The 72,089-nt window shown below is 40.6% G+C and overlaps 1 protein-coding gene across 1 annotated transcript; it reads left to right on the top strand.

The window, feature by feature from the left end:
- Nucleotides 1-12,046: 12,046 nt before the first annotated feature.
- Nucleotides 12,047-64,046, top strand: calm3a (calmodulin 3a (phosphorylase kinase, delta)). Its single transcript, XM_028792283.2, has 6 exons — nucleotides 12,047-12,202; nucleotides 26,966-26,996; nucleotides 41,339-41,482; nucleotides 48,674-48,780; nucleotides 54,698-54,833; nucleotides 62,531-64,046. The coding sequence occupies exons 1-6, from the start codon at nucleotides 12,200-12,202 to the stop codon at nucleotides 62,557-62,559; spliced, it is 450 nt and encodes a 149-aa protein (XP_028648116.1). The 5' UTR covers nucleotides 12,047-12,199; the 3' UTR covers nucleotides 62,560-64,046.
- Nucleotides 64,047-72,089: the final 8,043 nt, after the last annotated feature.

The following is a 72,089-nucleotide window of genomic DNA, read 5'->3' as shown; positions in this document are numbered from 1 at the left end:
CACTATGGAAACCAATGGCTGTAATTTTGTTTCAAAGTCGTGCTCTCACTGCAGGCAATTAAATTTAAAACCTGGACAGGCACTATGCAATTTCAAGTCGTGCTCAGAAATCCTTTACGATGAAGATATTTTTTTCATCTACTCAATCTATTTTCTGATTTTTTTGGGTGGGGGAAGTTTGGTAGGTTGGGATTGTTGGAAGATGGGAGTGGCTTGAAGAATTGTGGCAATTGATGAACAGGCAAAGTCATTTTTACTTCAAATCATGCAATCACTTTGCTGGATCCACTTACCCGGACCTACTGATTTCTGGAGGGCTCTTGTCACGCACCCCTTCTCACCTATCTGAGGGTGTGTGCTGGATGCCGGTGACCTTTACATAGTGAGTGATGGCCGCTGAAGATTCTGACGTCAAGGCGAGCTGATTGGTAAGGGCACTTGAGAGGCTGCATTGCTGTCTCGATGCTGATTTAAAATAAATGACTTAGATTGGAATCTTCCACATTTCATCGTTCTGTGCTTTTCCATTAATCTTTTAGTCAATAAATAATCAAGAAAAATGTGTCTACATATTCATGCATTAGTGGTGAAAGAATAGATTTTAATAGCATGTCTTTATTCAAAAAGGAGTTGCTGTAATTGGGTGATTTCATTTGCTTTGCTGCTAAAGAAACTTTAATTCTTCACTCTGTGACCTTCAAAAGTCTAAAACTTATGCTGGCAGGACAAGTTCAGGGTAGGAATGCACCCTGATTTGGGAAGTTAGTCTATTGCAGGCAACCCTCATGTACACTCTGATTGGGCCATAAGTCTCCTTGTTAGCCATCTTGTCTTGTCATATCACATACAGTGTCTTGTGAAATTGTTTATCCCCCTAGGTGTTTGTCGTTTTCTTGTTGCATTGCAATCTGGAATTAAAATGGATTTTCATTTGGATTTGATGTAATGAACTTAACAGTCTCATCCAAATTGCTGAAATGGAATGAAGATAAAACACCTTGTATATAAAAAACAAGTAAAAACTGAAAACCTGTGAGTGCATATGTATTTATCATCTTTCCTAAGGATCCCCCAAAATAAAATCTAGTCCTCCCAATAAACTTCAGAACGCACAAGATTAGTTGATTAGGGTCCACCTGTGTGCAGGCATAGTGTCACATGATCTGTCACATGATGTCTGTTTTGAAAGGCCCCTGACTCTGCAATAGCATTAAGAAAGCAATGTGAAGACCAAGGAGCACTTTGGACATGTCAGACACAAAGTTGTGGAGAGGAATTGATCAGGGTTGCAGTATAAAAAAAATATTCCAAACTTTGAGTATCCCACATAGAACCATTAAATCCATTATAACAAAATGAAAAGACTATGGCACCACTACAAACCTGACAAGAAAAGACTGCCCACCAAAACTCACAGACCAGGCTAGGAGGGCATTAATCAGAGATGAAACAAAGACACTAAGGATAACATTGAAGGAGCTGCAAAGATCCACAGCTTAGATGGGAGTATCTGTCCACAGGACAACTTTAAGCCGCACAATCCACTGAGTGCTGCTTTACGAAAGAATGGCTTGCAAAAAACCACTGCGTAAAGGTAAAAAATAAGAAAACACGTTTGGAGTTTGCCCAACAGCATGTGGTGGATTCCCCAAATACATGGAAGAAGGTTCTCTGGTCAGATGAGACTAAAATTGAACTTTTTGGCCATCGTGGGAATCACCATTTGTGGCACACACAGTATGGTGGTGGCAGCATCAGCAAAACTGGTCGGGATTGAAGGAAAGATGGATGGCACTAAATACAGTGCAGTTCCTTAGGAAAATCTGTTTCAGTACACAAGAGAAATGAGACTGGGACGAAGGTTCACCTTCCAGCAGGACAATGAATGACCCTAAACATACACTGGCTCCCAGTTAAGTTTAGGGCAGACTTCAAAATCCTCCTTTTAACATATAAAGCCTTAAATGGCCAAGGTCCGGCTTACTTGTCTGAACTTATCTTGACTATCAAACCAGAGCGCACATTAAGATCTCAAGATGTCGGTCTGCTTATGATTCCAAGGATTAATAAAATAACAGCGGGAGGTCGAGCTTTTAGTTACAGGGCCCCTAAACTGTGGCATGGTCTGCCTGCTACTATAAGAGATGCCCCATCGGTCACAGCTTTCACATCCCGGCTGAAGACTCACTACTTCAGTTTAGCACACCCTGACTAGAGCTGCTGATTGACTGTACAGACTGCATCTCTGTTGTTAGTCATTAGCACTAAAACATAAGTAACATGATATTTACAATTTGTTACTAACCCTCACCTCTTCTGTTTCTCTTCTTGGTACTCAAATGTGGCACTTGATAGCCTAAGTCTCCAGGACTCTGAACAAATCCAAACTCCTATTCTGTGATATCATCTACTGTTAAATTCTGCTCTGTACTTGTAATATTTTTATCTTACTATCATATTGTATTGAGGATTACTTGTGTTCTGTTCTGTGTATTGTATTGTATTGACCCCCTTCTTTTTGACACCCACTGCATGCCCAACCTACCTGGAAAGGGGTTTCTCTTTCAACTGCCTTTCTCAAGGTTTCTTCCATTTTTTCCCTAAAAGATTTTTTTGGGAGTTTTTCGTTATGTTCTTAGAGAGTCAAGCCTGGGGGGGCTATCAAGATGCAGGGCCTGTTAAAGCCCATTGCAGCACTTCTTGTGTGATATTGGGCTAAACAAAAATAAATTGTATTATTTTGTATTGCTAAAGCTACACTGGAAATATTAAAAATGTCTTGGAATGGCTGAATCAAATCCCAGATCTCAATCCAATGGAAACTCTGTGGAATGACTTGAAGATGGCTGGACACCAACACAATCCATTGAACTTGAAAGAGCTGGAGCAGTTTGGCTTTGAGGATTGGACGAACATCTCAGTGGTGAGATATGCTAAGATAAAAGCAACATTCAACAAGAGACTTGCAGCTGGCAGGGACACCCTTCACGTTGCATACCTTCCAAAGAGGTGTCAAACTGCTCCAGATCAAACACCACGAGATGTCCATCTACCATCCCCAAACGGACAGTATGGTTGAGTGCTTTAATCAGTTGCTGAAACAGATGTTGAGGAAAGTAATCCATACAGACAGTAGAGACTGGGACCATCTACTCCTTCTAGTCTTGTTTGCCTTCAGGGAACTGCCGAAGGCCTCAACCAGTTTTCCAACTTTGAGCTGTTGTACATCCGACAACCCAGAGGCTTGCTCGATCTGATCTGGGAAGGTTGGGAGGAAGAGGTAGCCCCTTTACTATACAACCAAGGCTCCTGCCTTCAAGAGTTCAAGCCAGGTGACAGGGTTATGGCCCTAATTCCTACAATCCACTCCAAGCTCCTGACCCACCAGCAGGGGCCTTATGAAGTCTGAGAATGCAAGGACTCATAGACTATCTTTTCTATCAGCCTAACCAACATCTCAGGGAGCATGTGCATTATGTCAGCCTCTTAGGTCGGGTTAATACTTCACGTGATGCGACGCATGCTCCAGTGGACGCTTCTGCTACGCAAGCATTGTACTGTTTATACTTGCATGTATTCTCTACGTAAATCTAGAAGATTCCACCAGGTGGCAGTGCGAGATATCATCAAGGTGAGAAAACGTTTGGCTTCGCTGTGTTGTGAATTGCCTGAAACATCCATTAAATTCTGAGGCCACAATATCTCTTTAAAGGATGTTTAATGATTACATCCATCAATCCAGGGATGTGCTTGTTCCAGCAAGAACTGGGCGTGAGACAGAAACAATCCCTGGATGGGGCATCAGCTTATTGCAAGGTGAAAACAAGCACTCACATACACTAACGTCATTATTATTTTAGCATCACCAAATTCCCAAACCTGCATGTCCTTGGCAGGAAACCAGAGCACCCTGTGGAAACCTACCAGGAAGCACGCACATTGATCCTGTAGGATCCGCAAAGCGGCTTTCTGTCACAGAGACTCTGATGCCACGTTCCAACTTGATCACATTGCGCCCCCCCGACTTTTTGTTGGTACTGCAAGTAGCGAACGTGTCATGTTAATTTCTGAGGATGTGCTCAGAGGTTGCGTCAAATGAATGCTGGGAACGTGCGGCAGCCATGATGTGTGCGCATATGCTTTCTGAGCGTGAAGTATAAACTGGCCCTTAAAGCCATGGATCGATTATGATCCTGGTGATATGGTGGCCACTCCCATTTACTTTTAGCTGACGCCACTCAGATAAACTTTGGGGACACTCTTAGCCCCTGGCAGAGGAAAGAGTTTGGAGCTGTCATCATCTCCATCACTGGAGTCGTGGATCCCTGTTTTGCCATACTGAGCTGATCACCTAGGAGATTGTGACAGAACCAAGAGTGGTAGTTCACGAGTGACCCTACTGCCTCCCAAAGGCAAAGAAGGCAGAAGATGAGTTGGAAGTATGTCAGATGTTGGAACTCAGGGTAACAGAGGCCAGTCATGGCCCTTGGTCCAGCCTAATTGTGTTAGTTGGAAGTTCATGGTTTTGTAGTGACTTCCTTAACCAAGTCTTCCACTTCAACAGCGATCCCATGCCAAGGATCAACGACTTTCTGGAGTGGCTGGGTAATGCCTGGTACCTGTCTACCCTCAACGTGATGAAGGACTATTGGCAAATCCCACTGATGGATGCAGAAAAGGAAAAGACCATGTTCAGCACCCCTAATGGTCATTAGCAGTATTGTGTTTTACTCTACACGCGACAAAGGGCTCTCATGAACTTCCAAGGTCTGGTGAACAGACTCCTACATCCCATAATGCCTATAATGCTGTTTACTTGGATAACATGATCATCTATTCCAACACCTGGGCAGAACACCTATAACATGTTTCCTACATCCTCCAAGCCATCTGTGAGGACAGCTTCCAGATAAACTCCCAAAAAATGCTACTTCAGGTTGACCAAGGATAAGCTTCTAGGCTACGTGATGGGAGGTGGACGTATCATACCCTAGTGCTCCAAAATGGCCATACAGGCTGGCACTGGCCATGGACTAGCAGGCTACTACTGGCAGTTTGTTCCCTGCTTCTCAGAGAGGGCCATGAGTTTCACACTCTTGACCAAGAAGAAGGTGATGTGGAGCCCCATGGCAGAAGCTGCTTTTCATGACTTAAAGATGGCCCTTATCACGGCTTCTGCATTGCTTTCACCTAACTTCTCTCCTCCAGACAGACGCCTCGGACTCCAGCTTTGTTGCAGTGTTAAGCCAAGTCATTGATGGTGTTGAACACCGTGTCATGTATCTCAGCCATAAAATGTTGGACTGGGTGACAAGACAAGTGATGATCGAACAAGAGCCCCTCACCATTAAATGGGCAATAATGCAGCTCTGGTATTACCTCCTGGGTAGAGACTTCACTTGGGTGATGGACCAAGCCCCCTTCCGTGGCTCTGCTCCCATCGGGACACGAATGCCCAGATCACATGGTCGTTTCTAAGCCTGCAACCATACAAATATACAGTGCTATGTAAAAGTTTGTGCGCCCCTGAAAAAATCACTGTATCAATTAATAACTTCCTAAGCTTTTGAGGCAGCAACTTCATTTTAACGTATTTTATACCTTATGGAAACAGGAGAATTGGACCAACTGAACCAATTTAATGTGCAGGTGCATAAATATTTAGTAGAATCTCCTTTTGCTGAAATAACAACCTCCTATAGCCACTGACAAGTCCCTGAATTCTGGCTTGTGGTATTTTGGACCATTCTTCCATGTACAATGCCTCCAGTTCAGTCAGATTTGATGGCTTCCGAGCATGAACAGCCTGCTTCAAACTAATCCATACATTTCAATGATGTTCAGGTCTGGGGACTGGGATGGCCATTCTAGAACATTGTACTTGTGCCTCTGCATGAATTCCTTGGTAGATTTTGAACGGTGCTTTGGATCATTGTCATGCTGAAACATCCAACTCCAGTGTAACTTCAGTTTTGTGACTGACTCCTAAACATTCTTGTCAAGAATCTGCTGATACTGGGAGGAATTCACGCAGCTCTCAACTTTAGCATAGTTTCCAGTACCTGTGCTAGCCACACAGCCCCATAACATGATGGACCCTCCACCAAATTTTACAGTAGGCAGCAAGTTCTTCTCCTGGAATGCTGTGTTTTTTTCGCCATGTGTAGCGCCTGGTTGTGACGAAATAATTCTACCTTAGTCTCATCTGTCCACAGTATTGTTTTCCCAAAATGTTTCTTGCTTGTCCAGATGCACTTTTTACATACCTCATGCGACTCTTTTGTGACAAGTACTCAGAAAAGGCTTTTTGCACATCACCCAAAGTGACCTGGACTGATTGAATGATCTACAATGACACTATCAGCAGCTAGATGTTCTTGTAGCTCTCTGGAGGTGGTCTATGGTTTCTCTGTGACCATTCTAATCCTTAGGCTGTGCCTTTCAGATATTTTTCTTGGTCTAACACCTTTCCTTCACAAGAAGTCTTCCTGTGGCCTTCCATTTCTTAACTACATTTTTGACTGTGAAGCCAGGCAGTCCAAACCTTTTTGGTAATTTCTTGTACTCTTCGCCTAATTCATAACGACAGATTATCTTAGTTATAAGGTCAGTAGAGAGTCCTTTAGAGTTTCTCATGTTGCCATTCTCTAAGAGAGAACCAAGGACAATCACAACTAGAAGTTACCTCTGTCAAATAACCTTTTTCATGATTGGTTGCATCTGTCTTTGTCGTTTTAAGGTCTAATGAGCTAATCAAAGCAATTCTGTGCTACAACCTGTCAGCATTATATGACTACAGGTCTTTAAATTAATGCTATTAAAAGGGTGCCAAAGCTTTAGCACATTCCATTTTTTACATTTTATTTTATTTCATACAACTCAATAATGTTACACTGAGACTTTTGATCTGATAAACATCCCCTAGTCTACATGCCCCTAATAAAAAAATGGCGTATTGCTGTGATCTTCTGGTATGAAAACTGAGCAAATTATCATGCAACCTCATAGGGGTGCCCAAACTTTTACATAGCACTGTAAGTTACTCCACTAACAGTGTTCCTCCATGCCAACGCTGAATCACTCTCCCAAGCCTTTAACCTCAAGGCCCTCCCTAGCATCGAGCTTAGTGGGGAGGCCATGTCATATATGCAGATTCTGGTTATTTTTGGGTACCCCCTCGTATATAGATACACAGTATCCATCCATCCATTTTCCAACCCGCTGAATCCGAACACAGGGTCACGGGGGTCTGCTGGAGCCAATCCCAGTCAACACAGGGCACAAGGCAAGAACCAATCCTGGGCAGGGTGCCAACCCCACCGCAGTAGATAATGTACAAAATACAGTCATATGAAAAAGTTTGGGAACCTCTATAAGCCTGTATAATAATTTAATCTCCTGTTAACAATAAAGATAACAGTGTTATGTCTTTTCATTTCCTAGGAACAATCTGAGTACTACGGTGTTTTACGAACAAAGATTTTTAGTGACGCAGAATTTAGTTGTATGAAATTAAATTAAATGTGAAAAACGGGCTGTGCACAAATGTGGGTCCCCTTGTCATTGTGCTGATTTGAATGCCTGTCATTGCTCAATGCTGATTACTTACAACACCAAATTGGTTGGATGAGCTCGTTAAGCCTTGAACTTTGTAGACCGGTTTGTCCAATCATGAAATATAAAGGTATTTAAGGAGGTCAATTTCAAGTTGTGCTTCCTTCCCTTTGACTCTCCTCTGAAGAGTGACAGCATGGGATCCTCAAAGCAACTCTCCAAAGATCTGAAAACAAAGATTGTTGAGTCTTCTGGTTTAGGAGAAGGCTACAAAAAGCCATCTCAGAGGTTTAAACTGTCAGTTTCAACTGTAAGGAATGGAATCAGGAAATGGGAGGCCACAAGCACAGTTGCTGTTAAACCCAGCAGGTCTGGCAGGCCAAGAAAAATACAGGAGTGGCATAATGGAGAGGATTTTGGGAATGGTTACAGACAACCCACAGATCTCCTCCAAAGACCCGCAAGAACATCTTGCTGCAGATGGTGTATCTGAACATTGTTCTACAACTCCGCGCAATTTCCACAAAGAACATCTGTATGGCATGGTGATGAGAAAGAAGCCTTTTCTGCACTCACGCCACAAACAGAGTCGCTTGTTGTATGAAAATGCTCATTTAGATAAGCCAGATTCATTTTGGAACAAAGTGCTTTGGACTGATGAGACAAAAATTGAGTTATTTGGTCAGAACAAAAGGCACTTTGCATGGCGGAAGAAGAACTCCTGCTACCTACTGTCATAGGTAAGGTGGCGGTCCCATCATGCTGTAGGGCTGTGTGGCTAGTTCAGGGACTGGGGCCCTTGTTAAAGTCGAGGGTTGGATGAATTCAACCCAATATCAACAAATTCTTCAGAATAATGTTTAAGCATCAGTCACAAAGTTGAAGTCACACAGAGGTTGGATATTCCAACAAGACAATAACCCAAAACACAGTAGGAAATCTACAAAGGCATTCATGCAAAGGGAGAAGTACAATGTTCTGGAATGGCAGTCACAGACCCCTGACTTGAATATCATCGAAAATCTATGGGATGATTTGAAGCAGGCTGTCCATGCTCGGCAGCCATTAAATTTAACTGAACTGGAGAGATTTTGTATGAAGAATGGACAGAAATACCTCCATCCAGAATCCAGACACTCATCACAGGCTATAGGAGGACAGCGTCTAGAGGCTGTTAGATTTGAAAAAGGAGGCTCAACTAAGTATTGATGTCATACCTCTGTTGGGGTGCCCAAATTTATGCACCTGTCTAATTTTGTTATGATGCATGTTGCATATTTTTGGTTAATCTAATAAACTTAATGTCACTGCTGAAATACTGCTGTTTCCATAAGGCATGTCAGATATTAAAAGGAAGTTGCTACTTTGAAATCTCAGCAAATGATTAACAAAAATCCAAAGAATTAAGAGGGGTTCCCAAACATTTTCATATGACTGTACATAGAATATATATTTAAAATTTTATCCACATTAGAATGCTTCAGTCCCTGCTCCAAATGTAATTTAATAGTAGTGGTAAATAGCAAACAAAATCAGTGCTCAAGGGCGCAAAATCTAAATAAATATTTCTTTTGGCTCTTTCTAAAGTGGCTCGTATGAATGGGTCATTGCGTCAGAGCTCTGTCCTCAAAGCAGTCTGTGTCTAAACGAGACATCGACAATGGGGGGACATTGAGATCTTACAGCCCTCAATGGGCTGTTTTCTCACTGCTGTAGAAGAGAAATAAAATTAGTGGCAGTGCCCTCTCTTGCCCCGATGAGGTATTGCATACTCTGGATGAGAACTGATTGTGTCCCTCTAATGCATATGTGTGACAACACATTAAACATGAAAAGCCTCCAAAACCTTTTTTTTTGCAAAAATTTGATTTTTTTTTTTACTTTAAAATTACATCTATAACAAAATTAAATGTGCACAAAGTGAAGGGGTCTAAATACTTTGTGGATCCCCTGTGTACAGTACAGCTACATAGAAAAGTATGATTGGGACCCTCATAAGTCTCAGGGCATTTCATATAGCTCCCATACAGTTAGTATGAACTTAGATTCCTGTGTAACAGATGATTTTGAAAAAGTAAAGACTTTGTGAAACTTAACTGAAATGTTGAATATTGCAGATGCAAGCTTAAGACTTATGTCACATTGTACAACTTTTCCAGCAACTTGCAGTCACTGACTTAATTTATGCAATCTTAGCGAGTTGCGAACAGTCATGATGTACTGCTGTGATATGCAGTTATGTAGTCTGATATACTGTACCCAGTGACTCAGTCCAACTATACAACTAAGCTATATATAACTATATATAAGCATATCCCTAGCTCTGAGGATAGGGATCTGAGCTGGCAATAGGAAGGTTGCCGATTTGAATCCTGTAAATTCCAGAAGTGACTCCTACTCTGTTGGACCCTCGAGCAAGGCCCTTAACTTGCAATAGCTCCGTCCTGGGTATGACGTTAATCTGCATCCAGCCCTGCAAGCAGGTCCTCCAACTTGCAGGGAAACCTTGGGGGTTGGTGGCACTCAAGCCACTGTAAAAAAACTCACACTGTCCCAGTGTGGTGCTGAGGTGTCACCCGCTGCACTCAGATCTCAATCCAGGTGATTCGTCATGTGATGGGTACAGCTCCCAACCTCTCTATCTCCTCAGTCCAACTAGTCAGTGACTCACCCAAATAAAATCAGTTAGGTTTGATGGTCTTTACTTAGTTATAACCGCAGGCTCTGTGTGCTTGAGAGCAGACAACCAATGAGCACTCACCTGGAATTACAATACAAATCATAATGCAGCTATGAGGAATAAGGAACAGCGGGGGATATGGTTTTGGACCAAAAAAAAAAAAAAAACAGGAAAGAGACACACTTGCCTAATTCTGTGTGTTTTACATACCACACCAAAATGGGAAAAAAGCGCCAAGACTGCAGCTGAACTCGCCATAACTGTAAAGCCTCCAAATGGCACCAAGTCCAACAAGCAGAATGGTATTGCCTGTTAGAAAAAGGGGTGAGTTCCCAAAACTTCAGAAATGTGAAACCTTACTGGGAAAATTGTTAGGCAGTCATCTAATTTTACATACTGTGCACTATGTTGTAGTGTAATATAACATGATAAGGCAACTGTAGTTGCCAAGTCTGATGTCTCCTTCAACTAAATGTCATGTAATGTGACATCAGCTTTAGTAAAAGAAGTAACGGTGAGATGAGCATGTAAGATATTCTGAGAGTTTTCAAATTGTGCTAGGAGTTGTGTTGTGTATAGATCTAGTTTGTGCCTAAAGAAGCCCAGACATGACCCAAAGCTAGAAATTACTGCAATCAGATCAATCAGATTGCTAATAGAAGATTGGGTTTTATAGGTTGTTGAAAGCATGAAGTCAATGGAAAGCGGTTGGAGGGAGAAAGCAGCTATACTAGAGAAACAGAATGTTCATTTAACTGGCTCATGCTGTGATATATAAATGGCTTTCATGAAAATTAGTTTGTGTTTCAATGTGATAAGTAGGTGACACATAAACTGGTGCTGGCCTGCTGATATCTGAGTAGTGTCATTCTGAATGTGAGTGACCTTTATACAGACGGGTCCAATTTTTCCTCTAGGTTCCCTTGTGCACTATTAGGATGGACTGTTGACCACCTCAATGTTCTTACTACTGTACCCGATGTCTTTAGAACTGCAGCACCTATTGTAATCTGGAGGCGTCACGCTTTTCTGACATTTACACGCGCTTTTGAGTTCAAATAGTTAAAAAAAACCTTTGCTTCACAGACGTACAGCTTACCAACAACAAAACTGCCTGACCTATTTTCATAATACGCCGAAAAACCGAACACAGCAAAGTCCCACAGTGCTAATTCCAGTTATTGAGATACGCGGCCCAATTTTGACGCATTGCAGGTAAGAAGAGCCCAATTAGGAAGCGCGGTCCTTTTGCAGTGGCACCTCTAAACCAATCAGAAGCGATCTTACAATTTCTGCGTTCGGAGACCGACACACCCCCTTTCGCCAATCTTGTGCCATTACGTCAAGATAAATAAGGTTTAAACACACGCAAGTATAAATGAAAATGATTGTTAAGCCCGACAGAATGAATCAATTGCATACTCACAGTATCGAAACTGTTACATTGGAGGGCGCTTTGAAAAACTAAAAACTGTCTAGACAAGCAACAGCACATGCGCCGTACGTTTAACTCAGTGCTTTATTACAGTCCACGTCCAATACCCTGCTCAGCAAAAATATATAAAAATAAACGAAATAAACAAATTCCAAATAAAGTTTTCAGTCCAACCCCCTGGGTGTGCCACAACAGTTAAGAGATCACAGAGTCCCTAGCCTGACATCTCGGGCGCATGATGTAATTCGTCGGAGGAATACAGTAGCACTGTGCTCGCTCAGTTTTCCGCGCGTGACCGTTGATATCAATGAGTAGAACAGCTGGTGCGCATGCCCAGATTCGGGCTATTGGCGGCGGCGCAATGCGTGAACGTGCACTTTCCCTGAAACTGTCCATTGGTGGAGACGCAGCGCATGTACGCGCACTTCCCTCCTCCCCTTTATTTCCTCTCTAGTTCACGAGGAGTTCTGCGTGGTTGCGGTTGCCGATTGTTCCTTCAGAGTCCTTAAAACAGGTTACTGCAATAAAAGATGGTGAGTATATATTAACTTTCTTTAACAAAATGTAATGTTGTTTTAACGAGTGAGTTTACTTTCATTGCGGTATATGAGGCAAAGAGGTGAGCACATGACCCACTTAAAAAAAAATAAAATGAATAAAAGGGTCCAGCTGCGTCGTGCACAGCTCCTCGAATGCATTTCGAGAACGGAAATTTTGGTTCGTCTTGACTTGTGTCATTTTGTTAATTAGTCCATACACGTGTCCGACGAGTCCTATTTTAGTTTCTCAGACGTTTCTAGACGTGCTAATATTTAGGCGGTCCTCGAGTCGTTACCTGATTTGCTACCATCTGTGCGTTGAATTTTTGCCTTTTATGTACACGACGTTGGATTGCAAGTGTTTGTGTTTCACTCTGTTTTCTTAAACTGTAGATTACAAAAGTGGGATTTCGCCCCCGCCCCGTCTTCTGTTCACCATTGTGTAAAATAAATCGTGGGAGGAACACGTTGGTATTAAGACGTTGGAATTAGACTGACCTGTCAAATAAGATCAAGTGTGCCTTTATGCCCGTTTCTTTAATATTTGCGTACTTAGAGTTGCAGATAAAGAGTTGCAGATAAGGCATGTCGTGTGGCTTTGGCGATTGCAGATGTGTACGGTTGCAACCATGCAGATAAAGACGCAATATAGCTTAGTAAAGTTCCCGAGATAGCGGGATTCCTTGTAAAGCAAAATCCCCTTCCTCTATGGTGGGCGTGCATAGTTTTTAATTCACATCCACACGGTCAGGTGAGTTTCATAAAGTGGGTCAAGCGAACAAAATCTGCGCACAGAGGGATTTATCTGCAAAATAAACACTGCCGCATTTGCTGCGTCTGTTATGGCTTACAGTTAGTTGGGAGGAGAAGGAGGAGTCAATTACGGTCATACAGGTTACGTCATCCTCTTGATAAGGACGCTATACAAGAATACGTTTTGATTTTTTAAAGTCGGTTATTTTAATAGACCCGGTTAGTGATAGCAGATTTTTAATGCTGCATAGGTCTTCACCGAGGGAAAAAAAATCGTAACCTTGCCATCAATTGCACAAAAGAAATACCTAGACCCTAAGGCTACAACTGGGGTCCGCCAGAGAGACCGCAGAGGATTATGAAGGTTTTGGAATTGCAGCGGACTAAATGAAACCCACAGCTTTGACAGTTGATTAGTTAAGTCAGTTATTCATTTTAAAACCTGTGAAACTCTTGCCTCCTCAGATATGAATTAAGCTTATGAATCTTAGATTTCTACCCATAGACTATAGTTTGTGTAAATATATTTTATTTATCCATCTAATTGTTTATTTAAAGAGCTTCAGTAAAAAGCAAAATTTCCCTCCTGTATCTACCTATCTGTCATATAGTTCCTTTCATCTGTATATCTACTACCAGTCAAAAGTATGGAAACGTATGCATGGTATTCATGAAAATACCATTATGTTGATTTTAAAACGTAGCCAAGACATTACAAGGGTTGATAAAGGCTACTTGAAATGACCGATTTTTAAATGTATTATTCAAAACCTCATTTTCAGCAGCCATTCCTTCTCTGTCAACTTCCTTAGCTTATCCTTAGTCATGTTGAAATGCTATTTGGTTATTAGAGAAACCTTTGTAATTTCATTAGCAGCACTGAAACCTGCTGTTCTGTGCAGTTGGGTTGCAAAGTACTGCACCAGCGTGTAATTGCTGACCACAGTATGTCAGTCATGAAATGCCCATTGTATTACATTACGGTTAAGGTTAGGGTTGTAGGAGGGTTAGCTGACATGGGCATTATCTGACCAATGTCATAGGTATTGCAGGCTGCAGCTAGATCCATCTCAAGTACTGGCATTCCTAAAATGCACTTATAGGTTAAAAAAGGCCAACGTGAAATGGCTTTCTCAAGAAACTTGTCCATCCATTGTTTTTTTTTTTTTTTTTTGCAGAATTAAGGTTATTCCATTTGGTTAATTGCAAAGAAACCATAGATTTCATGCATAGGTGTCTATGAGAGAAGAGGGTAGGCAACCAGATGAGAGGGGCAACTGTGTAAGAGGATAAGGACATCAGAGTGTGTAGTGTGAGAAACAAACACCTTCTAGGTTCTCATTTGGGATCTTGCTGATCTACACCCCGAATACCAGTGTCATCAGCACCCTGGACTGATCTTTTCTCTGTTGCAAACCATCTGCAGTTCAATATCTCTGATCTTCTGTCCCATTTTAATCTTTTCTTTTTATTTGCCAGATTCTTGCTTGTTTTTTCTTTGAAACTCTGCCTCTTAGGCCAGTTTCCTGGAGTTTTTTTTTTCCTCTTTTGCAGACAATGCTGACATTTGGCATATATTTAAGGAAGAAGCCAATTGAGAACCTGTAAGGTGTATGTTCTCACACTGCATACACAGTTGTCCATCTGACGTGAGCTTTCTCTTTCAGTCCTGGTCAGATCCAGTTTGCCTTCCTCTCTCCAGACAATAACAGACACCTTTGTATGAAATCTTCAGTTTCTTGGCAGTCTGTCATATGGAATAACCTTCATTCTAGAACATGCTTTTTGAGAAATCGGTTTCATTTTTGAATAAAGAAGTGAATTTTAGGAATGCCAGTATCTTGGTTATTCTGTTCACTTGGGTTGCAGTTTCAGTGGTAGTAATGCAATTTACAAAGTTTTCTCTAACAGCCAATTAGCATGTAAACATGTCTGATTTAAGGATAAGGTAAAGGACTTGTCCATTAGGACACCGAAGGAACTGCTGCTGAAAATGGGGATTTGTAGTCCTATGCAAATAACAAGTTAAAGGTCATTTTAAGCTGCCATTAGCAACCCTTTTAATGTCTTGGCTTCATTTTTTAAAACCAATGTAATAGAAATATGTCTTTTCACAAGGATACTATCATAAACTTGGAAATCTGTGTGTGTTTCCATACTTTTGACAGGTAGTAGATAAAGGTGATTTGCCCACAGTGGGAAATGTGACTTTTTTGCAGAAGTTCTTTGTGTGTGTGTGTGTGTGTGTGTGTGTATAATTTATATAATATATACTGATCGCTAGAAATCCACAAAGGGACAAATTTTAAAGTCTTTTATTTATGACCTTTAGACAACCTACCAGGTGTCATCATCAGAGGAAAATGGTTAGAGATAAAGAATATATAGTAAAGGACCAGCCCAGCTACAGACTGACACTGAGGCACAACAATGTCCAAAAGCACACACTTATTCTTCTTTTTCTTCCACAGAACACACTAACCCACAGTAGTTGCTCAGCTCAGTCCTTTCTTTGCTTTTCCTCCTCATCTGTCGCCCTTACTCCTTCTCTCACAAGCTCTGTCTTCTTCCTCCCGACTCCGGCTCCTCTATTGGAGTGAGGCAGCCCCTTCTGTAATACCCTGGATGTGCTCCAGGTGCTTCATGATGATCTTCTAGTGGCACTTTTCTTGTGTGGCCATAAGCCTCCGGGTGCCCCTTGGCGGTGGCCACGGGCCCCAACAGGGTTGAGCTTCTAGCTCCAATCCCGTGGCCCCAATGAAGACCAGGGCAGCTGCCCTCTCGTGGTCAAGGAGAGGTATTATCCCTCTCCCAGTCCTTCCAGGTGTCCCGGCTGGGTAGGATCCCGAGCTGTCCGCCACAGATAGATAGATATATAGGTGTGTATAACATATAGATATATGTACATAGATAGATAGAAAGATGTAGATAGGTATCTATATACATCTATATCTTTCTATCTATATAGATATAGTTATCTCGCTCTCTCGAAGAAAGATTAAAATATAGCAAATGGGGGTGGGGGGGTTTGGAAGGTGTTAGTTTTAAAGTCTTTTATTATTTGGATGTTCTTCTTTTTAAGCCCGCATATGCTGGGTTCATTGTCCAAGTGTCTGTTAATGGTGTTTTCATTTGATAGCCACGATTCAGGCAGCTCCCTGGCACTCTTCGTATTTGTCCCAAATCTTACTTGCACTGTGTCCCAGTTGAATTGGTATGTGTGTATATCGGAGGTCGTGGGTCTTTCTTTCTGACAACATTTCAGTGTTCTTGTTTAAGGTGTTGAGAGCGTTTTAGACGTTGGTCTTGCGTAAACAGCTGGGCATGCACTGCATGGTATACAGCTATTAGTTTTGATTCCTGTATGTCTAATAATTTTGCTTTGATGATGCAACCTGGAAGGTGTTGAAAGCTTAGGAATAAAAGACTATTTTAAGATTCATGATTCATTTTTTTTCTCCCTTTGTGGATTTCTAGCTATCAATATGTAAACCGTATTGCAGACCTTGGCTTCCACTGTGTGTAATATACTGTATATCAATCTCTGTCTATGGTCTATAGGTAGTAATCAATATAAGTCATAAGCTTAATTTATATCTGAGGAGACAAGGGTTTCACATTAGCAAAGCCAGTAGTGTCTTGGTTGTATTTTTAAACCTATTATTTATTGCATTTTTTTTTTTTTTTTTTTTTTTTTTTTTTTTTTTTTTTTTTATATATAAATCAGAGAGATTGGTGTCTATCAAGAACACAAACATTTCTGGGTGATTCTGAAGTTTTGACTGGCAGTATAAGTGACGCCTTAGTTTGTCTACACATGTGCACACGCAAATGCTGGTTTTGTTATCGGTTTAGTTTTTAATTACTTTCTCTCATCCATCTTCCTAACCTGCTTACTCAGGGCAGCTGGAACCTATTCCAGCAGGCATAATTCATGGACAGGGTGCCAGGTCATCGCAGGGTAAACTCTCTCTCACACATATAGGCCAATTTAGCAGTGCCAGTTCACCTTAGCTGCATGTCTTTGGACTGTGGGAGGAAACTGCAGTTCCTGGAAGAAACCCACCGGTAGAATCTGTTACAAATCCTTGAGCGTGGGAATGGCATAACATAAATGTATTATTAAATTGAGTCATTATTTTAAACGGGTCTATCAACAGCATGGCCTCATCAGTAGTATACTGTAATCTGATCAAAGACTTCTGATGAAGTGACTAACTTTAGTAATATCATATTAAAGCTAGTCCAGTTAGAAATAAATTAATCCAGTGTCATGTTTAATTCTTGGCTTGCTCACTCTGTTTACGGAGTTGGCACATTTTTCCTGCGTTGGTGTGGGCTTTCTTCAGGAATGCTGGTTTCTTCTTACATTCTGGGGACAGGCCTGCTAGGCATATTGATGTCTCTAAATCGGCCTTCGGTAGGATGAGTTCTTTGCAGTAAACTGGCATCTTCTCAGAGATTTGGTTTCTGGTGAGAGTTAGATGTTCCCAGAAAAAGCTCCTGTCTCAGTACATGGAAAAATTTTAAACCTCCCATCTATACCAGAGCCAACAAGCAGAAGCAAGAATGTTTTTAGTGATCGTTATCAGGAGAAGATTGGAATCCTCTGATGTGAAGAATAAAGAACCATCATATCTTGAGATGGGTATGATTTTGTTTTAAAGAGTTGCAGAGCGCGGGCTGAATTGAAATGTTTAAGTTGATGGACCTGCCTACACACACAGGGGAGGATCTCCAATGAAGATGAGTAACTGCAAAGTAACGCTTACACAAATACACAGATGCAAGTGCAGCTATAAAAGCAAGGTGGATGTTTTGTATCTCTCTACAAATTGATGGATTTGTAGTATCTTATATAAACATCTACGCGTGGAAGTTTCTGTCATTGTCTGTCTGTCTGTCCGGTCCGGAAGTGCAAGGCAACAGCATGAAGCTCAAAGAAAGCGACTCTGTCGCCAAAGTGAAACCACCAAGAAAATAACAAAACCGCTTAGCCGCTAATACACAAGTGAGGTGAGCACATCGGCAAAATGAAACCTCAGAGAAAAGAGAAACTCGCTTAACCGCTAATACACAAGCGAGCCGGGCACATCGACAAAACTAAACCTCCGAGGAGAGCGAAGCTCGCTTAGCTGTTGATAAACAACGGAGGCGAGCATGTCTGCAAAACAAAATCGCCTGACGAAAGAGAAACTCACTTAGCCACTAATGCACACCCGAGGTGAGCACGTCGACAAAGCGAAACCTCCTAGGAGAGAGAAACTTGCTTAGCCACTGATAGACAAGGGGGGGTGAACACATCGGCAAAACAAAACCACTGATGGAGAACCTCGCTTAGCCACTAATACATAAGCGAGGTGAGCACATTGACAAAACAAAACCTCAGAGGCGAGAGAAACTTGCTTAGCTGCTGATAGACAATGGAGGTGAGCATGTCCGCAAAACGAAACCACCGATGAAGGAGAACCTTGCTTAGCCGCTAATGCACAACCGATTTGATTGAAGTGCCAGAATCCGTTTTCTAGAAGCCCGGGCTTTTTACAGCACATGCTTACACAGCTAGTTTATCTTTTTTTTCAAAGAATGTCACCGTCTAGTTTTAACTTTTTTTTGCACACTGACTTCTCATTCATTCTCCATTGCTGATTGCACAGATCAGTTTCTCACCGCAGCATTTACATTGTGTTTGTGGATTAACTACTGTGGACCAGGCTCCATTCTTTTGTAGTTCTGGAAATTGCAATGTTAGCATTTTATTCTCTCTCTAATACAAACAACTTGTTTTTGCCCTCATCATTCTAGCAAGTTTTAATTTGTTTCTCTTATCTGTTTTCGTATTTAAAGGCATTGAACGGTAAAAGCTGCTTTCAATTCAAACATCGTGCCTTTTATTATAGGCAAATGGTGTATTGTAGTGGTTGCTTCTAACTCTTTTCAAACTGGTTCATATTGTAAAGGATTATATTTAGAAAATGCATAAGCAACATAAGAACATTAAGCTACTGTGCAATTCTTATCATCAAACCCCACCGTAAATATTTGGTATTAATGGACGTCTAAGATTAATGAACTCAAGAGGCCATTGCAGTGAATACTTAAGTTGCAGGTTGTGTCCTGTCCCTCAGCCAGGAACTGGACATGCTATGCCAACACGGTTGGACTGGCATCCAGGGTGGGGTTCAGCAGAAGATCCTTTCCCAGCTGGGAGGTCAGAGTAATAGGTGGACTTAGAGAGGGAGAAAACCCAAGACTGTATGCACCTCTGCTGCACAGAGTGGCAGCGTTCCTGGGCTGGTGTACCACAACTGCAAGGAGTACTGGGAGTTGTCCCGTGGGGCAGCCCTGTAGGGTTCCATGGGTGCTGCAGGGAATGTCTGTCTCCATTTTGTGAGGTTTCTGCCTGAACTGGGAATGGTCAGGAGGTAACACCAGAAGTACTAACAGGTCTGGTATGAAGGAGGCCACACTGTCTCGCGTGGGCGAGTTGAAGTCTAGAGGTAGAGGATAAGGCTTGCCTGAAGGAGATTCTTTATTTGATTTTGATATATTTTCTTAATCCCTGTGGGTCAGCCATTGTACAGAATCCCTGGAGCAACGTTTAAGTTGAAGGTTTTGCTGAAGGGCCAAATGAAGTAGAATCCCTTCTGGCAGGATTTGAACTGAATTGATTATGGGCTGCCATCAGTCAGGATTTGGTCCAGAAGTTGGACGGCATGCCAGGGCAAATTGAAAAAGAGGCCAACACTGCAAATATTGACTCTGTGCATAAACCTCATGTCATTGTCTGTCAATAAAAGCCTTTGAAACTTACGTAATGCTTGTAATTATACTTAAAAATGCCATATAAACATTTGACAAAAAGATCTAAAAACACTGAAGCAGCAACCTTCAAGATCCCAGTGCAGAACCTTAGCCACAGACCCACCACTCCACCTTTTTATTGTGGTTACTTGTGTCTGAAGGCCATGTTTCTAGTACTGTGTGATGGTCTACGCCAGGGGTAGGCAACGTCGGTCCTGGAGTGCCACAGTATGTGCAGGTTTTTGTTCCAACCCAGTTCCTTAACGAGAACTCAATTATTGCTGATGAAGCACATATTGCTTAAGTGACATTTTAATGCTTCATTTTAGTGGTCTCGCTTGTTAAGGTTATCCAACCTTAATTGCTTATTTCAATCTTAAACTGCTGCATTCAGTGTTTTAATTGCTCCTTATTAGCAATAAGATGTAAAACAGGGGTAGGCAATGTCGGTCCTGGTGAGCCGCAGTGGCTACAGGTTTTCATTCAACCCAATTGCTTAATTAGAAACCAATCATTGCCAATCTCAGACCTTATTTAATTTTATGGCTTGTTAGTCTGTGCAATGTAAGGCATTTATATCGTAGATTTTTTTACCTTTCCAAGGATATCATCCAAATGATTTGAAGCCTAAAACAGATCATTTTCAGTCTGTCACATTTTTCTATTAAGTGTTTTATTAAATCAAACCGTGCATGATGAACACACACAGATGTAATTGGAAAAAAGCTAGCTGGAGAACTGCTAGCTGCTTTGTCTTTTACATCTTATTGCTAATAAGGAGCAATTAAAACACTGAATGCAGCAGTTTAAGATTGAAATAAGCAATTAAGGTTGGAGAACCTTAACAAGCGAGACCACTAAAATGAAGCATTAAAATGTCACTTAAGCAATATGTGCTTCATCAGCAATAATTGAGTTCTCGTTAAGGAACTGGGTTGAAACAAAAACCTGCACATACTGTGGCACTCCAGGACCGACGTTGCCTACCCCTGGTCTACGCTGTAGTCTCCTGGGAAAGCAACGCAAGTTCAAAAGAAGCGCAAGGCCTGAGCGAGATTCACTGTTGTGGAAAAGGAGATGGTGGCAAAATTGGATGTCATTGTGAAAAATCCCTTGCAGGAGGTGCTGTTTTAGGAGCACTTGTTAGCCACTGGCTCATTCCAGCATGGTGTGCTATAAAGCACATCGTGGGGGGGGGGGGGTGCCCACTTGTGCCCACTTGTGCCCACTGCTATCTAGCAATTCAGTGCTCCCTCCTGATGTATATTTTAAAATGACAATGAGTACATTTTATTTATCAGTTTTTGTTTCCAGTCTTAAAGTTTATTAAAATCCAAGGGGAAATTCATCTATAGAGATACCCAAGGGATTTCGAGGTAGTACTAAATTTATGTGGGATTCTCACTAACCATTAAAAGTCTAAGCTGTACAATATTTACCTGTTTGTTAAAGCAGCTTTTAAATTACTGTTTTAAATAAATGATTTGTGGGGCTTTCATCCTGATTCTTTGTTCTAATCTCAATCTCTCTATAATTCTTTACATCTGTGTTTGGATAGATGTAGGAGGAGTTTGAGTGTCTGGGCTTGAGAGTGTCCTGATAAAAACCAACATCCAGGCCTTTAATGACCTCTTGGGCACGGCCACCAGCAGTGTGTATGTCTGCAGAGTGTCGACCTCGTTGAGATGTTTACTTACCTTGGCAGTGACATTCACGTCTCTGGTGACTCATCCTATGAAGTCAGTAGACGGATTGGGAGAGCATAGGGGGGTCATGAGATCACTGGAGAGGGGTGTGTGCCACTCCTGATATCTCTGCAAAAGGACGAAGGTCCAAGTCTTTAGAGTCCTGGTGCTTCCTGTCTTGCTATATGATTGCGAGACATGGACGCTATCCAGTGACCCGAGTCTGGACTCCTTTGGTTACTGGGTCTCTTTGGAGAATCCTTGGGTACCACTGGTTTGACTTTGTGTTGCTCACGGAGTCCCAAATGAGGCACATTAGGGAGGGTGATCCGGCTCGCAGGATCCTTATTGTTGAGGTCCCAGTGGCTGGACTAGGCCAAGGGGTTGCCCATATAACACATGGCTGTGACAAATCAGAGGGTCATTTCCGGAGGGTGGGACTGGATCACGTGTCTGCCTGGAGGGTTGCCAACCAGGATCCCGAGCTGTTTCGTCGTGTGGTGGGTATGACAATGCGCTGTACAAGTGCATGCTCCCCAACCTGACCTCCCCCTTACTACTCGGAGTGCTTCAAATAGAGAGGGGGGAGGCACTCTCAATACCACCAATGTGTACTGCCCAACTGGATGATGTGATGGCAACCAGTTAGAACTGAGGTCAGAATGACTAGGCCATGGTGAGCACTTTATCCGGGACGTTGGGATAGACCCTACTCTTTACAAAGGGTGTCCAGGGATCTTTTATGACTGCTGAGAGTCAGGATCTCTGTTTTAAATCTTATCTGATGGGTGGTACCATTTTTGCAATCGTGTCCCCCATCACTGCACTGGGGCATTGGGATCCACATTCAGACAATGGGGTAAGCGCCCCCTACTGGTATCATTAGCACCCCTTCCAGTAGTAACCCAAGTTTTTTTTAGATGTTCTTCCATTCAAGTACTGGCCGGGCCTGAACGTGCTGAGCTTCAGGTGGACAACCTCTTCTGAAGTGCATTTGGTATGACTGATGGCTTTCTGTCTGTGATTATTATTATTTATTTAATTTTTTTTTTTTTAAACCCTCATTCAGCTTTTCTATTTGATAAGGGTGAGCAGCATTTTCAGTTCAAATTGAGGTTGTCACCCATCCTGGTAGATTATTTAAGAACACCACACCAGTTACCAAAATCATATGTTATTGTGAATGTTTAGTAACCTGCATTACAGAAAAGCTCACGAGTGCAGTTATTAAAAATATTTTATTTGGATAAAACAGATATAACACATCAGTCCTTTTAAATTCTTAATGTCTATCTTTGGAAAGTTGTACTATCCTTGTAAAGAGCTTTTATAAATAAACTTTACTCTCGTGATTACCATCCATAGTCCTTTTTGCAATTGGAATCCATCTTTGTCTAGGGTGCTCAATGTCCTTCCAACCCATTTGTTTAATTAGAAAATACAATCCTGACCAATAACGGGTCTTTTTTTGGAGGAAGTTTGGAGATTTGGTTTTCACGGTTTGCTGCTTCATGGTTTTTAGATCTTTTTGTCCGATGTTTCTATGGTATGAAATGCTTGTAATTCTACTTCAGTGTAAATTTCATAGGCTTTTATTGACCGTGACATGAAGTTTATGTGCAGAGTCCATATTTGTAGTGTTGGCCCTTCTTTCTTTTTCAGTTTGCCCTGGCATGCTGTCAATCAACTTCTGGGCCAAATCCTGACAGATGGCAGCAGCCCATTCTTGCATGATCAATGCTTAATGTTTGTCAGAATTGGTGGGTTTTTGTTTGTCCACACACTTTTTGACCCCAAGTTCTCAATGGAATTAAGGTCTGGGGAGTTTCCTGGCCATGGAGCCAACATTTCGATGTTTTGTTCCCTGAGCCACTTAGTTCTCACTTTTTGCCTTATGGCCCGGTGCTCCATCATGCTGGATTGTTCATTGTTGGTCATCAAACTGTTCTTGGATGGTTGGGAGAAGTTTAGCTCAGAGGATGTTTTTGTCCCATTCTTTATTCATGGCTTGGGATCGGTGGTGGGGGTAACCAGCAGTGCACGGCTTGCATGAATGGCAGCAGGCAGGTGGGAGTGCATCTGCATGCACAGTGAGGGAAGCAAAGACTTTTGGAGGATGGCCTGGTGTCAAGAAGAAGCCAAGAAAAACATCAGGGACAGACTGAGATTCTGCAAAAGGTACAGGGATTGGACTGCAGGGGTCAAGCCATTTTCTCTGATGAATCCCCTTTACGATTGTTTAGGCATCTAGAAAAAAGAGAAGAAAAGGTGAGAGGCCATTCATGTGTGGGGTTGCTTCTCGGCCAAGGCAGTGGGCTCACTCACAATTTTGCCAGCCGTGATTAAAGAATGGGACCAAAACATCCTCGGAGAGCAACTTCTTCCAACCATCTAAGAACAGTTTGGTGACCAACAATGCCTTTTCCAACATGATGGAATGTCGAGCCATAAGGCAAAAATGAGAACTAAGTGGCTCAGGGAACAAAACATTGAAATTTTGGGTCAATGGCCAGGAAACTTCCCAGACCTTAAACCCATTGAGAACTTGTGGTCAATCTTCAAGAGGCGGGTGGACAAAGAAACCCACCAATTCTAACAAACTCCAAGTATTTAATTATGGGCTGCCATCAGTCAGGATTTGCCCCCAGAAGTTGATGGACAGCATGCCAGGGCAAATTGAAAAAGAGGCCAACACTGCAAATATTGACTCTGTGCATAAACTTCATGTCATTGTCAATAAAAGCCTTTGAAACGCATGTAATGCTTGTAATTCTACTTCAGTACACCATAGAAACATTTGACAAAAAGATCTAAAAGCACTGAAGCAGCAAACTTTGTGAAAACCAACACTTGCGTCATTCTCAACTTTTTGCCATGACTGTAATGTAAGGTCATTCATAAATTGTAGATTTTTCTTTTTCCCCCTTCTAATGATCTCATCCAAATGCTTAAATCGTAAAACAGATGAGTAGTTTTCAGTTCTTCACTTTCTTTTCAAGATTGGCACAGTGGCGCAATGGTAGTGCTGCTGCCTTGCAGTAAGGAGACCAGCGGTTGTGTCCCAGGTCCTCCTTGCATGGAGTTTGCATGTTCTCCTTTTCTCTTTGTGGGTTTCCTCCCACAGTTCAAAGACATGCAGGTTAAGTGGACTGGCGATGCTAAATTGGGCCCTGTGAGAGAGTTTGCCCCTGTGATGGACTGGTTTCCTGCCCTGTGTCCTATGCTAACTGGGACAGGTTCCTGTCAAGGGACGACCCTGTTCATGACAAAGCGGGTTGGACAATGACTGACCGACTTTCTCTTCAGTGTCTTTAAGTACTTTATTAAACTAAATCGTCCACACAGATGTAAATGGAAACACGCCAGATGGAAAACTGCTGGTACCTTTTGTCATTTTGCATTTTATTGCCAATAAGGAATATTTTTAAATATTTTATATTTGCTTATCAATTGATGATAATTTGAGTTTGTCCTTTGTTTTTGTTTCGGCAGCTGTATGCATCTGAATTTCCCCATGGGAAAAAGTTTATCTTATGTAATTAACAGGGAATGCAACTGTTTAAGACTAAAATAAGCAATTAAGTGCTCTAAATCTTAAATAGCATGACCGCTAAAAAGCTGAAAATGTCACTTGAGTAATAAGTGCTTCGTCAGCAATAAACTTTAATGGGGCAGTTGGACTGGGGGGGGGTCACCTACAGCCCACCAGGACCAATCATTGCTCACCCCTCCATGTTTATGATGGAAGCAGTCGTGGTCTGCCGTTTTTAAAACTGCCTCAATCTGTCAATGGCATTGAACTTAGGACGCAGACCTGTCCATTTGAGGACATTCATATTTATTCTCGAACTAATTCATTGTTTTTATGACTTTGGATTATGGTAGTGTTGAAATCCAAACTTTTTGCCACTGAGAACAATATGACCATAAATTATCTGGCTCTTTGCAGCACCATTTGTTTTCCCCTTTTACCTCCAATGAACTGTTCAATACTGTGAATCATGACAGTATAACGCAACATTCACCATATCCCAGTGCTCACCCCTGATGTAAAGGGTCCGAGTTATAAATAGCAAATCAATTAATTGACATTAATTAGCAGCAAAAACTTGTCACTAATTAAGAATTAGTCATATTTGAACCGATTTTGTCCTGAACACGGTCACAGGGGTGGGGGGATGTGGGGTGGGTGCTGCTGGAGCCGATTCCAGATAGCATAGGGTGCAAGGTGAGGAACAAGCCAGCCCACACACTCGGACCAATTTAGGATCACCACTTCACCTAACCTACATGCTTGTGTGGGTTTCCTCCCACAGTCCAAAGACATGGGTGAAAATGTGCAGACTCCATGCGGGGAGGACCTGAGACATGAACCCTGGTCTCCTTACTACGAGGCAGCAGCGCTACCACTGTGCCACCCTAATAAAAAAAAAACAAAAAAAAAAAAACGCTGCAGCCACTGTGGTCCTCCAGGATTGGGCATCCAAGGTTTACAGCAACACTGTTGCATATGTATGAGGTTAATTAGCATAGTCCACACATGGGGGGTTTTAGGGTGGCTGCAGGGTGGGTTTGGAGTTGCATTAAGATGATTGGCTATATATATTTTTTTTTTTTAAATTTGGGGGGGGGTATGCAAAATAATTCATAGCTTAGATTCTTGAAAACCGGTAAATAAAAGTACATGTATGGTAATCGGTGCAGTATTCTATAATGCTTTTTTTATTAAAAATTCAAATTTATGATTTCTTTGTAATAGGTTACTATTACTATGATTGGCATAGTTATTGAGGCACATTTTCTTTTCCTTTTTTTTCTTTTTTTGAAATACCGTTGCTGCTAGTGAAGTGCATCTCTGAAAGGCAGTACTGCAGTGCAGCTTGTTTGAACTTGAATTCCTCCTTTTTGGGGTGTCGCTTGCACTTGTGTCCTTTTGCAGTGCACATGAGCTATTCCGTGACATGTAGCTTATTATTTGAAATTATTTATTGGTGTGGTCGAAATATAATCTTGCATTGTCGCAGGACCTTTTTTTTTTTTTTTTTTTTTTTTTTTTTTTTAATTTTAATTAAATATTGGCTGTGCCATTAGTTTTTAAATTTAAAAATTACTGATTTTTTTTGTTGCATAAAGTTTATTCCTGAATCCTGTCAATGGTTAATCTCACCTTAAATTTTTTTTTTTTTGTCCCTAAAAAACATTTCAAGCACTTCTTTAATACTTGAGGTGTTCTGTTTTGTTGTAATATTAATTTAAATTCAATTACTGTTGTAGCATTGCTAAATTTAATCGACTGTTGTCCTGCATTAAAACTGATAGAATGAAATTGCATTCAGTTTTATAATCGTGGCAAAAATATGGGATTCTTTATTTGGAGGCACCGAATACACAACTGCTCTTATGCTCATACATTTTTTTTTTTTTTTATGCATTATAACCAATCTCTCTATGCATGGTGTTGATTGTGTGTGTGTATATATTGCAATTAATTTAGATTTCTTTTTATTTCCTTTAGGCTGATCAACTTACTGAGGAGCAGATTGCAGGTAAAGTTTAACAGTAATTTGTAGGTGGGGGCTGTGAAGGTCCTATGCACTGACAGTTTTACTTCACTTTATTCTGTGTCTACCACAAATTCCATTTGTTTTCGTAATTCCTGACTTGTTACTTTTTAGTTAAATTATTAGGTTAGCTGGTGCTTTTTCTTGTACTTATTTACTGTCAGAAAGGTTTGCCAGTAAATGACACAGTAAATCATAAGTAACCTCCATCCCCAAATAAAGATGGCTAAAAGTCTGACAAATGACCCTTCAGTCCATCATCCTCTTTAATAAAACCCCTGTGTGCGTCCAGTGTCAGTGTGTGTGTCTTCTGGTGAAGTGCGCATGCGCGGGGCACGGTGCAACGCTTTCAAAGCAGATGCTTCAAAGGCCGCTTGACGCGTCACACAAGACAGAGAGGGCGGGACCTATAAAATATCGTGCGGCCGATCCAATCGGATTTCGGTAAATGAGGTAAGACCTAAAACATGAAAAATCCAATTGGGTACTGAGATGCGGAGACCAGCTTCCCCATTGTTCTGCAAGTGTTCACTCTGAGGATGTCAGATTTGCGATTAAGAAGCTTGGCCCGGTAAAGTGTCAGTCGTTGAAGGGGTTTTCCTAAATATACGAATTTTCATGATATTACAATACGATGACTTTTAAAAGTAGATTTATTTTTGCGCACATTACATCAGTTGCTGGGGAGAATCTGCTGATTGCCCACTGTTGTGACAGAAAATTAAACGCATATTACGGACAGCAAAGCCAGTGTTACTGTCAGAGATAATTACAGGCATTTTACAGAAAAAAATTTAATGAGGTAAAAGGTCCCTTGCCATTTAATATAGACTGTTCCTACTAATGTTTATGGACTACTGTTCTAGCGCCCGTTATTTTAACAGGCTTAATGTCTAGTAAGACAATAAGAGAGAGGGGAGGTTGGGAGTCTGCGCTGATTACAACACGTTGTTGCACCCACCACATGACAAATCACCCAGATTGAGATCCGAGTGCAGCCGTTCAACGGGTGACACTTCACCAGCCCCCAGGTTTTCCCTGCAAGTTGGAGGATCTGATTGCAGGGCTGGATATAGATTAACATCGTACCTAAGATGGAGCAATTACAGGTTAAGGGCCTTGCTCAACGGTCCAACAACGTTTATGGGATTCAAACTGGCAATCCCAGACATCAGAGCCACCAATCTGCCCATAAGAAATTTGACAAACAAGATGAGACCATTTAGTCCATCAGGCCCGTTTGTTTAGCCAATAGCTCAGCTGTTCCAGTATCTCATCCAGATACTTCTTAAAGGTTGTCAAGGTTTCTGCTTCATCTCCATGACTTGGTAGTTTGTTTCACAGTCCCACAGATCTTTGCGTAAAGATGTGCTTCTTGTCTTCAGTCCTAAACGCACTTCCCCTTCATTTCTAGTGATGTCCTTGAGTATGTAATTCACCTTTAAGTTGAAAGAGTGCTGCAGATCTCCTTTATCAAAGTCTTTTGAGGGTTTTAAATACCTGGAAGAGGTCCCCACACAGTCTCCTCTGCTTGAGACTAAACCAGTTTAATTCTGAGTCTGTCACAGTAGGACATGCCTTCAAGTTCCATGATGCACTTGGCTGATTTCCTCTCCACATCTTCAAGTGCTGCTATGTCTTGCTTATACTGTGATAACCAGAACTGCACACGACATTCCAGATGTGGTCTAGCTAAGACATCGTATAGTTTGAGCTTAAAATCCTTTGACTTAGGTTTCATCATAAAAACTGTTGAATTTAACATTTTATTTGCCTTTCTAATTGCTTCTGTGCATTCCTTAGTCAGTGAAAATGTTGTCGTCATAAACCCCTAAAATCGTTTTCAGAGGTTGTTTCATGTAGTTCAGTGTCTCCCATCTTGTATTTATAATTGACATTCCTTTTGTCCACATGTAGCACTTTGCAGTTTTCTACATTAAACTCCCATTTTTTTGGGTGTTTCCCCAGTTCTGAAGCTTGTCCAGGACTTTATGAATTTTTTGCTGAATCTTCCTTGTCGGCGATCTCTCACCTTTTTTAGTGTCATCTGCACATTTGTCAAGTTTACTAAACTAAACCTACCAGAATCAATGTCATTAATATAAATTCAAACAAAGTCATGGTCTAAGAACAGACCCCTGGGGGGTCATTCTCCTCTTATCTATACCCTTTGTCTCCTGCTGGTTAACCAACTAGAGATCCAATTTTGGTTCACTTATAACCAAGTTGTCCCGATTGACTTGTTCAGAAACTTTTAAGTTGTCAAGGTTTCCATTTCATATCTGTGCCTTTTTAGTTTTGTTCCAATTTCGCACAAGGGGTTTTTTAATTTATTTTTATTTTTTAATATAAACAGGAGATGTGGTTCTTAGCCTCAGTCCTAAGTTCACTTCCTCTTACTTGCCATCAGTGTCCTTGAATATGTGATTTGCTAAATAGAAATATTTGCAAATTTATTAAAAATAAACTGAAATATTGCATTGATACACAATTGGACCCTTTACTCAGTACTTTGTTGAAGCACCTTTTGGCAGATGTGTTATTGTGGTGTTTCCATCTACTTACCCTTTGCCTAACAGTAAATGTACCCATCAGATTTGTTACCCGGTTGGTCTACTGTCGCACCTTAAGATTATCACACACATACATAGATATAAACATACACACAGACCCTAACTATAATAGTGCCCCATGAATGATACACACGCAGCTGATTAACTTCTACATGTGCCTTAGGAATAACACAGCCTGTCACGCTCTTAGCACTTCAAGAGACTTGCTTATTATCGGCATGAACAACATACAATGCTTTAAATATATCTTGGACGTAAATATTACTTTTGGACTCCTTGAATATATTCAAACGTACAAGGCTCGGCATCCTTGACTATAGGCCATTTATCATCCAAGAATGCCTTACTTTACACACTGTTCATTACTATTGGGTGGAGCTCACACCCGCAGCCTTAATAAACCTCACAGCACAAAGTGTATGGCAAACCTCTGGCTGCACCAGGTGCTCAAATATACCTTTTTACTTCAATCACTCTAAATATGAAGTATATGAAGTTAAAAGCAGTGTGGTATTTATTACATGAATAATAATACCAGTTGAGGAAAGCATAAAAGAAAATGTGGATAGCAAAGTCTGGATATATATATATAGTCTTTAGAAAAAGTTTACGAAAAGTTAAGATGACTGGCTGTCAATATGATTTAAGGAATTCACTCGTCAGTTTTCCCAAACAATAAAACTTTTTGATGTTGCTTAGTACCTACTAGCATGTCTTCCTTTCCCAGGCTGTAAACCCATTTAGCAACTTGTTGTCCCAGATGCCCATCCTTTCTCTGGTTATAAAGTAGATGATGGCCTGAGGCATCGCCATGACCTCCTTTTTTTGTTTGAACAGCTGTTTTAAAAGTGAGGTACAATTCGGGAAGAGGATATGTTTTGATATGTCCTTTAAGTTCATCAAGTGTTGTCTTGAGCAAAATATAATGAAAATATAGACCAAAATATGCAGATTTTGCACACCACAACAGCAGAGATTATGGCCTAAAGTCTGCATGGGTTTGATATGACAAGGTTTCCTCCAACCCCTTGAATTTGGAGATTTTCAGCCATTCTTCTCTGCAGAACCTCTCCAGCTATGTCCACTGGGATGGAGACCACCAGTGGATTGCATTTTTTCAGTTCTCTTCAGAACTTTTTCAGTTGTGTTCAAACTGAACAACTATTTAACTTTCTTAGAGTTAGCCCCAAGTGCCTCCTGTGTTCTCTTGTTTGTTCTTAGTTACTGTCCTGTTGGTAGGTGAACTTTTCCACCCAGTCTGAGGTCCAAAGGGCTCTCCTGCAGGTTTACATTAATGATCTCTCTGCTGGTTTTACTCTGTTCAACTTTCCTCCAACCCTGACTAGTCTCTCAGCCCTATAGCATGATGCTGCTGCCCGCTACCACCACCATGTGTCAGCGTTGGAATGCTATTTTGCAGGTAATGAGTGCTGTAGAATCGAGGCCAAAAAGTTCAATCTTGGTTTCATCATACCAGAGAATGTCTCTCACAGTCACAAACTTCAAGCAGGCTTTCATGTGTCATCTGGCTGCTTGTTGCTGGAAGTTTCTCATATCTCCACAATAATTCTCTGGACTTCTGCTTATAGTGATAATTGGGTTCTTGGTCACCTGTCTTACCGTGGCTCTTCTTCCTCGAATTGCTCAGTTTGGCCAGGCAGGTAGCTCTATATAGTCATGGTGGTTCCAAACGTCTTGCATTTAAGAATTCTGGAGGCTACTGTGCACTTTATTCATCTCATTTTGTAGCTTTTCCCCAAGTTCTGTACCTCTACACAATCCTGACTCTAAACTCTGCAGGCAGTTCTGCAAACCTCATGGATTGGTTTTTGCTCTGCTACACATTGTCGTCTGTGAGGCCTTTATATACAATAAACGGGTGGGTAGCTTTCCTAATCCTGTCCAGTCAATTCAGTTGACCACAGGTGGACTCCAAACCAGGTGTAGAAACCTCTCTGTGTCGATCAATAGAATAGGAGTTAAATTTCAAGTGTCACATGAAAGGGTCTGAATACTTGTATGAATGTGATATTTCAGTTTTTTATTTTTAATAAACTTGCAAAAATTCCTTTAAACCAGTTTTTGTTTTGTCATTCTAAACCAATGGTGTCTAATCTCCCCCACCCCCTTCTGACCCAATTTTTGCCTATTGAACGTCTTCGCAACTTGTATTTGCCGCAGAATGGTGGCTGATGAACGTGATGATTCCTCACGAACACGCCTTTTTTTTTTTTTAAACCCCTTGGAGATTCACCACCGAATGTCATTTAGGATTTCCCCTTCAAGATTTGCTGAACAAGGGTGTTCAGAGGATTGATTTGTTTCGGCAAAGCAGGAGGCGACCCATCGCAAGGCTTTTATGCAAACCATTTGCTACCACTTACTTTAATAGAAATTCACGGCTTGGTGTGACCCAATTAGAGTAGTCTTGTGACTTACAGTTTAAGAAACACTGTTGTGGAGTATTCTTTGTTTTGATTGGGGGGGGATTAAACGATTTTTTTTTTTTTTTAAGGCTGCAGCATAAAATTTGACAAAAGTGAAGTAGTCTGAATATTTTATGAAGTGTCTGTATACAGAGGGTATAGAACAGAATTGCCCCCTTTCAAAATATTTACATATTGTTGCTCAACTGCCTAAAATTAAAACACTATTTTATTTATTTATTTATTTATTTATTTATTTTTGTCCAGGTTTATTTACTACGTGCAACCTATAACATTTATGAGGGTTATTTTATGTGCCCTGTGTTGGCTGGGATTGGCTCCAGCAGACCCCCGTGACCCTGTGTTCGGATTCGGTGGGTTGGAAAATAGATGGATGGATGGATTTTATGTCAAATTACATTTTTGGATCTCCTCATCAAAGATTTTAACAAAACTTTGCTGATCTGGTCAGGGTGCGGAGCATTGGCACTTAGCCACATTGGAATGGGCCCTTTTTCGCAGCAGCCATTTTGACCAGAAATAGTATGGCAAGCACAGGTTTCACAAATGACATGAATGAAGCTTCTGTTCATTCTTAGTGTAGCATAATGGGATCCTTTAATGTCATTACTTACACTTGTGCTTGCCATACTATTTCTTGTCATTATAACTGCTATGAAAAAGGCTCAAAAACCAAAGATCACGTTTTCTGGAGATGTTCGTGCCATCATAAGCTGCAAAAAATTGACCAATTTTAAAATGCAAGTTTTTCGCTATTCAATTTTTAATATTATAATCGCTCATGGTCATTTTTCATTTTTGGGGAAAGCATAGTATTTTTGCAAAATACAGAGTTGGAAAAGAGCTTTAACAATATGGGAACCATTTCTGTGCAACTTATGTAGGGAGATATAGCCAGTCAAAGTCGTAATCTACCCAATAAGATTGCACTTTGTTAGCTTAAATTGCCCTTAATATTAATCCAAGACCTGTGCAATTTCAGTTCCATGACCAAATCAGCATGCCATGTTTCATTAAAATCTGACTATGACGTTCAAAAGTGTAGTGATTTGATATGGAATTTACCCATAAAGCAAAGATATAGAAGCAACAGTTCAGAAAAATAATAACCTGATAGTTTGAATTGATTAAGGACCCTCAACCCCCATTGTGTCCTAACTTTGTGAAACCCCCTTTTGCTTTAATTCCAGTCTGTTGGATTACTTTTGTAGCAATTTTTGGCTGCTTGTCTTTACAGAACTGTTCAAGCTCGGTCACCTTGGATGGTGATTGTTGGTGGACTGTAAGCCGCAAATCATTCCAAATATTTTCAATGGGGTGTGAGTTTGGGCTCTGACTCGGCCATGCAAGGACATTTACTTTTTCCTGTTTCAGCCACTGTGTGGTCAGTTTTGCTCTGTGCTTCGGGTCATTGTCACGTTGATGGGTGAATCTTCCTCTCATCTTTAACTTGCTGACAGAGGGCAGCAGGTTTTCAAGAATTTGATGGTAATTTGCTCCATCCATTTTTTTCCTCTGTTTTTCTTGTCAAGCTAGAAGAAAAACACCCCCAACAACAACATGCTACCCCCTCCATGCTTTACTGTAGGTCTGGTGTGTTCTTTGGATGGTGAGCGGTATTGGCTTTCCTCCAGGTGTACCGTTTGGTGATGAGGCCAAATAGTTCAAGTTTAGCTTCATCTGTCGAGAATCTTTTTCTACAAGGCCATATAATCTTTAAGGTGCATTTCGGGCAAACCTGAAATGGGACTTGAAGTGGCTTTTCTTTTGGAGTGGCTTTTTTCTTGGCGGCTTCCCATACAAGCCACATTTGTGGAGTGCTTATGATAGACCACTCTTTGCCATAAAGTACTGTAACCCCTTCAAAGCTGCCATAGGCCTCTTGGTAGACTCTCACCAGTTTCCTCCTCTCTCTTCCATCCAGTTTGTAGGGATGGCCTGATCCAGGGAGGATCATAGTAGTAGCAAATATTTTCCACTTGTTTGTTATGGACTTTACTGTTTTCTGAGAGATTGATAAAGTCTTTTCAGATTGATTTTTTTTTTTTTTGGTTTTTAGGATCCATCTCCTGACTTGTACTTATCTGCAGGTTTATCCCTGATATCTTGAAAATGCCTTGCCACCCATACTGAAATTGTTTTCTTTCAATTGCATTTCCAAGCACTGGAATGCTCCTGGAATAGCAAAACTAATCCTATTGCTTACAGTTTATCACAGGTAGAAGCCAATTACCACTGTGTGCAATGGAGAAGATGATTAATTATACCTGAGACAAAAAAAAAAAAAAAAGCAATACTTTTATTTATTTATTTTTTTTAGATCCTTCAAGCATCTCAATGATTTTTTTTCTCTGTACTGTCAGTTATATCTGGCATGTTCTAGGTTGAATTGAGTAAATTTTTAACTGAATAATACCATATATACTTGCATATAAGTCAGGCATTGAAACCCGAAAAATCGATCATAAAATCAGACCCCGACTTACACGCCTGGTCAAAAATGCGACACTTCATTTTTTTTTTTTTTTTTTTTTTTTTAAACATCTTCTTGCTTCCTCCAATATCGCATCAGTTTCTCAGACACATTGAATTTTGTTGAAGCAGCGCAGTAACCCATTTCTGTCGCCACTTCAACTTGTAATTTAAAACCAACTTCATACTTTCTTCTGGTCGAATGCTCCATCATGGATAAGGGATGCGCTTATAAAAAAAGGTGTATAAGGGTAGGAGATACACACAACTGTGCAAACGTCGCTTCGGAATAGTTCAGGTATTACTGTGTGGTCACGTAGGCACAATACGTAGAAAAATATAAAAAAAAAAAAGGCGGTGTGCTCCGTGGTTACTCTCTCAGGTGGGTGTTAGCATATTGTAATCTCTTGGACCAAGACAACAACAACATTTATTTATATAGCACATTTTCCTACAAATGTAGCTCAAAGTGCTTTACATGATGAAGAAAGAGGGGGGGGGGGGGAAGACAAAATAAGAAAACACTAACATAGAATAAAAGGTCCGATGGCCAGGAAGGACAGAAAAAACAGGAGAAAAAATAAAATCTGCAGGGGTTCCAGGGCATGAGACCGCCCAGCCCCCTCTAGCCATTCTACCTAACATAAATGATACCAATCAATCCTCATTTTATTCAGGGTTCTCATGGAAGGACTTAATGATGATGGTCACGTGGACTTCTGGTCTTTAATCCATCAATGTAGGGTCATCACGGTGCTTTGATTAGGTGATCGCCACCACAGAAAACTGGAAAAAGAACAGAAGAGAGAGTAGGGGTTAGTATGGATTTTGGAGCCACCATGAATAATAATCCATCCATCCATTTTCCAACCCGCTGAATCCGAACACAGGGTCATGGGGGTCTGCTGGAGCCAATCCCAGCCAACACAGGGCACAAGGCAGGAACCAATCCCGGGCAGGGTGCCAACCCAATGAAGAATAATAATTAATTAAATATACAGAGCATCAGGATTAAACTAAGATGAAGCTATGAGAAAGCCATGTTAAAGTAATGTTTTCAGCAGTGTTTTAAAGTGCTCCACTGTATTAGCCTGGCGAATTTCTATCGGTCAGCTATTCCAGATTTTAGGTGCATAACAGCTGAAGGCCGCCTCACCACTTCTTTTAAGTTTTCTTGGAATTCTAAGCAGACACTCATTTGAAGATCTAAGGTTAATAGCGTGAGTTTTGCGCATTTGACTTACACGACCGGCATTCTAAAATACCAGAAATTATATGGTAAAATTAAGCCCAGACTTATCTGCGAGTATATATGGTATTTTTGTTTGCGTTTTTCATTTTAAGCCGATTCTTTTCTATACCCACTATATATTTGTGGCATGTGGACCATAACAGCACAAGGCAACATGATTACAGTCCCACAAATGCATTATGCATGATGTTTGTTCTACAGCAAACATGTTTTTACACTCAACATTTTATTTTTCTTTTTAATAGCTTTTTCACATTGCCCAGACAATGATGGGCGGAGTGGTGGCTCTGATTTGCACTGGCAATCGGAAGGTTGCCGGTTCGAATCCTGTATACACCAAAAGTGACTCTACTTCATTGGGCCCTTGAGCAAGGCCCTTAACCTGCAATTGCTCCATCCCAGTGTATGACGTTAATCTGCATCCAGCACTGCATGGAGGCCCTCCAACCTGTATGGAAACACCCGGGGGTTGATGGCAGAATTGGCACTCCAGTCACCATAAAAAAAACCTCCATGTTCCATTCCATTTGCACTAGTGTGGTGCTGAGGTGTCACCCATTGCATGGCTGCACTCAGGTCCTTATCTGGGATCCTGAGTTGGTTTGTCATGTGGTGGGTGCGGCAATGTGCTGTATCAGCCCCTGCTCCTAACCTCTAGACCAGTGGTTCTCAAAGTCGGTCCTGGGGGCCCACTGTGGCTTCAGGTTTTTGCTTCAACCAGATCCATAATCAGTGAGCAACTGCTAACAATGATCTCAATTAATTAGCTGTGGTTTTTTTTTCTCTTCTCTGCTTCTATATTAAGAAAGCAGAGGCATGATTTTTACATTTATTATAAGACATTTAGAAATATTTCCATTTTTTCTATAGATTTAAATGCTTAACTCCCTTTTGTTGCTTTCTTTATATTTTGCCCTTTCTCTGTGCAATTTTTCCCCTTCGTTGCATCTTATTAATGACAATTAAAAACTAGCAGAGCAGATACCCAGGAAAAGGACAGTGAATCATGAAAGGCTGCAACTACTTTAGCGATAGACCCACTGATTAGAAAACAATGGATTAAACAATTAGAACACCTTGAAAAATAGAGTGAACATCAAAATGAAAATGTTGTTAAAAAGAAGTAAAAAACACATTATTCCCATACAACTGTTTAGTACATTTTAATTTTTTTTTTTTTTTTTTTTTTTTACCAAACTTAGCTTTCTAAAATCAATATTGTTCCCATAACACAAAATCTGGGCAATAACAGTTCACTTAACTAGCCCAGGATTCCAATTAAAAACAGAAGTGGGTTGAAACAAAAACCTGCAGCCACAGGAGGTCCCCAGGGCCGACGTTGAGAACCCCTGCTCTAGACAATGAGAATCGTAACCGCATAAATCCCTAAATTGTTTTCAAAAGGGGGTGGGGGTTGTGACTTACTTCACACACGTTATGCTTGAGCTGCATTTCTGGTCACTTTCTTGAAGTTTCATAAATGGGTTTATGATTTTCTATCAAATGCCTGCCAGTCAAATGTGAAGTTTTTTTCTTTTTGTATAAAAAAAAAAAAAAACTGTTTCTAATGCATTACAATTTTATAATTTAGTATATTGCTTACATAATTAGTTTTTTGTAAATAATGTAACTAAATTACTTTTAAAATGTAACATGCACGCTTCTTGGGAGACACAGGCTCTTTGCTTGTTTTCAGATTCATGGTAATGGTTGACTATTTTTAATCTTTTTGTACAAGTCTCAAAGCTATTCACACACACTTGTTGCTCAGTGCGAGTCTAATATTCCAAGAGAGAGAGGATGTCAGGAGAGTCCTCGAGTCCTAGATTTGGAGCAACATTCAGTGATAAAATTTCTCATGAAAGAAGGGAGGAAAAAGCCAAAGGAGATCCATGAACGCATTACTGCAGTTTACGGCGAGTCTGCCCCATCAGCCTACAAAGTAAAATTGTGGACCAAGCAGTTTAAGTGGGGTAGAGAGTCCATTTGAAGATGACTCTGATACTGGATGGCCTGTGGAAGAAGTGTAGAGGATTTAATTTTGTCAGATGATTTAAGGTTTCCATAATAGCTGAAGAAATGGGCATCTTGGCAGGTATGGTTTGGAAAATACTTCATGAAAAGTTGAAGGTCTGTGTGAAATGGGTTCCAAGAATGCTGACACCATGTCATAAGGCCATGAGGCTCCAGTGCTGTAAGGATAACTTGGAGATGCTCCATGAAGACCAAGTGAATTTTCTTTTCCATCGTTTGGCAAATGGAGATGACACTTGGGTCTATCACAGAGATCCTGTGTCCAAAATGAAGTCAATGCAGTGGAAGCACAAGTCATCCCACCACCTCAAAGAGGTTAAGCTTAGTGTTTGTGATAGTCGTGCCCAAAAATTTGAAAGATTCCACCATATTGACTGCTGAATCATTCGTTTCTAGTGGGAGAGGCTGTAACTGCTGCTTGCAGATGACCGTGACCATTTCCACTGTCTTGGTGGTATTGAGCACTAAGTTGTTGCCATTAGTAAATAGACCAACTTTTTTTTTTTTTTTTTTTTTTTAATGGTGGTGTCATCAGCAAACGTAAATGATTTTTTTAGATATATAATATGGATAGCGGGAAGATTTTGAATTTTTGCAGTGATTGTAACTTGTACCGTATAGCTGTCTGGCAGATTTCTTCATCTTGTCCTCCGCCTTTACCTTGTTTGTCCTCATTTAGCCTTTTATTACTAAGGCAGTGTGGGTTTTCAAGCTCACTTGACTCTAGGGATCAGTATTCTGTAATTTCAGCAGCGTAATGTCTGGGAGGCAAGAACATGCGATGTTACTCTGAATATTGTAGTGAAGTCGGCAGCTACAGTCCTGTCAATAGCAGAAGAGCATTTATGTGATCTGTATAAATAGTGTTTATTTTGTAGTCTGCAAATAGCTTACAAAGGCTAAACCCAATGGGCTTTTCTTTAGATGCAGAAGAATTTTATGAGTACAGCTGTACATGAAGTCCACAAGTCTCCTGGGAAACTGGGTTGCAGTAATTGGTGTTTATGTGATGTTTTTGTAAGACTAGAAAGACATACTGAGAAATTTCCTTGCTTAATCTCTGCTGATACAATATTTGTGCCAAATTGAAATAAGTAAATAATTATTGCATGAAAAAGTAAAGGGAGATGATTATGTGCCTTCCTGTAAATCTTAACCACTATTTTCAAACCAATGTATATATCTGAATCAACATAAAACTATGTATCTCAACCAATGTACTGTATAGATCTGAATGGATGCATATGACTAAGTCGATATATTTAAACCATTATTTATAGCTGAACGAATGTATCCAAACCAATATTTCTGAACCAATGTATATATCTGAATGGATGTATCCAAATCAATGTACCTGAACAGATTATGTAGATATATCTGAACCAATTTATATATTTATGAACCAATGTTGGTTGTTTTTTTTTTTTTCCTCCCCCTGAATATCCACTCATAATAAATATATGTATGTATATGTGTATGTGTATATGTATGTGTATATGTATACTGTATATACACACATGCGCACATACACACACACACAGGTACTTGTTTTCTGATGCCACACTGAATTTTCATTCTTGTTTCAGACACTTGCTGTCCTCTAATTTGTTATGCACACGTATGCTCGCATTTGACGTTACAGACCTGAAGATGGACGCCACTTACGAGTTATGTTGCAACCATCTACAGATCAGCGACTTGAACTTTACATGACCCAAAAGATGGCCACCCACCAAATAAGAAATTGTGCCCTAAAATGTCTTTGCAGCTTCAGTTTTGCCTTCCGCCCCAATCAACTGTTGATTCCTTTATAATATGAAGCATCATTATGTAAGGTCAACTTCACACATAAGACTGAAAAATCCATTTTTCTTTGCAAAAAAGCAGCAAAAGATATACATTTGGTGGGAATTTCGCTAGTCAGGGGAGGGTAGAGCTGCGTTCATGTAGAGTTTTCGAAGCTCCAACTTGTGACTCTCCAGTTGGACTTTTTGGAGAAATGAGAGGTTGCTATTGATTTTTAATTTAGTCTGCAAAGAAAACAAACTGTTTTTCTTTGAGAAAATAAAACATCAAAGTAAACCTATTAAACGTGCATCACTTCGCTCCAAATGCAATCTGACAACTAAAACTGAATTTCCTGCAGTTAAGCTGCAATTTGTTTTATACAATTGACTGAGGCAAAAGGTCAGCATTGTGTCACAACTCTGAGAATTCGGGTAGTTTTTATTTTCTCCAAACCATCAGACTTGTAGCTCTGTGTTTGTAGAGCGTCTATGTATTTACCATCTGTCCGATAGCAGAATTATTCCTTATTCACTTGTTGAAATACCGGTTAGTGTCCTTTTCTTCTTGGAGTAAATAAACTCTGTCTTTTATATACTGTCTTTCATGTCTGCCTGTGTGAGAGAGTGAGTACATACCTCATACCTACAGTACTTGAAGTAAACCGATTCTGCAAAGGAAATTGTTTTAGGCACAAATGCACATGATTGAATTCAAGCAGACAGTGGATTTAAGCGATAATGCTTCATTTTTGCGTTTTTGGTATTTTTGTGCCTTTATAACTTTGTTTATTTTAGGATTTTGGATAACATTTAATTTTTATTTATTGTTTATTTTTTTTTAAAGATTTATTGAATGTAAAGGCCTGGCCTTTAATGACTTCTTGGGCACAGCCATCAGCAGTGTGTCTGTCTGCGGGGAGATTGTCAACTGCATCGAGTGGTTTTCTTGCCTCGGCAGTGACATTCATGTGTCTGGTGACTCTTCCTATGACGTCAGTAGACGGATTGGGGTTCATGAAGTCGCTGGAAAGGGGTGTGTGGTGCTCCCGATATCTTTGCAAAAGGATGAAGGTCCAAGTCTTTAGAGTCCTGGTGCTTCCTGTTTGGCTATATGGTTGTGAGACATGGACGCTGTCCAGTGATGAAGACTGGACTCTTAGTACTGTGTCGCTTGGGAGAGTCCTTGGGTAGTGCTGGTTAAACTTGGTGTTGAACGAGCGGTTGCTCACAGAGTTCCGAATGAGGAATATTACCTGTAAAGTAAAGGAGTCTCAGTTGTGGCTCAATTCCCCAAGGGTGATCTGGCTCACAGTATCCTCATTTGCTGCGGATCCGAGTGACTGGACCAGGCCAAGTGAACGCCCACATAACAATCTATGTACGGCAGCCAGGTGTTATTTCTGGAAGGTGGGACTGGACCGTGTGTCTGCCTGGGGGGGTTGCCAACTGGGGTTCCTGCGCTGTTTTCGTCGTGTGGTGGATGTGGCAATGTGTTTGTACCAGTGCACACTCTCCAAACATACCTGACCTGAATGTAAACTTCCAAAATGATCTGCTACATCTGGCTGTTTCTTGACAAAGTCTCTCAACTGTAAATGTTAATAAACACGTGCTTTAATTTGGCTAAAAAGTCTGTGTTTTTAATTCAAGGCAATATGGTTAAATTAACACTCATTCAGTTCTTTCCATTTAATTTAAGTTCCTGTTTAGATTTTATTTATTTATAATGTAATAAACTCAATCTACTTACTTTTCTGAATAGAGTTCAAGGAAGCATTTTCACTGTTTGACAAGGATGGAGATGGGACTATTACTACTAAAGAGTTGGGAACAGTCATGAGGTCACTTGGTCAGAATCCCACTGAGGCAGAACTGCAAGACATGATCAATGAAGTGGATGCAGACGGTGAGTGGAAGATGCATAATCATAACCTGAGGGTAAGGGTGGTTACAGTCTGTCATGAGGGGTGACCGCATACTGCATATTTTGTTGTTTAAAATAACAGTGTAACTTTTTTTACTTTCTCGTAATAAGGAAAGTATTGTAATCATCCAAAAATTTGATGTCAAGATTTTTATGAATCTCAATGTTTTAGACCTCCTTGAGTCAGAATTTGCAATTTTTGGAATTGTCTGTGTGTATGGAAACATGATATCCTGAGTACGCTTTCACTTAGGTCAAGCAAATTTTGCATACAAGTATTAAGTACAAAACATAGGTTTCTATCAACCTTTGGGCTATTTCCACAGTCTTATAAAGGGATCATTTTCCTGCTGGTCATCTAACGTGGTCTACCTAATTCTCTGTATGAAATGTCCTGACACTGCACTCAATGTGGGAGAAACTGGACAAACACTCCGCCAGAGAATGCATTTACACTGGTTCCACATCAAGCATGGCAACACAGATGTTCCTGTAGCAGCCCACGTCAACAGCCATGGACATTGTGAGAGGGACTTTAAAGTCACAGGGCTTATGAGCAACATCAGAACACAGCAAGAGAGAAAAGAATGGGAAGTTAAACTCATGCTAAAATTTAACACATTACAACATGGTTTAAATAGAGGCACTGGTCTTATGGCCAGATATGAGGATTGTTTGCATCTCTCTGACTGACACAGACAACCTGACTACAGACTCGCATTGTTTGGAAAAACTCATCAGAAACTTCCAAAGACTTTGTTGGACAGTTTTCTTATCCAAAGATCTTGAGTAGAATTTGTTCTCCTCTCTTGCTAAATGATTCTTAGCCTGTAGCGGTCTATTATTTTTTTACATTTAAGATGTCTCACTTAAAGGTTTTCCAATGTTGTACCTGTCCTGGTGTCTATCTAAACACAGGGAACTCCAGTTTCTGTATTACATCTCTGCCTGAAGAAGGGGCCTGAGAAAGCTCACATATTGTAATCTTTTTAGTTAGCCAATAAAGGGTGTCATTTTGCTAGACTTATCACAGCTTTCTTTTCATAATAATTGTTCAATATATTTGATTTGTTGTTGATGGTTCTTTAATGTACATAATGTAAAAATCATTGTCTTGCGGTTTACTCATCAAACATCCCTCTGCATATCTGAGTATACGAGAAACTCTAGGGGAGACCACTTCCAGTTTTATTTGTATATACTCACAGTATTATAGTGATGGAACTCCTGCTTCTGTTTTCTTCTGCTAAAGCATCTACAGCACGTCTGCTTCCAAACACAACCCAAGTTTGAGGTTGAGTTGACAACTCTGCTTTCACACAGTGCACCAGTCAGAGGGTTGTGGTTAGCCATTGTAACACATTTTCTACAAATAATTCCCTTACCTCCACACTGATATTTTAAGCAGTATATACTGTTGGTAATGTTAAATACCTTTTGTAAAACTGACAATGTAGATTTTTATATAATCTGTTCTGGTTCTTGTCTGGATGATATTCTATTGACCTACAGTTTCATTAATTTTATTGATACTGTTCTTGTCGTGGCATTGACTAAAGTCGTCTTTAGCTTCACCTCCGAATCCTATTCAGGTACTGTCATTAGAATCTTAAGTGAAAGTTTCAAATGGCTCCTAATGGTAGATAGTGTTGTAGACTCTCTTCTGGGATTTTTCAGGTAAGGAAGGCAGACGTTTTGAGGTAACTCGCTAATCAGGTCACTGGAAAGTGGCGATGTTTTGCATGTTGATTAGCACATGCAAGTAAGAATTTCAATGTAGTCTGTACACGTGAGAATATTGACCTATAAAACTATCTAATGCTTTTAGTTGTCTTCCTTCTAGAAGTATTAATATATTAAGGTTAGGGCTAGACAGTTTTCTAAAGTGTTGCTTCTAAAGTGAGCTCTCTGTCTTTATAAATGTTGCCACACCAGCCTACCTGTTGTTCTTGCTTTCCACTTGCCAACAACTGACACCTTCGACAGCCAGCCTTTTCACTACTCCAGAGCCTCCATGCAACTTTACATCACTTTTTAAATTCTACAGTCGTGGCAAAAGGTTTGGAGAATGACACGAGTATTGCTTTTCGCATAGTTTACTGCTTCATCTTTTTGTCAGATGTTTCTATGGTATACTGAAGTAGAATTACAAGCATTTCATAAGTTGCAAAGGCTTTTATTGACAAGTACATTAAGTTTATGCGCAGAGTCAATATTTGCATTATTGGCCCCCCTTTCTTTTTCAAGACCTCTGCAATTCGCCCTGGCATGCTGTTAATCAACTTCTGGGCCCAATCCTGACTGGCAGCCCATTCTAGCCTAATCAATGCTTGGAGTTTGTCAGAATTGGTGGGTTTTTGTTTGTTCACCTGCCTCTTGAGGATTGACCATAAGTTTTCAATGGGATTAAGGTCTGGGGAGTTTCCTGGCAATGGACCCCCAAATGTTGATGTTTTGTTCCTCAAGCTACTTAGTTGTCACTTTTGCCTTATGGCCCGGTGTTCCAGCATGCTGGAAAAGCAATTGTTAGTCACCAAACTGTTCTTGGATGGTTGGGAGAAGTTGCTCTTGGAGGTTGTTTTGGTCCCATTCTTTATTCATGACTGTTTTCTTTGGCAAAATTGTGTGTAAGCCCTGCACTCCCTTGGCTGAGAAGCAACCCCACACATGAATGTTCACAGGATGCTTTTACTGTTTACAGGACTGATGGTAGCGCCCCTCACCTTTTCTTTTTTCCGGATGCCCCAAACAATCAGACGGGATTCATCAGAGAAAATTACTTGACACCAGCAGTCCAGTCCATGTACCTTTGGCAGAATGTCAGTCTGTCCCTGATGTTTTTCTTGGCTTCTTTGCTACCATTCTTGACACCCATCAGGCCATCCTCAAAGTCCTCGCCTCACTCACACCTGCCTGCTGCCATTCTTGACCAAGTTCTGCCCTGGTGGTGCCTGCAACTGAATCAACTTTAGGAGACAGTCCTGACACTTGCTGGACTTTCTTGGGTGCCCTGATGTCGCCTTGACAACAATTGAACCTTTCTATTGTAACTCCATCAGCCTGACAGAGTGATCTCATACCTTGTGCTCGTTGACACACTCACCCGTGTTAACGAGAGGATCTCTGAAATGTCAGCAGATCCTTTTGTGGTAGGGCTGACATGCAGTGGAATTGGGATTGTTGGGGATTAAGTTCATTTTCATGACAGAGGGACCTTGCAATTGATAGCAATTCATCTGATCACTCTTCTTAACATTCTAGAATAGAGGCAAATTGCCGGCATAAAAACAGAGGCTGCAAACTTTTTGAAAATTCATATTTGTGTCCTTTTCAAAACATTTGGCCATGACTGTAGATATCCTACTATCTGAAATGGATTCCCTTTAGAGCCTGGCACCTAGAAGCTGACCATCACAACCCAGGTATTGACCGGTCACACCAGTTTCGTATTTGCATGTGGTTATTTTGTAAAACTAGGCCCCCTGCTTGCTCTTTTTTATAATAGAGATGTGTCCGTTCCTATTTCTTCCAGTAGATGGAGCTCTTAGTGCATGAATTCTTTGAAATTCAGTGTTTTTCCAGTACTAAGGTGTTGTACCGTGTTAGCCATTATGAATGTAGTGAGCTGTCGAGCAAAATGACCCCTTTTATTGGCTAACTAAAAAGATTACAATATGCAAGCTTTCAAAGTAACTCAGGCCCTGCCAATAAAAGGTGTTTTTCCATACATCAATTAGACCATACATAGCTTATAGCTGACCTGTCTAATGAAGCCATTAATCACCAACTCTGTAATTTTGTTAATGTGAATATTCTCTGAAAGCGTAATATCCAAGACAAGTTTTTTTTTTCTTCTTTCTAATAGTCTTTCATGAAACAGATTTATAAATATAACTGCCTATTAACACTAATGTTTCAGTCCGTTAACTGAAAGAAGTCCACTCTTACAGCATTCCCTGAGCACCCGGGAGACCCCTAAGTGAAGGTTTAAATTGTATTCATTACCAATGTCTTTATCTACTATGACTCTGTGATGTCCCAGTTATTCTGATTTCCTTTGTTGCCTGATTTGAAAATCCTCCAACCATGCAGCTGAATAAGGGTTCACCTTCAAAGGTTAAAGACAAATCTTATGTTTCTTGACTTAGGCAGGCTATGAGAAGTTAACATCCATATTGCTCATTTTTAAAATGCAGTTTTTTTAGCACTGACCTTTTAAATTGCACTATTTCTGTCTAAGCTGCTCCGTTCACTGCCTTTCAATGTGACGACTGGTAATTTTCTAGAGTCAAGTCTGTTACAGGTAATTTTTGCTTATTTATAAATTTAATTTGTATAAAGTAAACAAGGTACAGTCGATCCTCAGCATTCATGCATTTTAACTTTTTTGACTTCAGGCATTCACAGAATTTTATTAGTAACTTCATTTTTACTTTTCATGTTGACAACCGTACACATTCACAGGCTACTCTGCAATACATGGTAGGGAAAAAAATGAGTTTGGGGTGTGGTTACCATCTTACTAACCACCTCACTGGTCTTGTTCCCCCAACTGTTGTAAAGATCTCCCCATACATTTGAAAACAAAGGTGTTAGTGCCTGCTAGCATTGCGGCACAACATTTATCTGTCAGCGATCAATTTGTTAATGCCAAACACACGATTTGCTATCTCTGCAAAAAAGATAAAAGTAAGGTCTGACTAGAACTATCGAGGCTGCCACCACCGTCAAGGCTGAATGACAGCTCACCTCTGCTATGGTCCCATACGCCAACACTCTTAAGGATCTCAGGCAGTGCATGAAGCATATGTCGCGGACTGATTATATATGTGTGCGTGCTTCACAATCAACGCCGTCCACCAGGTATGAAGGATTGACCTTGCCCGTCTCGTCATTTTCCGACACCAGGAATTAAGTTTGTTTTACTGAGATGTTGGCACAAAACTTCAAGGAAGTCTAGAAAATGACTAGCAAAAAATTGTTTTTGCATGTTGCCAGTTGTATTATGTGAACTGCATTTTAAGGGTTCTTTCATAATAACTGTTATGAAAAGTGCATACTTTCAGGAATGTTTTATTTTAGAGAATTTTATATGCAGAAAGGTGCATTTTGAATTATCTCTAGCAAAAGATTAGTTTTTGGTCGTTGGGGGAACTTGAAACCTGTATTTGACATTTGTGTCATTGACTTTTGTGTAGTTTCCTAACAATGTCCCTGTGAAAATCAATTGCCTGTAATTAAATTTGCAATTAATGAGGTTGAATTGACATATATGCTATAGTTGGCAAAATCCTAATTGATGTGCTTGCCTACAGATTTATTGTGTACTTTAATATTTGGAGGATAACGATCTATGTGATGTGTTTCAATCATACAGACGCAGGCAGAAGTCAAGCACAACACATTAATTTTATTTTGTGGAAAACTCTTCTCCCCCCACCCCAAGCATTACCCACACAAACACAGTACAGAAAAAGCACAGGAATAAACCACACAGCACTTCGTCTTCTCTCCCCCTCCAATCCCCTTCCAGGTGCTGCATAAGAGGAGCCATCATCAGGAGGGAGTACCTCTGGTATCCCATTAAAGTGGTCCAGAAGCACTTCCGAGTTAGGCTGGAGCTCAATAAAATAGAGTTCGGCAGTCCCTACAGCACCTACAGAACCCAACGGGGCTGAGTCAGTAAATCCCAAGTCCCATGATGCCATGTGGGAATCCGGGTCACCACTGCAACCCGGGCGGTGGGGGGGGGGGGGGGATCGCCATCTAGCAATCTGGGAGAGGTAATGCCCTATGCACGCTCTCTCGCTTCCCACTGGTGGTTCTTCTATGAAGGCATTCCCAGCCGGGCAAGAGTGCCAGCTGTCCGCAGCACACTGTGTGTGGGTTTAATGTTAACAATTTGCTAAACATGGTTTAGTGAAAACCGATGAGAAACTATTTCAAAGGGCCTCAGAAAATGTTTTGAAGCTCATAAAATAAATTGAACTGCCTGGGTGCTGTGCACCACTACTGGTTGTATAATCTGTGAATAGTGTTGAGCATTTTGGTAATAGTACAAGACACTTGTTTGGAGCAAACAAAAACAATTAAATATCAAAACGTCATCCCAGCTAAGAGTAGTTTAGGGACAATATATTTTCAAGTTGATGGATTTCTTGATAAAGGTGTATATTAATGCATCTCTCTAGGATGATAAAAGCTCCAAAGGCGCCTAGCCATGAAGTGTTTAAAAGAAACCCAAACACAGCAGCAAATCCATAACTTTTGCAGGAATTTGTCACTATACATTATAGAATGCCATGTCAGAGCTCTGACTTTAGTCCTAATGTGAAATGATATGAAGGGAACTTTCCTTTCTACACCTCCTCCAAGATAACTGAAACAGTTTTGTAAAGAGGAGGGAGCAGGGTGTTCCCTTAACCTCAGGGGTTACATACATTATCCATCCGCATTCTTATTTTTAAGCAATGTTTGGAAAATCGAAGTAATTCAGGCAATTATAACTTTGCAAAGCCTTTGTAATGTTGTTTATTGTAACTGTTTACATGTGTTTTTATCATTTTCTGTAACTGAGACATTAATAGAAACTAAGTTGAGGTGGTAGATTCCAGTTGAATATCTCCATGCTTTCTACAACAGACTGAGGAGCAGGATAACTGCAGTGACAAGCAAGTTGTCTTTAAAATGGTCAAGATATAGACTTATCTTGCTCAACTGGAAGAATCTTTACTCTTCTATTCTAAGTCAATGGATAACTGATGTTATATACTATTTGAAACTTGAAAAAGTCAAATTCGCACTTGGAGATCTGTACAAAACTTTTTCAAAAGCTGGTAGGATCTGATCAATAACATTTTAGAATAAGCATTTAAATTGAGGAAGCAGGTTCTCTCCCCTCTTTTACACCATTTACCTTTTATTCATTTATTAATTTATCTATTCACTTATCTTTACTAGAATAAAGTTTTACTCTGCTGGCCTAGCTCTCTTTGTCAGGGGTGGGGGTTGATTTGTTTCGAACCTATTTTTGTAAAAGTTGAGTTATTTGTATGGAATGTTATTTGATTTTAATAATATCGAAAAAAGGAAAAAAAAAAATCAGTACATAATGCTAAGTAATTTTACAGCAGCCCTTGACAAGCCAGTGTTGACTAATCATCTGTTTTTCAGGCAACGGAACTATTGATTTCCCAGAGTTTCTCACAATGATGGCAAGAAAGATGAAGGATACAGACAGTGAAGAAGAAATTAGAGAAGCCTTTAGGGTATTTGATAAGGTAAGAAAAGAATTGAGCTCTGTTCAAGACATTTTTGAAAATACAAGTCTCAGTTTCACTTAATTGCATTTCAAATTTGAGCTAATTCCGTAGCTTTAATGAATTTTTAAAACAATAAATGTAGCCTGTTTTTCCAGCTTTTCTGAGATGACTACTTCTGCATCAAGGTTTTGAAAGATATCTTAATATTATAGCTGAAACTACCAGTTTTACTAATGCTTTTTTTTTTTTTTCTTGTACAAGGGATGTTCAAAAAGATTCTGCACTTTTTTTTTTTTTTTTTAATATAACTCTTTATTAAGAATTTCAAAAACAAATGGCATCCATCACCTTTCTACATAGTAAACTTAAAAAGTGCAGAAACATTTTGAACATCCCTCTTAATATCACAGAGGAGTTTTTAATATCTTGTATATCTGAAAACCTGTGACTTGCAGGGTAGTTCTTTTAGCAAAACAGACCTCTCTGAAACCCCATCAGTGGATATCAATTGTGTGGCTAAAGTTGCATTCTACTCCTGCTGTTCTGCATAACAATTCTGTCAACTGCAACAAAAGACTTCAGGTTCAAAGAGTTTGCTTTTGTTGCAAGAATTATTAAATTATATTTTAAGTGTTAATGAGCCCACATCACAAATATACTTAAACAAGAATTGTATAACAACCAGTAACTGTGCATTGCACGATAACGTGCAGTGAATACACTTGAGCATTCCTAGTTTTCCTCCTTTTTCTCTGTACGTTTTAGCATTTGTTTGCTCAGAGGTTGATGCGCTTGCTGCTTACTGAGCAGCTCTTCTTTTCACCACTCTAGAGGCCCTCTTCTTCTCTTTCGTCTGTATCTTTTCATGTTACAGCTGATTACCATATGTACTCGTTTATAAGTCGGGTCTTGAAACCTGAAATATCGATCATAAAATCCGACCCCGACTCATGCGCCCGTTCAAAAATGCGACTTTTTTTTTTTTTAAGCTTCATCTTGCCTCCTCCAATCTCGCATCAATTTCTCACACATCGAATTTTGTTGCTGCAGCACAGTTATCAATTTCTTTTGCCTCTTGCAATAACTTTTAATTTAAAACCAGCTTCATATTTTCTTCTGATCGAACGCTTCATCGTAGATAAGTGATGCTCTTACGATAAAGGTGTATGAGGGTGTGAGATACAAAAAACACAAAACAGTGCAAATGTCGCTTCGGAATAGTTCAGGTATTACTGTATTGTCACATTGGCACGATACATAGGAGAAAAAAAGGCAGTCTGCTCCGTGGTTACTCCCTCAGGTGAGCGTTAGCATATCATCATCTCTTAGACCAGTAGTGTCAGTTATCTGCATTTGACTTACACGACCAACATTATAATATACCGGAAATTATATGGTAAAATCAAGCCCCAACTTATCTGTGGGAGAACTTTAAACGCGAGAATATACAGTAAGTCAGTGTTTGTGTTGCAATTACTTAGTACGTTTTCTTTCATTTTTCACTTAAGCTGGCTCGTAACACTAGAATTACCAGAGCCTATGAAAAACTTGTAGATCCGGCCCACCTTAAATCCCATTGCACCGCTCCGTCAGCGTCTTTTGTCTTGTAAATGTTCCAATAAAGACAAGCAGCAATCTATTCCATCCTCCCACTGCCGCAGAACGTGCACAAAGTACTCCCAGTACTCCAGAGCAAGAACACTCAATAAAACTGAATAAAAAAACAAGCAACGGTGAGATACGAAGAAGGCAGATTCACCAGCGTTTGTGTGTCAGCTTTTATCCCTCCAGATCAGCGAACGTCCAGTTCTATTGACGCAAAACACCACTCACATCTACAGTTAGTTTTTATTTGAAACTGGGAATAACAGCTTCAGATCCCTAGGGCGATAGTAATATATCGTGATCGTGACTGAGAGAATAAAAGTGGGAAAAAAAAGGTAACTTTTACAAGTACTATAAATGTACACCGTCTGTTACAGACACAAATCAAATGTGTATGTGAACTGTATAATATTAACAATAAGAGCAGCTCACTACTGAAAACTGCAAAAATAGGAGTCAATCGGAATCAAACCGGGGACTCTTGATTACAAGTCAGCAAATCTTACCGCTACGCCACGGAAGCTGTTTTCTTGTCCTTGAGCCTTTTGTCAGTGTTTATTTAATCTTTGGACTTTAGCGTCACACATTATATAGTTTATGCCAACATTTTGTCATTTACTACTAAAATATGAAAAACATTTCTGTTTTAACAATGTGTTTACACAGATTATGGTAGAAATGGAACACACATGAAATGCATGTGTTCCAAATAATCTATTATTTCCACTCTAAAACTCCAGCACTTCACTCCCAGATAATCAATCAAGGCATGAGCTGGGAGAACTTTGTGCACATTCTGCGGCAATGGGGGGAAGGAATAGCAGGCTGCTTGCTTGCTTCTCTTTATCGGCACATTTACAGGACAAAAGATGCTGATGGAGAGGTGCAATGGGATTTAAGGTGGGCCGGATCTAAGAGTTTTCTTTTTCGTAGGCTCTGGTAATTCTAGTGTTCATTCTTGAGGCAGATTGAAGACTTATTTAAGATATGAAGAGGTAGAGGAAGTGACGGTGAAGGTGGTAGGGATGAGAACGGCGTCCATATGCATGTGCCGCACAGCTGCCCTGCTGGTCGCTGCCCAGAGTTGATTGTACAATAAAATAAAAAGAGAAATAATCTTGGAGGTCAATCATCACCCGAAAGTGAACAGCAGACATCGCATAGTATATGTGTACCAAATTGCAGGTCACTAAGTCGAGCAGTTTGAGTTACTGGTGATTTAGAATCCCGGACAGACAAACTGACAGCCACGGTAGTATATTATTACTGTATATATAAAGATTTACACACAAAACAAGTCTGCATTTCGTGTATACAAATAGAAACTCAGTGATCTGTGAATCATAGATAGGTTGTTGGGCAGTTGCCATCTCAAAAAATGCATACATTTAACATGGCGCATACCATCACAAAACACACTATTTTAATGTCTGTTTGAACTAGAGTTAGGTTCCTTAGTTTTAAGGATTGATGGATGCATAAAGGAGTTCCTCAGTCTAACCCTACTTAATTATGGAACCCCATAGTTTTGATTTAATGGTAACAAGTTATTTTCACTGTTCAGGAGATGACTTGGATTGTCTTTTGCTAGCCCTAAAATGTTACTATGATATGAAGTTTCTCTAGGGGTTGGTGGAAAATCTTTGAACAGATCTTAATCTGGTGGATTTGTTTTGACTTTAAGGTAATGGACAAGCATTTGCAACCTATAGTGTTATACTATAAAACATTCATAATCACAAACGTTAAAAATCACAAAATGTCTACTTGCCACCAAAGACCTAAGGCAATGGAGGAAGTAAATCTTTTGCTGACAAATTGAATGTGATCTTCCCAGAATAGTGGGATCTACTGTATCATTACACCCAAATATTTAGATGGATAACAATAAACACTTGGAGAGATTCAGATGGTAAACCAAATACAATCTCTTCTGTTGTCTTTGATAATGCTCAAGAGTAACACATTACTCTACTTGATCACTTTGTTCGCACGATATTGATGCAGCTCAGGATTTGCCCAAGCTACTCAACAGAGATATTAACACAGCATGCATCTGTCTAGGCAGTGTGTGTCGTGTAATGGTCTGAATTGAAAAACACCTCTCACTTTTCATAGTTCGGTATTCCACATTTTTGAGATGCTTCTTGAATTGAATGTTAGAGTAATCTAAATGAGAATAGGCCATTTAGCTCAAACGCTTGCCAATCCTATTCTTCTAAAATAGCGTCAAGTCGAGTTTTGAAAATCCCTAAGGTCCTACTCTTTACCAGAGTACTTGGTCACTTCTTCCAAGTCTCTATGGTTGTGTGTGTGTGTGTGTGTGTGTGTGTGTAAAGAAAAATTTCCTAATGTTTGTACAGAATTAACCTTTAACATGTTTCCGTGTCCCCGTGTTCTTGATGAACTCATTTTAAAGTTGCAATATTATAACAGTCTCCATGGACTATGGTGTTAGCAGATGACATTGTGATCTGAAGTGAGAGTAGACCGCAGGTTGAGGCAAACCTGGAGAAGTGGAGGTACGCACTTGAGAGAAGGGTAATGAAAGTCGGTTGGAGTAAGACGTTAGTGTGTGACAGGGAAGGTGGTGGAAGGGTGTGACTGCAAGCAAAGGAGGTGGTGGAAGTAGGCTAATATTAAATACTTGGGATCAGTAGTCCAAAGCAACAGAGAATTCGGTCAGAGAGGTGAAGCAGAGTGCAGGCAGGGTAGACTGGATGTAGAAGAGCAACAGGCGTAAATTGTGATTGTGAGTACCTGCAAGTGTGGCAGGAAGGTCTACAGGACGGTAGTGAGATCAGCTGTGTTGTTTGGTTTGGGGACGGTGGCACTGAATGAGAGCTGGAGGTGGCAGAGTTGAAGATGCTACGATTTTCGCTTGGAGTAACGAGGTTAGACAGGATTAAGAATGAGTATGTTAGAGGGACAACACAGGTACGACAGTTTCATGACAAAGTGAGAAAGGCAAGATTGAAATGGCTTGGGCACATGCAGAAGAGAGATAAGAGGTACAGAAAAGAATCTTGAGGATAAAACTGCCAGGCAAGAGGAAAAGAGGAGGTTTATAGATGCGGTGAGAGAATATGAAGGCAGAAAATAATGTAAAACACATGGATGGATGGAGATGGATGATCTGCTGTGGCGACCCCTAAATGGGAGCTGTCAAAAGAAGTAGTTTTGTATTTGAGTAACACATTAAGAAAATGAGTTGTAAAAGTTAGAGCCATTGTACTCTGCTTTTGAAGACTGTACTAATGTCAGTCCTCCATCAGCCACTGCAGGTAAAATTGTTTTCCCTCAACTTTGCACTTTATTGACTCTTAACTGTGATTAAATGTATTTTTAAAATCCGGTTGCTTTTCAAGAAGATTTGATGGGTGTCTCTTAATGAAAAAATGATTTTTAAGTTCGGTTTGCTTTACTCAGTCTTTTCTTTGGGCATGGTTTTTATGATGGCATAAACAAAGTCATGCTCAATACTTCGTGGTTTGGCCAGAAAGACAGGCCACATGGTCACTCTCTTCTTGTGCCCCTTTAGAACTGCATTGGTAGAAAAATTATATGTACAGTCATGGCCAAACGTTTTGAGAATGACACATGTATCGGTTTTCCACAAAGTTTGCAACTTCTCCCCACCGTCCAAGAACAGTTTGGTGACCAGCCATGCCTTTTCCAGTGTAATGGAGCACCAGGCCATAAGGCAAAAGTGAGAACTAAGTGGCTCGGGGAACAAAATTTCGATGGCCAGGAAACTCCCCAGACCTTAATTCCATTAAGAACTTGTGGTTAATACGCAAGAGGTGGGCGGACAAACAAACACCCACCAATTCTGACAAGCTCCAAGCATTGATTAGATAGATAGATTGATAGATAAATAGATTATGCAAGAATAGGGGGCTGCCATCAGTCAGGATTTGGGCCAGAAGTTGATTGACAACATGCCAAGATCAATAAAAAGAAGGTCCAACACTGCAAATATTTACTCCGTGCATAAACTTAATATAATTGTCAATAAAAGCCTTTGAAACTTGAACTGCTTGTAATTCTACTTCAGTATAACCATAGAAACATCAGACGAAAAGATCTAAAAACACAAGCAGCAGACTTTGTGAAAACCAACACTTATGTCACTCTCAGAACTTTTGGCGCCACGACTAAGTTTTTATAAAAGTTATGAAAGTCCATTGAAAATGTTGAGCTACGGTAAGATTAAAACTTTTTTATCTCATACCTAATCGAGATGTCAAATTCCTTGCAATCGGCAATAAATACGTTACAAAATGTTTAACTGCATGTTTCTATAGGTGTCACATTTGTTTTTGTGTAGGATGGAAATGGATATATCAGTGCAGCAGAACTTCGTCATGTCATGACAAACTTGGGCGAAAAGCTTACAGACGAGGAGGTGGATGAGATGATCCGGGAGGCAGATATTGACGGTGATGGACAAGTTAACTATGAAGGTGAGTTTAGATACTGTGTATAATTATTACAAGATATCTATGCTGCTCTTCAAATACGTTAATTTCTTTATTTGGAAATGTTTTCTAATCTGTATCAAAAAGCCAGTTATCCATTTTTTTACTATGTCAGCCAATCCAGTCAAAAGTCAGTGTTTAGTTATACCAGAAGTTCGCTCTTCAGCTGCTTTTTTTTAATGGTGGCACACTCACATCAGCATAGAGAACATCAGTTTCTGTGCCAGTGCACGCGTGGCAAGTTACTTGTTGAAGCAGTTCCAGTTTAGGCCCATCTGGAGACCTGGGTGTGGTTGACGGATGTTGCCTCTCCTTGTCCTTTAGCAGGTATTTTTAAACTTTGAAATGTATTTTCCCTTGGTGCCCAGAGGGTGTGCTCCCCTTTAATAGGACAAATGGTGCCCTTTTCCACCAGAAAAGAGGAAGTGGAGGGGAAGTTAGAAGAATGGAGAAGGACATTGGAAGAAATAGGGATGAAGAAGACAGAATATATGAGACTGAATAATGATCAGGATTCAGAAGTTACCCTCTAGGTCAGGGGTCCTCAATCATGGTCCTGGAAGGCCGCAGTGGCTACAGGTTTTTGCTCTAACCCAGTTGCTTAAGAAGCACTTATTGCTCCAGTGACACTTCTGCTTCACTTTAGTTGTCTCGCTCGTTAAGATTTTGAATCCTTATTGTTTATTTGAGTCTTAAACAGCTGTATTCTCAGTTTTTAATTGCTCCTAATTAGCAATAACATGCAAATGACATGAAACCAGCATTTCACCATTTACACCTGTGTGTATTTATCATGCACTATTGGGTTTAATTAAATACTTGGACGGAAAGGGAAGAGAAAAAGTGAAGGACTTAGAATTACTCCTCCATTTTAGCCTTCAAATCATTTGGATAATATCCTTAAAAAAGGGGAAGAAAATCGAGGAAATGAGAATGGCCTGACATGGCAGAGTTAAAGCACCAACAAGCCATGAAATTTAAATTATTGGCAAGAATTGCTTTTTAATTAAGCCACTAGGTTGGAACAAAAACCTGCAGCCAATGCGGTCCTCCAGGACTGTGATTGATGACCGCCTGCTCTAGGTAAAGCTATTGAAAAGAATAAATACTGTACATTTAAATATCTATGAACTGTCGTAGCCCAATATGAAAATGGAATGCCAAGATAACCTATAGAGTGTAGTGTGCATGGAGCAATTGGAAGACGTTATTAGTATTGTGTGCTCATACAATAAAAGGTAAGGTTTTTAAGACAATGGTAAGACCAACAAGGATATATGGAGCTGAGACATGGGCAGTAAAGGGAGTGCAGCAGCAGGAAAAGTTAGACGTGGCAGAAATAAGAATGTTGAGATGAGTGTGTGGCATAACCGGACAGAATAAGAAATGAGACAATCAGAGGTACAACAAAAGTGGGAGAGACATCTAAAAAAGTACAGGAAAGGAGGATGAAGTGGTCTGGTCCCATGATGAAGAGAGGCAATGAAGATGTGGGCAGAAGAGTGATGGGAACGGATGTACAGTGTAAAAGTGTTAAACAGAGCACTGTTGGCCTTCCTCTATGTTGGTTTAACAAGGTCATTTGAAGTATTAAATGGCGAAGCTAGGATTATAAAGGTTTGCATCAATAAACTCAGAAAAATTAGATGTTCTATCTACTTTTTTAGCATTATTGTATGGAGTCTTCCGTTCTTTCAATTGTTCTAAGCGCACATTTAGCTAAAAAGTTCTCCATGCTCTTTCAACTTTCCTACATTTTTTTTTTAATCTTTTTTCTTTAATGCCTGTATGTCATCGGTGAGCCACTGAGTAACCGTATCTTTTTGCCAATCTTTAAACTGTACTGGGACAACACAATACAGAGTGGACTGACATATTATTAAAATCATGTAGAACCGGGTTCTCAAACTCCGGTCCTGGAGAGCCACAGTGGCTGTGGGTTTTCATTCTAAGCCTTTTCTTAATTAGTGACCTGTTTTTGCTGCTAATTAACTTCTTTTGAATTCATTTTATTGGACTTGCTCTTGAAGACTCAGATCCCTTAATTAGCTGCCAAACAATAGTGAAATACAAAATGAGCCAACACATGACCAGCAAACTGTGTCCATCATACAGTATCTGAAAATAAAGAAAGATGAAGGTCTGAGGAATGCTGATCTGCTCAGGTCCCCAAAACATTTTAGCAGTGCTCTTAGAAAAGAGAAAATCAACAATGTCAGAAATGTCTGCCATTGCACAATGAGAGCAGCAACAAGCCATGGAATTAAAGAACCGGTTTAATTAACGGCAAGACTCGACGCCTAGTTAAGCAGCTGGTTGGCGTGAAATTAGTTAGTCTTAGTTAGTCTTCTGTTGGCTTCACATTTCATTTCTGTTTGGGTGCCATTTAAGGAAAGAAATTAAGCAATTCAGGGGAACAAATCTTTAAAAAGCAAGTCAATTAAAGTGAAAGGAAAAGAAGTTAATTAGCAGCAAGAACAGGTCACTAATTAAGAAAAGGGTTAGAATGAAAACCTGCAGCCACTGCGGCCCACCAGGACCAGAGTTTGAGAACCCTGATCTAGAAGATCATTTGGTTTACGAACAAATCTATAAAATCACTACTGATTCATTTACATTTCCATGCTGTTGTATTAAATATGAAGCAATGCTTTTATTATCAACAGTTAATTAACTCTGTCAAAAATGTAAAGAAAACGTTACTTTATTTTGACTAGTAACATGACTAAAAGTCTCCATTTGAATGCGAGTCCTAGAAGTATGCCAGCTTAGAAGCGCACATGCCGTAAATATAATGTGTTTTTGTTCTGTTCTTTATTTTGCCTTATACAGTTTTTTTTTTTGTTTTTTTTTATCAGGAATTTATTCATTTTCGCATACCCCTTGAGGTCTGAGTGCAGGGTCGGCAATAGTACAGCACCCCTGGAACAATTGCAGGTTAAGGGCCTTGCTCAAGTGCCCAGTAGAGCAGGATCTCTTTTGGCAGTAAAGGGGTCTTGATCAAGCAACCTTCCAGATGCTGGTGCAAATCCTTAGCCTCGGAGCCACCACTCCGCACTCTGAGAAACACGCAGTGTTTCTTCGAAATGACCAAGCTTACTGCACACCACACATTTTGGCGGTAGTTGACTTTCTGTGTACGGTGGGCAGCAGAATGTCCATGTAGCGCTGTCTTGATCCTTGACAGTAGTCTTGATGGCTTATGATGATGAAACACCTTCGGGTCAGTTAACTGCAACAGTAAACCCAATCCAGCTGATAGTTAATCGATCACTGTCCTTATCAAAATATTCATTTTGCAAGTAATCTAGTTGTTTCAGAACATCAGCAGCTTTATATCTTTTTTGCAACATACAGTAACTATGCACTGTCTATTTATAACACAATTTTCTGCAAGCTGTTGACACCAAATAATTCTATGACTATCCACTAGATGGCAGCACTGTAGTAGGTAACAGTCACACAGCAGCAACACACTCCACTGTATACTGAGGCATGGCTGCCATTGTATGTCACGTCTTGACAGGTTCAGCGATATACTACTTAAGTCGTACCTCGCATTCAATTGTTTATGTATTTTGTAGTGAAAGCAGGGGAGAGGGGTGGTGTAAACAGAATTATGTGATACAAAGAAAAAGGCACTGCCTCTCTAAATTAGTATTTGTGTTTAAATAAATCAAGTATCAAACTTTAATGTACTTGATAACGAATCTACTGCATTAAAGGGTAAAAGCTCATTCACAATTGAAATATGGAATTTCCCAGTGGAGAAATACACTTCTGAGATTAGAGGTGGTGATCACTCTGGCATGTTAAGTGAATTTGCAAGACTTTGTCATGTAAAAACAGGCCAAATTCTTCCAGCTTGTGTGTGACATCTGTCTTTAAGTACATTTAGGGATTGCAGACCAGCAGGACAAACATTTGGCAAAAGCAGAGAAATGTCACAGCCACAGCACTTCATTAGTTTGCATACTTCAGATTGCAGCGCTGCTCTTTCCTCTTCCCAAGTCGTTCACACGTTATGAAGGACTGAAGAATAGCATTCTGTAGTGCAGGGGTCCCAACTCCGGTCCTGGAGGGCCTCAGTGGCTGCAGGTTTTCATTCGACCCCTGTTCTTAATTAGTGGCCTGTTTTTGCTGCTAATTAACTCCTTTTCATTTTAATTGACTTGTCTTTTAAGATTTGTTCCCCTGTATTTCTTCATCATTCCTCTGAATTGCTTTGTTTCTTTCCATAAATGGCACCCAAACAGAAATGTCCAGCTAAGTCAGGGTCTTAAGCACCAACCAGTTGCTTAATTAGGTGCCGACTCTTGTTCTTAAACTCGTTGTTTAATTCCATGGCTTGTCTGCTATTACACAATAAGAGCAGCAACATTTCTGAAATTGTTGATTTTTCTCTTTTCTAAGAACACCGGTCAAATGTTTTGGGGATCTGAGCAGATTAGCATAACTGAGACCTTCACCTTTCTTTATTTTCAGATATTGTATGATGGTCACAGTTTGCTGGTCTTGTTTTGACTCTTTTTGTATCTCATTATTGTTTAGCTGCTAAATAAGGAAAATGAAACGCTTAAGGAGTCCGAGTCTGCAAGAGCAAGTCCAATAAAATGAATTCAAAAGAAGTTAATTAGCAGCAAAAACAGGTCACTAATTAAGAAAAGGGTTAGAATGAAAACCTGCAGCCACTGAGGCCCTCCAGGCCCGGAGTTTGGGACCCCTACTGTAGTGGGTATGTAAGCCTAATGGGGAGAGACTGTAGACCATTTTCTTCAGATGATCTACTGTATGCCAAAAAAAGGCAGAACAAATCCACTATGATTTCAGTGTTGCGTAACAACAAAATATGAAAGCTTCCAAAAGGGTAAATATGTTTTTATAGGCACTCACTTTAAATTGGGGCCATGCATTGCTGTTTTTCTATAGGAGAGTTTGGCAAATGATTTTATTCTATTTATTTTAGTTTCTGGTTTTATTAAATAGTCTAGAGTAGTGCTGGGCGGTATGACCAAAATTCTGTATCACGGTATTTTTCAAAATGATACTGAGTTCATGGTATTCAACATTATTTTTTTTCCGTGCATGAGTGGATGTTAACCACATTTTTCACTGCAATTTCTGCAGTAGAATGGCTAAGAATAACCTATTCCACTGTCACGAGAATTGTACATTGTAAAATAAAACATTTTAATGTGCACACAAGTATTAATACAGGTTTGCATGGCCCCATGAAGTGATAGTTTTCAAGGGGGTGGTACTAATGAAGAGAAGGAATCACATTGCATGACAGCTGCAGTCAAAATATAGAACCTTTTTATTGAACAAATTTTGCAAACAACTTAAACTATAATTTTGACAACATATTTTCAACCATCCAAAGAGGCATTTAGACTTAGTAAAATATCCAGAGGTGCTTGTCAAAAGTTGTATTGCACTGAACATGTGTTAGAAAAGCAATGAATAGTATTTTTTGTAAACCAACTACACTTTCTGTTAATGTTACCAATCTCTGTCCACTGACACATTAGCTATATGGATTGTAATGGCGTTGGTTATCTTGATCCACCGCTTGCTTTTTTTGTTGTAGGCAGTACCTTTGGCAAACGTGTCCGACTTGAGTGTCCTCTGTAGCTTTTTCAGTTTTACCTGAGAACATGGAGGGTGCCAATCTTAGTACCACACATTCGTGGTGCTGCAAATTGCTTGTGTTGTCACCTCCGGCAACAACTTTAGCTCCACAGCATTTGCAGTAAATAGTTGTTTGGTCTACATCCGACCTTTTTAAAACCAAAGTATCTCCATACAATAGACCCAGCTCCTTTTTTTCGGCAAAAGTTCTTCTGTGTCATCACGTTCAACTTCATCTACTACAGCTTCAGTTTCTGAATGTTCTGTCCATTTATATTGCTCAATGCGTCCACTAACTCATGTACTCCATTGCATGCGTATTTAGCAGTGTAGCAGAGAAAAAGGTCCCCCCTTACGCAGTTTTCCGCTGCACCAAATTCCAAACGTTGTTTAAGCTATTTAAATCTGTACTGCAGTATAAGAAAAATCTATATCCTAACAAAAATAAAATAGTTTTTGGTATGAACCAGTATACCTTCCAGCACTAGTCTAGAGTTCAAATAATATTGTGCAAAAACAGGGTTATTCAAAAAACAAATCCTTTGTTAAATTCTAGTAGTGCTCAGCCTACATATTTGAGAAAAACCTATGAGCTATAACAGTGGTTCCCAACCTTTTCTGTGTCCCGTGCCAGTAGAAAATGTTTTATTTATGTTCACATCCCCTACAAAATTAGTAGTACTAGGGTGTTGTACCATGTTAGCCATTATGAATGTAGCTAGAAGTCGAGCAAAATGACCTCTTTAGAAGTCGAGCAAAATGACCTCTTTAGAAGTCGAGCAAAATGACCTCTTTTTTTTTTTAGGCAAACTAGAAAGATTACAATATTCACGCTTTCAAGGCAACTCGGATCTTGCCTGAAGAAGGGGCTGAATTGCCTCGAAAGCTTGCATAGTAAAGGTGTCATTTTGCTTGACTTCTCGCTACATTCATAATGGCTAACACGGTACAACACCCTAGTACTACAGACATACAATTCCCTTCTGGAGTTAGTCAGATTTCTCATTATTGAACCACATACAGTACTGCAAGTGAAGAAATTGAACTTAAGTGCCTAAAACGTCATTCTAAGCTGTGTAGTTTACCTTTATTTTATCCCCGTGATCCTGTAAATGTGTCCCCCATAAAGCGTAGACACACTTAATTGACAACCTGGCAGTTGAGTTACCCAGCAAGGACACACAATCAACAATGAAAGGATTTTGTGGATTTGAGACCCTCGTGAAGCAAAGGGTGTTGGCGGATCATGAAGAAATGAAATCCAATTGGCAAGCTTTGCCCCCACCCAACACCCACCTCCACAAGAACACCTACATTGCATTTCGGACGCACCACATGGTTAAAATTTCTGCGCTACTGCTAAGACTGCCAGCAGGGGAGATGGACTTGAGTGTAAGCAGCATAGGTTGCATTCAATTCATAGTTCCATTTGTAAACCCCTCTGGCATCAATGTCAATCAGACAGCGTTATTTCACAATCTGGGCATGCACAGTAGTCGGTACTAAAGTTCAGCCTTCTCTATGGATCACTGCAAGGCCCAAATTATATTCTCCTTTTTCAAAAAATGATTTGTCTTTATGAACAGTCCTCCCGCAGCATTTCTGCGCCTCATTCCCAGGTGACAATTGCTCAATCAATGCTCGATTCTTTTCATATCGCTGAACGGGGAGCTCAAACTAATAAATGACAGCCGACTGCACCACAATAAAGTCCAAACGACGCACCTCACTTACTTTTGGCGAATGGCGACGCAGCCTTCCTATTGGTCACTCCACCTGAGGGGTTTGCAGGCATCTCGAGTTGGGTTGGGAACCCCTGAGCTACAGGAAAACTTGGTGTGTTACCTGGGGTAGGGAAAATAGTGTCTTTGTCTCTCTTGGGTTTTCTTACTAGTGCAAAATATTAATGCTATCCTGTTTTCTCAATTCACATGTGCTTTGCAGCCCCCCCCCCCCCTCCTGTTTGATTTGTTTACCACTTTTCTTTGTATGTATTGAGTACTTTTATGATGCTTTGAAGCCAATTTATATTTATCTCTTTTCTTTTGCAGAGTTTGTGCAAATGATGACTGCAAAGTGAAGCACCTTCCTTACATGCCTGCTGTTCTTCTTTGGTCACTCTGTCTATAAAATAGCAAGGGAAAAAAAAAATCTGTACTCAACCTGATTCTAATTAGTCTGCCATCAGTACTACGGGGGGTGGTGGGGGTGTTTCGACAACATAAAACAAAAATGCAAATTTCAAATGCATGAGATCGATCCGTCTCGGAATGAGTTTGTGGCCCTTTGATTCGTAATTGACAGGCGAAAAAAAAAAACAAAAAACAAAACAAAAAAAATGACAGAGTCGTTTTTGTTCATTGAACAAGGTCAATGTAACATCTGAGCGTTAATTTCTGTTCATAATTAACTGTGCAGCTAGCAAGAAAAGTTCAGTTTCTAATCTCTTCCAAGTTTCTTGCATGCTCTTGTTCGGGCAGTTGCATCTTGTTCTAATGGGGCCTCTTGCTGCAGCTCTGCGTCCAGATTTGTGTATAGATGGTGGTCGAGATACGGAAATCTATACATTTTTTTTCGATTTTTGAAAAGCAACGGGGATGAGCTTTGTGCTCGTTGTGTATTCTTGCAGCTAATATTAGGGGGTGAAGGTTTGCACGGAATTGTGAAAAGCAGGATGTGGAATGAATAGACACACACTTCCTTTTTGTTTTTTTTCTTTTTAATTAGCTTCATATATATACTGCAGCTCTCCATTTGTGGGGTTTTTTTTTGTGTTTTTTTTTTTCTAATTTTTTTTTTTTGTAGAAATTAACTTTGGTAAATGTGTTGCATTAATGCTGGCTGTAAATAGCAAAATGAATGTGAAGTGCTTAAAAGCATATAAAAATTAAAACATGGGACGTGCTACTATATAAAGGGGATGGGGTTTAATATGATGTGATGTGTGTTTGCTTTTTATATATACATATATACATATATATAATATCTCCACCCCCCCTTGGGTGTTGCTCTTTATTTTTAAATAAATGTGCCATATAGGATGCGCCAAGTCTCAGATGATTTGCGTTTAAATCTTTTAGAAAAATTAATGAATTCACTTTTTTCATTTGAATCCTAAGACTGTACTGTTAATTCTTCTTTCCCCTGTTTGATTCGGTCGGTCGTTCTGTCCCACCACTTTAACCACACCGTATGTCTGAATATTACAACCAAATGTGATCTGTGGCCTGCTGTTGAACAGCACATTGGTGGTGATGGTGTCCCTTACTTAAATTAAAAAAAAAAAAAAAAAAAAAGAACACATTTTCATTAAGGTGAAAGGTTATGAAATGTTGTGCTTCTTGGTCTTGCAGTCTTATGAGAGTGGGTTTGTTTCATTTTGAAGTACTGCATTATAATAATAAAACTGTATTTCTAAAGTGCCTTTATAGGGTGCTTTAAAGGCACAGCAAGCCCCCCCCCCCCCCCCCCCCCCGAAAAAAAAGGGTGAAAATGAATACCTGGCTGTTGGGTTATGTCAAAATCAACATTGTGAATTTTTCCTTTACAATAAAATTTACCATGTTATATTTGTATTTGTTATGGCTGTAACTTTTGAGCAACTATGAAAAAGACTTGGGCAGCTCATTCAGGTAACATGGTCTGCAGCTCCTTCAGAGAAATATTCAGTAAAACAATTGTAAGAGATACTAATACCATAGTTTTGCTGCTTTCAAAGGGACGTGTTTTTTAACGAAAGCATACTTCATTTTCACCACTGGGTGGCACTGTATGAATGAATTATGACATCTGTCTGTATATCAGTACATTTAGGGATTGCAGACCAACAGGTCAAACACACATTTGACAAAAGCAGAGAAACGTCACAGCCACAGCACTTCATTAGTTTACATACTGCAGATTGCAGCACTGCTCTTTCTTCTTCCCTGGTCATTTGCAGGCAATGAAGGACTAAAGAATTGAATGACAATACCAAACACCCCAAGGTTTCTTCATAAATGTTAACGCTTTGGTCGGGCAGGTTTTTTTTTTTTTTTTTTTTTTGTGCATTTATTTTTTATTGGGTCATAATCATTTAATTCCTAGGGTGCGGAGTTTTTTTTTTAAACGTGTCACGAGTACTTAAATTTTTCCCAATTAAATTTCCTCTTGGGCGGCACGGTGGCACAGTGGTAGTGCTGCTGCCTCGCAGTTAGGAGACCTGGGTTCACTTCCTGGGTCCTTCCTGCGTGGAGTTTGCATGTTCTCCCCATGTCTGCATGGGTTTCCTCCCACAGTCCAAAGACATGCAGGTTAGGTGCATTGACGATCCTAAATTGTCCCTGGTGTGTGTGTGCACCCTGTGGTGGGCTGGCGCCCTGCCTGGGATTTGTTCCTGCTTTGTGCCCTGTGCTGGCTAGGATTGGCTCCAGCAGACCCCCGTGACCCTGTGTTAGGATACAGCGGGTTGGATAATGACTGACTAAATTTCTTCTTAATCTGACCACACAGTTTCACTTGTTTTCATGAATGAGTGAAATGTCTTTTACTTCTTGCCTGAAGAAGGGTGCCTGAGTTGCCCTTGCATATTGTAATCTTTCTAGTTAGCCATTAAAAAGTGTCATTTTATTTAACTTCTCACTACATTCATAATGGCTGACACGATACAACACGATCGTTGTATCCTTGTAATCTTTCATTCAAAATATTAACAGTCTTAACATATAATTGAAAGGAAAGTTTTCAGGTATGCCTGTCATTGTCTTGCTGAAAGACAAATTTGCGACCGAGGTTTCGATTTTCTGCTCGAAATCTTGAGGTGTTGCTTTAGAAATTCTAGATAATCCCCCTCCTTCATGATGTGCTTTATTTCTGAAATGTCCCAGTCCCTTCACCAAATTTGATGCTGCTATCCACCTCCATGACTCACAATTGAGATTCAGAACATAAGAAGTTTGACAAATGATAGGAGACCACTCGGTCCATCAAGCCTGTTTGTTTAGCAGATCGCTAAGCTGTCCCAACATCTCATCCCGATTCTTCTTAAAGGTTTGTGCATCAACGCCATGTCTCGGTAGTCCCACAACTTTGTGTAAAGGAGGGCTTCCTGTCATCAGTTTTGTGTTCATTGAATTTAAAGCCTTACCCTTCTTCCTTCATACATACAGGTGCATCTCAATAAGTTAGAATATCATCGAAAAGTTAGTTTATTTCAGTAATTCAATTCAAAAAGTGTAACTCATATATTTTATAGATTCATTAATCACAGACTGATATTTTTCATTTTGCTGATTTATGGCTTATAGCTAATGAAAACCCAAAATTCAGTATAAAATTGTGAAAAAGTTCAATCTTGTAGCCTCCTGATGTCCTGCTCCCCTCCACTCCACTAATTAACCCAAAACTCCTGCAAAGGGGTCCTGAACCTTGAAATGGCCTCTGTCTGGTTCAGTAGGCCACACAGACTGCTGACTTGACAATTGACCAGAAGACCGTCATTGAGACCCTCGCTTCACAAGGAGGGTCAGCCACAAAAGGTCATTGTTAAAGACGCTTGCTGTTCACCGAGCGCTGTGTCCAAGCATATTAATGGAAAGTTGAGTGGAAGGAGAAAAGGTCTACAAGCATCAGGGATAATGGCAGCCTTGTGAGGATTGTGAAGAATTTGGGGGAGGTTCCCAAGGAGTGGACTGCGGCTGAAGTCAGTGCTTCAAGAGCCACCACACACAGACAGACGTGGACTACAACTGTCCCAGCATTCCTTGTGTCAAGCCACTCCTGAACCAGAGACCACGTCAGAAGTGTCTTACCTGGGCTAAGGATTGAAAACTGACTGGGCTGTTGCTCAGTGGTCCAAAGTCCTCTTTTTCAGATGAAAGTCAATTTTGCATTTCAGTTGGACATCAAGATCTCGGAGTCTGGAGGAAGAGTGGAGAGGCACAGAATCCCAAGTTGCTTGAGGTCCAGTGTTAAGTTTCCATAGTCAGTGATTTGGGGAGCCATGTTACCTGCTGGTGTTGGTCCACTGTTTTATCAAGTCAGTGTAGCCAAACGTCTACCAGGAAATTTTAGAGCACTTCATGCTTCCCTTTGCTGACAAGCTTTATGGAGATGCTGATTTCATTTTCCAGCAGGACGTGGCACCTGCCCACACTGCCAAAAGTCCCAATATCTGGTTTAATGACCATGGTGTGTATCACTGGGCTTGATTAGCCAGCAAACTTGCCTGACCTAAACACCATAGAGAATCTATCAAGAGGAAGTGGAGAGAGACCAGAGCCAGCAATGCAGACAAGCTGAAGGCCACCTTCAAAGTATCCTGGGCTTCCATAACACCTCAGCAGTGCCAAAGGCTGATCGCCTCCATGCCACGCCACATTGATGCAGTCATTCATGCAGAAGGAGCCCTGGCCAAATACTGAGTGTGTACACGGACAGACTTTTCTGTATTAAATCTTTTTTATTATTGGTTTTATGTAATATTATTATTTTCTGATATACTGAATCTTGAGTTTTGAGAGGGAGGTCAGTGGAATGGTGAGGATGTAGGGAGTAGAGTTGGTGAAGGTGGATGAGTTTAAATACTTGAGATCAACAGTACAGAGGAACGGGGAGTGTGGAAGAGGGGTGAAAAAGAGTGCAGGCAGGGTGGAGAAGAGTGTCAGCAAGAGTGAAAGGGAAGGTCTACAGGACTTTAATGAGACCAGCTATATTATATGGGCTGGAGATGGTGGCACTGACCAGAAAGCAGGAGACTGAGCTGGAGGTGGCAGAGTTAAAGATGTTAAGATTTGCATTGGGTGTGATGAGGATGGACAGGATTAGAAATGAGGACATTAGAGGGTCAGCCCAGGTTGGACGGTTGGGAGACAGTCAGAGAGGGTGAGATTGCGTTGGTTTAGACGTGCAGAGGAGAGATAAGTATATTGGGAGAAGGATGCTAAGGATAAAGCTGCCAGGTAAGAGGAAAAGAGGAAGGCCTAAGAAGGTTTATGGATGTGGTGAGAGAGGACATGCAGGTGATGGGTGTGACAGAACAAGATACAGAGGACAGGAAGATATGGAACAAGATGATCTGCTGTGGCGACCCCTAACAGGAGCAGCCGAAAGAAGAAGATGAATACTTGTAACCCATAATCAGCAAAATGTAAAGAAATAAACTCTTGAAATATCATTCTGTGTGCAATGAGTCTATATCATGACTTTAATTTTTTGAATTGCATTACCGAAATTAACTTTTTGATGATATTCTAATTTATTGAGATGCACCTGTAGATGATCATTATGGTCAAACAGTTTAATTCTCCCTTCTTTTGACCATAGAACTCTCCTCCAAGAGGCCAGATCCTTGTCCAGGTGATCACCGGAACACTTTGGTCTGGCTTTTTTTAATTTTAGGGGTCAGGGGGGCTTGGAACACTTCTTCCTTGCACAAAAGCCGGTCAAAGTCATGGTAATGATGGACAGTCTTGAAGGTGAATGTAGACTTGTTGGTGCCTTCTACCTCCAACTCCTTTATCATCATCTTGGGGTTCAGTTGAAACTTTTGCAACAAAATTTGTTTATTCCTTTCCCCGGAGTGTCTGTGGTCCTTGTGTATTCATGTAAATTGTTTGTACAAACGGTGCGGTAGGAATGACAGCTTGGTTTAAGGTTAGTGTAAGATTACATCAAGGATCGGCCCTGAGCCCTTCCTTGTTTGCAGTGGTGATGGACAGGTTGATCGATGAGGTCAGACAGGAGTGTCTGTGGACTATGATGTTCCTGGGTGACATTGTGATCTGCAGTGAGAGTAGACAACAGATTGAGATTGAACCTGGAGAGGTGGAAGCACACCCTGGAGAGAAGCAGAATGAGAGTCCGTAAGAGTAAGACGAGGTAAATGAGGGAAGGTGAAGGAAGGGTGTGACCGCAAGGAGCGAAAGCGGTGAAGGCAGCCTAATTGAAACAATTGGGTTTGACGGTCCAAAGCAATGGACAGGTGAAGAAGAGTGCAGTCAGGGTGGACTGGATGGAGGAGAGCAGCAGGTGTGATTTGTGGTAGAAGAGTATCTGAAAGAATAAAAGGGAAGGTCTATAAAACCAGTGGTGAGACTAGCAATGTTTTATGGTTTGAAGATGGTGGCACTGATGAAAAGACAGGAGGCAGAGCTTAAAGTGGGGGAGTTGATGTTGATTTTCACTTAAGTAACGAGGGTAGACAGGATTAGGAACGAGTATATTTGTGAATTTCCCATTGGGATTAATAAAGTATCTATCTATCTATTAGAGGGACAACACTGGTACAACAGTTTGGTGACCAAGTGAGATTGAGGTGGTTTGGGCCTTTGGTACATTGGGGATAAAGAATGTTGAGGTGGGGACCACCAGGCACAAGGAAGGCCAAAGAGGAGATCTGTGAATGTGGTGAGGAAGGACAAGAAGGCAGTCAGTGTGGCAGAAAATGGTGTAAATAAAAAATAGGAATTGCTGAAGATCTGCCGTGGTGACCCCTACATGGGAGCAGCTGAAAGAAGTTTTGTTCAGAAGCTTCAGTTGTTTGAGCATGAAGCACACTGGTGAAGGTCTAACATTTTTTCCTCCTTCCTGAGGTTCATAGTAGATTGGATTTTTTCCCCAGGCATTGGCTATACGGATAGGAATGGGACATTTGCCACCAATGCTTCCAACCTTGTATCTCTTTAATGAAGAACACAGTGCATGGAAGTGTAATTCCCACTTAACTAAAGCCATTTGAAGCACTTGGATGGCTTTGAAGCTTTGCATTGACCCATTTCCTGTGAAAGAGGATTTGAAACTACTGGTCATATTTTAGAAAGACAAGAATAAATATGGAGTCCCCAAGTGTTGACGTGTTATCTGACAAATATAATGCTATACTTCTACAGTATATGTGAATTTCCAATATGTCATTAATTATTTTAAAGTCTAGTCCATTTATAAGGTTTCTCTCTCTCTCTCTAAACCCCTTTAACTGTGCTCAGCTCCTCAAGCCCATTCCCTAAAACATTATTCTGATTCTCCTTGCCCCTTAGTACTATTATTTCCCCAACTTCCGATGGGGAAGAAAAATATCAATTTATCTCTCAAACATTTAGCAAAAAATCCCCTGCCATGTAAAACATCACATAAATTAGACAGCAGGATCTACTGTGGCGTTGCGCTGTTTCTGGCCCGTTCCCACTGCAGATGGAGTCACACTGCTATTGAAACAGCACTGACAAATTGCATAACACTGAAGATGAGTCCCCAGCCGAATGAGCCAGTTGAAGGGGAGCCGAGAAACCATCATGGCAGATGTGCCATAGTCGCATGAGAATTAAAACTACTGCAGCAACAGTGAGGCAATCTTCTACGGATCGCAAACAGACTATGAGAGCCACCAGCAGTGTGTCTGGCTGCGGAGAGAGTGTCGAACTCATCGAGAGATTTACTTACCTCGGCAGTGACATTCACATCTCTGGTGACTTTTCCTATGATTGGGAGAGCATAGGGGGGTGTGGCACTCCTGATACCTCTGCAAAAAGTTGAAGATCCAAGTCTTTATAGAGTCCTGCTGTTCCCTGTTTGAGAGACATGGATGCGATCCAGTGACCTGAGACGAAGACTGGACTTCTTCAGTACTGTGTCTCTTCAGAGAATCCTCGAGTACCACTGGTTTGACTTTGTGTTGCTCATGGAGTCCCAAATGAGGCACACGACCTGCATTATGAGGGAGTATCAGTTACGGCACTACGGCCATTTGGTGCGATACTCCGAGGGTGATCCACCTCACAGGATCCTCACTGTTGAGGGCCTGAGTGGCTGGACCAGGCCAAAGGGACAACCATGTAACACCTGCAATGTATCTGTCTATGGAGGGAATGTCAAACTCGTTGAGAGTTTTAGTTACCTTGGCAGTGACATTCATGGCCCTGGTGACTCAGTAGGTGAATAGGGAGAGCATGTGGAGTGATGAGGTCAATGGGAAGTGGTGTGTGGCACTCCTGATATCTCAGCAAAAGGACAAAAGTCTAAGTCTTTAGAGTCCTGGTGCTTCCTGTTAGCGAGACGTGGACACTATCCAGTGACCTGAGATGAAGACTGGACTCCTTCAGTACTCTGTCTCTTCAGAAAAGCCTTGGGTGCTGCTGGTTTGACTTTGTGTTGCTCATGGAGTCCCGAAAATGAGGCACACTACCTGCATTGCAATGGAGCGTCAGTTATGGCACTATGGTCATGTGGTGTAATTCCCAGAGAGTGATCCGACTCATTGTTGAGGACATGAGTGGCTAGACCAGGCCAAGGGCACACCCACATAACACCTGACTGCAGCAGATAGAAGGTCATTTCCAGAGGGTGGGACGGTACTGCGTGTCTGCCTAGGGGCGTTGCCAACCTGGATCCTGAGCTGTTTTTTCGTGGTGTGATGGGTGAGGCGACCTGACCTGCACTGCACTGTGCTACAATATTCATAACCAGTAAAGGCGGACTGCAGGATAACGTGCAGTGAATACACTTTGACTTAGTTTTTATCCTCTTTCTCTGTTCATTTACCATTCGTTTGCTCAGAGGTTGATGCGCTTTCTGCTTCCTGATCAGCTCTTCTTTACTCCACCCTAGCGGCCCGCTTCTTCTCTTCTTCCGTCGGCATCTTGTCGCATTAAAACTGATAAAGTCAGTGTTTGTGTTGCAATTACTTAGTACGTTTTCTTTAATTTGTCACTTAAGCTGGCACTTACAATCATATGAAAAAGTTTGGGAACCCATCTCAGCCTGCATAATACGAGGGCAATCCCAAAAGTAAGGTCTCCAAAGCGGTGGGGACGTAGAGAAACTGTTTGTACGGCTGTTGGCCACACTGTTGTGATTGGTGCTTCCTCCACTCCCAAACAAGCATGTGTGGCTTCTCTGGGATGCTCAATCTTGGCTTGGCAACCCTTGAAAATGGAGTTCCAGTTGAACGCTACCGCCAAGTGCGAAGTTTGTGCAGGAGACCGTCAATTTCCGACGAGACAGTCACGAAGGTTGATGAAAACATGCGTAAAGATCGGCAGTTGGAGCTTCATCACCCACCCACCCTATAGTCCGGACTTGGCACCCAGTGACTACCACCTGTTCCCTAAGTTGAAAGAACATTTGTCTGGAAGGTGATTCTGCTCCGACGAAGAGGTGAAAGATGAGGTTCAAGGCTTCCTGAAGGACATGGTGGCGAGCTGGTATGACATGGGCTTTCTAAAACTACCACAGCGTCTACAAAAATGCATCGACCGAAATGGCGATTATGTAGAAAAATAAATAAGTCTTTAACCTTTAAAATGATGTAAACATTATAATAAATAAACAGTTGTGTTTATTTCTAAAAAAATAGGAGACCTTACTTTTGGGATTGCCCTCGTAATTTACTTTCAACAAAAAGATAACCGTGGTATGTCTTTCATTTCCTAGGAACATCTGAGTACTGCGGTGTTTCCCGAACAAAGATTTTTAGTGACGCGGTATTTAGTTGTATGAAATTAAATCAAATGTGAAAAACCAGCTGTGGCACAAATGTGGGTCCCCTTGTCATTGTGCTGATTTGAATGCCTGTCACTGCTCAATGCTGATTACTTACAACACCAAATTGGTGTGATGAGCTCGTTACGCCTTGAA

Source organism: Erpetoichthys calabaricus, chromosome 1 (assembly GCF_900747795.2).
Source record: "Erpetoichthys calabaricus chromosome 1, fErpCal1.3, whole genome shotgun sequence".
Lineage (NCBI taxonomy): Eukaryota > Metazoa > Chordata > Cladistia > Polypteriformes > Polypteridae > Erpetoichthys > Erpetoichthys calabaricus.
Note: the sequence above shows the minus strand (reverse complement) of the source record. Positions and strands in the feature narration are given on the sequence as shown.

What these genes read in the sequence shown, in the direction of transcription:
- calm3a (XM_028792283.2), top strand. An exon ending in CCTTTAGGGTATTTGATAAG is followed by an intron (nt 48,781 to 54,697) that starts GTAAGAAAAGAA and finishes GTTTTTGTGTAG; the next exon opens with GATGGAAATGGATATATCAG. An exon ending in TGGACAAGTTAACTATGAAG is followed by an intron (nt 54,834 to 62,530) that starts GTGAGTTTAGAT and finishes TTTCTTTTGCAG; the next exon opens with AGTTTGTGCAAATGATGACT.